Here is a 72,089-nt window from a genome sequence, read left to right as displayed (position 1 = left end):
GGTACTAAACGCAAAACAACCATGAGTGATAAATTAGAATCAGAAATGGAAACAATGAGTAAAGGCATTCAAGCATTGACTGACATGATGAAAGATGGGAATCATTTTTATGAGAGATCCATTAATATTGCTGAAAAGCAAGTGTTAACAGCTGAAGAACAAGTGCAGGTAGCTAAGGAGCAAGTTCAAATTGCTAAACAACAAGTGCGAATAGCTGAAAGGGGTCTTGTGATTCTTGAGCAAAGTAGGCCTCGCATTTACTCTGAAAATGACGTGTGGACTGAGTTAGAGAATTTAGGTGTGATGCCAGAGTTGCGCATGAGGTGTTACCGCTTTTTATGCAGAGAAGATAGAGCTAAGAGGGAATTTTTTGGTGTTCCAGCTGACGTACGTCTTGCCACATTATACAAATTGATGAGAGAAGCAGGTGCACTCTAGGAACAACAGTCCTAGTAATGTGGCTAATATTTTGAGACTGATACAAATATAACTTTTACATCAAGATAGGTACAAGTATCTTCATATTTTGTGGGTAACATATCTATGACTTAATTAAGGTTTATAACGATAATACCTCATGTCTTTGTATTTTATGACTTTCATAACTATAACTATTGTCAACTATGCTATTAGTAATGAGTTAGTAAAAAAAGTGTATGCTATTAGTAATGACTTGATCAAAGAGGTCTCTGTATTAAGTTTGTTAGTTTCATATGTAATGACTTGATCATGTAAGATTTTTTTTATGTGTATTTATAAATGTAATATAAAGCATTATATATTAATCAAATTATATAATGTGATTGGTTAGCCTGATTAAAATCATGTACAAATAATTATTGATTTAGATATTTTTTCTTCTTGAAATTATTTTCAATTTATGTATTAACATGAGTAATAAATAAAAATAAAATTTATATTTTATCTAATTAAATCACGCTAACTTTGTTATTATTATTATTATTATTATTATTATTATTATTATTATTATTATTATTATTATATCAAATTTGTATTCCTAACTTGTTATATTATAAATATAACTAAATTTTGTTGTTATTATTTAATCACATTTATGAATATTTACATAATTGTATACATAATAATATTACAATATAATATGAAGGGTAATATTGTCATTATATAATTTAATTCATTTTTCTCTCCATTTTCCTTTCCAAACAAACAACATAAATTATTTATCTTTCAATATCTTTCCATCTTATTTTTCTTCCATCCAAACACACCTATAGAAATTAAATTTCACTTCCATTTCTTTCCTTTCTAATTCTTTTCACTCAATTTCTCTCCTTCCTATTTCTTTCCACTCCCAAACAAAGTGTAAGTAACTGTCATCATCATCATCATAACTCCATTAAATGCGCACACGTCCTCCCTGTCCAATAAGTCTTTTAGCGCGCTCTCTAGGGATGGCAGTTTTTTCCAGCGAGGGCGGGTATCTGCGGGAATTTACCCGCTGGAGAATGGATTTGGGGGCCAATTTCTCCCCGCGGAGGCGAGAAACGGATATCCGTTTAGTAAACGGGGTAGGGGCGGCGAAGGTAGAGATACTCGCTCCGTGGATACCCGTTTAATACCCATCAATATCAATTTACCAAAATATCCCCAGTATATATATATATATATATATATATATATTTCACAAACCCTAATACCCTATTCTCAATTTCCCATTTCACTCACTCTCTCTGCCTGAGCCTCAGTCTCATATCCTCTCCTCACTACTGCCGCCACCTCCGTTGCTCACTTCCCAGACTCACCGCGAGCTTCTCCCCCTTCGGCGAGGTCGTCTCACCTTCCCCCTTCTTTTTCCCCCCTTTTCTCATCAAGTTCTGCCTTTCTTTTTTCCTTTTTCTCATCAGAGCTCCTCCTCGCGCGCCATCCTTCCTCCTCCTCGTCAGATATCATCAGCGCCATAGATCTGTCTGTCGCCGTCTTCTCCACATATTTGTGCGTCACCATCTGCACATCGCCATTTTGTCGCCATCTACTCTGTCTCTGGGTTTACTTCTCGCCGCTGCTGATTGCAATTGTCTCGTCATCTACAGATCTGTGTGTTTTAATTTTTTTTTAAATCTAATGTTAAATTTGCATTGTTATAAAATCTGCATTATATAGATCTGAAATTCTTTAAATTGTTTTGAAATCTGTATTGTTAATCTTCACTATTATAAAATCTGCATTGTACAGATTTGAGTTTTTTGAAATTATTCTGAAATCAAAATTGTTAGTCTCTATTGTTATGAATAATGTATTGTTAATGTGCATTGTTTCTAAAATCTGAGTTCTTTGAATTTTTCATTTTTTTAAGGAAGATCCGCGGGAATATTTGCGGGGAATGGATATCCGGCGGATATCGGATATTTGCCACCTATCACAGATACAGGGCGGGGACAGGGGGCTTTTTGGGGTCATGGGGCGGGGGATGGGGGGCATGTCCCCGCCCCCATGGGGACCCGTTGCCATCCCTAGCGCTTTCTCTTCTCTGCGTTTCGGCTTCCAAGACACGCTTATAAAAGCTTAAGCTTGATGCGTGAGCATCTTTCCTATCTTTTCCTAGTAAATTTGCATCTAATTTGTTGAGTTTAATAAAGAATTAATTATCTTTTAGCCAATATGGATGCTACTTTGAGTCTTTTGCAATTTTGTTTATTTTAGGTAACATTCGGCTTGATTTGGTGGAGTTTCTACAGCACAAGAATCAAAGGAAATGGCAGCGAGGAGCGACGTGTACGCGTGATTTGGAGCTTTCTACGGCTACGCGTGCGCGTGACTAACGCGTATGCGTGATTTGAAGAATTGCACAGCGACACGTGCGCGTGATCAACGCATCCGCGTGACTTGCAAAAAAGACCATCGACGCGTGCGCGTGACTGACGCGTACGCGTGATATGCGCCACGTGCAGAAAATGCAAAAAATGCTGGGGGTGATTTCTGGGCCCCATTTTAGCAACCAAGTTAGGCGCGGATCCAGTGAAGACAAGTGGTCCACACGTTACAAGACGCGGAGTAGTTAGTTAATTTTGATTTGAATTCAAATTTGATTTTAAAAAAAAGGAAAAGATACTATCTTAATTTTAGATATTAGATTTTAAATTAATTAGGATTAGTTATAAAAAGGGGAGACTTCTCTTCTATTGAGGAGGTTCCATTAGGGGATTCTATTAGGAAATTTTATACAAATTTACATTCCGCATTCCATGAACAACTAAACCTCCACTGTTAAGGTTAGGAGCTCTGTCTATTGTATGGATTGATACTATTATTTTTCTATTTTAATTCATGTTTTGATTTATATTTCAATAATTGTTTTCGTTCTTTATTTTATGAATTTGGGTGGAACGAAAGTATGACCCATGTTCTAATTGGGTTCTTGTAAAACTTGGAAAAGCTTTGTACTTGAACAACAGCTTGAAAACATATTATCCTGAATTTCTAATTGTTTGTATTTAACGAGATACGTGACATATAATCCCCTTATTTTTGGATAATTAGGATTCTTGTGGCATATAAACTGGAATTTGATCATCACCCTCTAATTGGAATTAATTGACCAAGGAATTGGCAGTTGATGAATTTTAGAGGAGACTAGGAAGGTCTAAGGAATTAGGGTCTAGTCACAAATAGTTTGCCATGAATTAAATCTTGCACGATTAAAATAGTTAATAAGAAAAGTCAATCAGGAAAATAGATAACTCTAAAGCCTTAACTGTTTTCTCCCATATTTTATTTTCAACTTATTTACTTGCGTGCCTGCCTTCTGATATTTTTGAATTTAAACCTTTTGAATATCTCAAAACCCTTTTCTGCTAGCCAATCATTGAACCATTGTTGCTTGATCCATCAATCCTCGTGGGATCGACCCTCACTCACCTGAGGTATTACTTGGTACGACCCGGTGCACTTGCCGGTTAGTTTGTGGATTATAAATTACCGCACCAAGTTTTTGGCGCCGTTGCCGGGGATTGACTGTGATTAACAACTATTAGTTGTTTGATTGCTTAGATTAGGCATTTTATTTTTAATTTTATTAAAATCTATTTAAAAAAAATCGAAAAAAATTGGTGTGTTCAAGGATTAAATTGAGCTACAAAAGATCAGAGAATTCATAATATTATCCAGATTCTAATTCTAAATGACAGTAACATTCTTCTGATTCAAAAGAGAGTGAGATGCCAAAACTATTCAGGATTGCAGTTGTAAACCCCACTATAAGAAGAGACATGGGCTTAATCAAACTCTCATACTCATGCAAATTCACATCCTAAGCTTATATTAGTTTTGGTTGCTTGAGGACAAGCAACAATTCAAGTTTGGTATTGTGATGCGTGAGCATCTTTCCTATCTTTTCCTAGTAAATTTGCATCAAATTTGTTGAGTTTAATAAAGAATTAATTATCTTCTAGCCAATATAGATGCTACTTTGAGTCTTTTGCAATTTTGTTTATTTTAGGTAACATTCGGCTGGATTTGGTGGAGTTTCTGCAGCACAAGAATCAAAGGAGATGGCAGCGAGGAGCGACGTGTACGCGTGACTGACGCGTACGCGTGATTTGGAGCTTTCCACGACGACGCGTACGCGTGACTGATGCGTACGTATGATTTGAAGAATTTGCACAGCGACGCGTGCACGTGACCGACACGTCCGCGTGACTTGCGAAAAGACCATCGACGCGTGTGCATGACTGACGCGTACGCGTGACATGCGCCATGTGCAGAAAATACAGAAAATGTTGGGGTGATTTCTGGGCCCCATTTTAGCACCCAAGTTAGGCGTGGATCCAGTGAAGCCAAGTGGTCCCCACGTTACAAGACGCGGAGTAGTTAGTTAATTCTGATTTAAATTCAAATTTGATTTTAAAAAAAGGAAAAGATATTATCTTAATTTTAGATATAAGATTTTAAATTAATTAAGATTAGTTATAAAAAGGGGAGACTTCTCTTCTATTGAGGAGGTTCCATTAGGGGGATTCCATTAGGGAATTCTATACAAATTTACATTCCGCATTCCATGAACAACTAAACATCCACTGTTAAGGTTAGGAGCTCTATCTATTGTATGGATTGATACTATTATTTTTCTATTATCCTTTAACAAGACCAGCCTAAAAATTCTATCGAGAGAGATGGACGTCATCATCGAAGACCCATTCAACACCATCAACAACGAGAAACTTTTATTCTCCTTTTCCATCAAAAACTAATTACACTTCTTTTCGAGCCTCCTAAATTCTCCAAAACAAGCTAAAAGTGTCTTTTACTACTTCCTTTACAATGAAGGATGAGACATTTTGATCAAGAATGACTTATATGTCGCTCCTTTTGTCGACCATGCTCGACCTTTTCGCAGTAATCTAAAAATTGCGTTAAAAAATGTTAGTTTTCTTACCTAGTTCAAAAGAATGGAGCTCCGCATGAAGGACCATGGCACTCTCGAGGATTCTACGACCTCATGAAACTTCTTCAATTTTACCTGTCAATCTACCATTGGATGATCGGGGCTATGCTATGCTTTTCAAGCAAAACTACCAACAATCTCCACTTGCCTTGTGACATAGTTGGGCCCACTCTTTTCGATGTGTCTACTATCACTGGATTTTTTTCACTGAAGACATAATTTAATTACTTCTGATATGCGTCCTAAAAAGGAATACTCTATAAATTGAAAAAAATTTCCTATGGAGAGAGTTTATCAGAAGCAATATAAGCAAAGATGGTACACCAATTAATGATGAAGAACATGTAGCTTTCCTCTGCTATTGGTTAAGCACCATAGGTTTTGCTCGAGGAGTGTTACCATGCAAAAATTATAAGGTGCATTCTGTGGTATCTATTATATTACTATGGCTATAGTGACTACAAGCAAATTGCCAATTAAATGTGAACATCTGGCTTTTCTAAAGTAACGTTAACTTTAAGTTACTGTGTTTAAAAAGGGTAAAGAGACTAATAATTAGAGTAAACAATTTGAACAGAAATTTGGGAAAAATTATTTTTCTATGCTAAAAAAATAAAGAGAAAATAGATGTTATCACATCATCCATGGATACTAAAGTATTACATGAGTTAGGGTTTCCTGGGTGTGGAAAAACTGATCATTATAGCAAGCATTGGCATACACATTGTCTACGATCTGCTACGAGAAGAGGAAAAGTGGGAATCCAATGGAAAACTGCCATTGAGATTGCTGGAAGATGTCAGAGAACTATTTGTCGTTGGTACTCGTGGTCGAAGAAGATAGATGTTGGAGGCAGGGTAGCAGCGACTGGTGAAGACAGAGCAACTTATGACCTGGTAAGAGGATTTTGTCGATTATGTGTGTTTTACTTACTTCTGTCTGATATAGTTTTCAATAGATACTGTTTTGAGGGAGAGATGTGTGCCTGAAAGCAATGTACAGAAGATGCCTTTTATCGTATCCCAAGACTTGACCCAATATTGTGTTTGATTTAGTTAATAACGGTAACTATATGCTTACTAATTCCTTGTAGTGCAAAATTGTGCAAAATTTGTTGTCGGAGTAAGTAGTGTACCAAAATGTGGTAATTTGGAACTAGGTTACTTGTATGAATTTGTTTCCATAGTAATTGAGCCTAACATCTTCAAGCGTGGCTACTATTTGGTTCTGTAATACCTACTTAATGCAATCACTTAGATTCTTGTGGACATTTTGTCATTGTGAAAGTTATGTAGGAGATATAGGAAATATTAAAGAACTGAAATAACGAAGAAGTCGTGTTGGCATAAATTAATAGTAGAGTACCAAATTTTATTGCGTAGTATGAGTACACTTTGGGCATCATGGAGTACACTTTAGGTACAATGGCATTCAGAAATTAAGCCTTTGCAGAATTTAAATTTTTATTTTTTGGTCATTTTAATTCAGAGTTGTGGCCTATGAATTGCGGGATTTTGTCTCTATTTCCACCCTAACATAATCATTTTGCATCATTCATTCTTTCCTTTGTACATGTATGATTCTTATTGAGTATGGACAGAAAGGATTAAATTGAGAAAAGAATTCTATTTTTGTTAAGAAGTGAATTCTAACTTTATTTCAAATATAAATTCATGATTTGAAACAATTAATTGCATGAATAAAATGATTTTTTTGGACTTTACTTTTTTTATCCTTGTGGTTATTTATTTGTCTTTTCTTTATTTATTCATTAAGAATAATTTTGACATTTCAATATTTAATAATAATGAACTTGCAATCAGACAAATTTTGGTCTAATTTAGTTTCAACATTAACGTAGAATTGAAATTCACTTGAGATTTGAAAATGATATTTTTATTGTACTCCAAACCAAATAAAAGAATTCTTTTCTTGATGGATAGCTATTCTGAAGGTGTTCCAAACACATTATAAGTTTATCCTTGGTTCTTTTGGATGCTGATTAACGATTTTCGGGTTGTATGTCTTATGCCCAGTTACCATGCTATTTTTGTCTGAGTTGCCAGCTGACAAATTCTTTGCCTGTTTAGGTATTTGGTGGAGTGAGATGGACAGCGATTCGAAAAATAGCTCAGAGTTCTTTGTGCAGTGGAGTGATGGATGGAGCACGGGATGTGAGACAGTAAGGCTTGAGTCGGGACAATCAGAAGAAGTGTACATGACATTGTTGGATATTAAGGAAAGTAGTAGGGTAGCAGATGATGTGAAAGATCAAGGATCTAGTCCGGCGACTGTGAGGCTAGTTGAAGAACTAAATAGTTCCAATCACTGTGAGGCATGGGCAACAACAGAAGATTTCGATTCGATTGAAGAGGCATATGCAAGGTATCTGGAATATGCACGTGTTACCAGGTTTGCGGTTCGAAAGGGAGATTCGGGAAGATATAATGAAGGTAATGTTGTGAGAAAATTTTTCTTCTGTAATATAGAAGGATTGCGCGATAAAAAACATTACGAGAGGATTGATAGACATCGGGCACACAAACCAATTACAAGAACCAATTGTAATGCTAGGTTTGTGGTTCATCTAGACAAGGGTTGTGGAAAGTGGAAGATAAAGTCTTTCGTTGCGGATCATAACTATGAACTAGCCCCAGCAGACCACACAAATGTAATGGCACCGCATCGACACATGTCGGAAGGAGACAAGGCCCATGTTTATAGCTTGCACGATGCAGGTTTTCAGACAACCCAAATCATGGGATTCTTAGCCTATCTCACAAGTGGTTATCGCAATTTGCATTTTATAAAGAGAAGAATCTATATAACTATATCGATGATGTTCAACGTTCCTACATAGTGGAAGGTGATGTTGTTGCGGCCATTAACTATCTTAAAGGGAAGACCGAACTTGATCCCCTAGTTGTGGTACAATACTCGTACTGTACTGAGAACCATTTGGGTAATCTGTTTTGGTGTGATGGTCAAATGCAGCATGACTATGATTGTTTTGGTGATGTCTTGGCCTTTGACTCAACCTATAGAAAGAATTTATACAATAGGCCTTTAGTGATTTTTTCAGGTACTAACCATCATAGACAGGCCATTATATTTGGGTTTGGGTTGCTTGAGAATGAGAAGATTCCTTCTTATAAATGGTTGCTAAGGAATTTTTTTAATGTAACGAGGCAAAAAGAGCCGATGGTTGTGGTTACCGATGGAGACGAATCCATGAAAGAGGCTATCCGGAGCGAGTTTCCTAATGAAACACACAAACTATGTAGTTGGCATCTTGCTCGAAATGTTTTTAACATTAAAGATGCTAATAATTTTGGCATCACTATTAACAAAATGCACATAATAGTTTTGGCTTTGGGTGATTCACATAATTTTGACATATCTTTAGTTTATTTCGATATTTTGCCTTGTATAAAAGTACCATATATAAAGATTCCTTATTTTAAATTAACATTTTTTTACTGTAATTTATGTTTGAGAATTAAATATCACAATAAATATCTTGTAACAATTTTTTTATTTATTAGTAAATATTAAAGTGAAGTAAATGAATTCATCCTTATAAACTTCAACGTGCTAGGTTAATTGATTAAGTAATGGCAACTAAATTTTTTTTATTCTTTATTACGTATATTAAAAAATTTTAGTGTTTAGGATTTCTAGATTATGATTTAGGGTTTATTCTTTAGGGTTTAAAATTTAATATTGTCATTTTAGGGTTTAAATGTTTAGAATTTTAAAGTTTAGAGTTTAAGTTTTATGGTATAGAATTTAGGATTTAAAATTTAAAATTTAATTTAAAATTTAGGGTTTAGAATTTATGATTAAGGTTTTAGGTTTAAGATTGATGGTTTAAGATTTAAGTTTTATGATTTACGATGCATCATTTATGGTTTGCATGTTAAAACTAAGATTTTTGATGTCCCACATTTATGCAAAAAACCTATAACACTAATATTAAAGAAGATCGTCATTTTCTTTTTCATATATAAAAAAGTTTCTATAAAATAACTTATATAAATAATTTTTTTCGGATTTTATAAGTTACTAAACTTTTAGTACTAGATTTTCATCCGTAGTAAAAAACATTTGATCTATTACCTACCAATTTATCACCCGCTCGATCCATTAACCTACAATTACCACAAGAAAGCAATATAAAAAATAGTTTGTTCTATTAATATCCATAAATAATAAATTATATTTAAACGATGCAATTTTAACGAAGATATTGTAACAGTAGTTTAGAATGAGGACAAATCAGCATTTTGCGTTGGTTTAATTTCAATATTACTTCTTAATTTTATTATAACTTTTAATTTAGAAATGTCTTTATCAAATCAATATGACTTAAAATAAATTAGTATAATTGTACAGTAAATTATTTTAAATAAAAAGGATTTACTAGAACTAGATATATGTGTATAATTTGATTTAATGTGACAATGCAGTCTTTTGGGTAAGTCAAACCAATTTAATTGGGTGATTCACCCCAAAATTATATTTAAAAATTAAAATAGATTTTTGTTGGTATTTATAAACACTAAAAATTCACAAATACTAGAATTTTAAACCCTTATAAGAATAAACAAATAAAAATATTAAATTCTTTTTAAAAAATATTGGTTTAAAAAAACAAATAAATTTAATTAACATGAATAATTAAACAAAAAATCTTTTACATAAATAAAAATATAAATTAATTACTTAAATCAATCATTGGAGTTTTTAAAGTTAAACTTTAGTTTTTTAAATTTTAAAATAGATAAAACAATATGTAACGTTTATTATTGTTTGATGATCCGGTCTCTTTTCAATTTGATAATATTTTAAAATAGATAAAACAATATCTAATGTTATTGGATAATATTTCAAAGTTGTATTACATAATTAAAATTTATAATTTTAGAAATTAGCATTTTCATATAATTTTAAATTAATGTTACAACATTTAAATTAAACGTCCTTAATTTGTAAGATATGATAGTATTCATGAATACTAATATAAATTAGAATTTTGTCAAAACAATAAAAAAAACATTCGACAACCATTAAAGAAAGGAAAGATTTTCAGACAGAGAAGAAGTGTCATGGGTGTTTTTCTTTCCTTTTTCTTTTTTATTTTTTCCCTCTTGCTTGTAAATTAGATTTTTTTTTTCCTTTGAAGTCATGTATTGTAAATTTGATTATTACTATCTTCATCTAAAAAAAAGGTAAAACAAACCGAGCCTTTTTTCTCTGGTTTTTACTAAATTTTGTCCGTAAGTCTGGTGTTTTCCATATTTTTGTTGGCCTGGTACACAACCCACAGTATAAAACTCAATTTTTGGTGCTCAATTTTTTATTTTACCCTCACGGTAACATTCTAAGAGTTACCCGTGCTTATCATTCTCACCACTAATTACCCTTCATAATCCTTCAGCCAAGTGTCACACATCTACTGGTGGGTCAACAGTTAACCACCAATAGGTACCATTAATTGTGTCATCAGAGAATTGGCCAAATTATAATACCTTTAGCCGCCCTTATCCATGAAAGCCACCGCAGAATTTGTTTGGCCAAACTTCTCATTGGGAGTTTGTATGATAAACTAGGCCAAATGGTCGACAGCCTTCGAAATAAATCACCGATCAATGTTGGGAGACCTCTTTGGCTAGCTCAACTTTGGGTAAATGTAGTATTTGAGAAGCACATAAATCATGAAGGAATTACCTTCAGATAGGCCAAATTATAATACCCTTAGCTGCCCTTATCCCTGAAACCACACTGCCAAATCCAATTCGACTAGTGAGCTTTTTTAGGAAGTTTTCTCGAAACTCCGTTCAGCCAAATACTTTTAAAATGAAGACTTCAAATTTGCCTCCTTTGTTGATCGAAAATGTGGGCCAACGTAGTTTTGACGATAAATAATTCAAAAATATGGTAATGAAAAAGCGCAATGCAAAATAGACGAACACTGATCGAACTTTGTTGCAATATAAGTACTGTCGACAGATATACCTCAATACAAGAAAGACCGGTATCGAATCTCTCTCCATGCACCACATTATGTAGCAAGGGAAATGGGATTTTCTCAAGCTCTCCCACCCCCATTTCCAAGCAAATCGCCTACCCTTTGCCAACTCAACTTCGACTAAAAAAAGAGATCTACAAATGTCTCAACCATGATGAAAGGTGTCAAAGTTACTATAACCTATTCTTTTCATTCATAGTAGCTACGTGACCAAATCCTTCTTTAATTGGTGGGTCACTTATTACTTCCGCTATGATCGAACCTTGGATCATATTTCCAAAAATTTGATTAAGTCTTTACCTGAATCATCTTAGCGATCATCATCAAAGGTGGCTGGTGCAGTATTTTACAACCCACAAACTAACTGGCAAGTGCACTGGGTCGTACCAAGTAATACCTTACGTGAGTAAGGGTCGATCTCACGAGAATTGATGGATCAAGCAACAATAGCGTTTGATAGGATTAGTTAGGCAAGCAGAAAATGGTTTTGAGATATTCAAAGAGCATTAAACAATACTTTAAAATTTTCATAAAGCAAGCAGCAATGAGTTGGGAATAAAATATTTGAGAAAGCAGTTAAGGTTTCAGAGTTATCTATTTTCCGGATTAACTTTTATTACTAATTAATTTAATCATGCAAGATTTAATTTCATGGCAAACTATATGTGACTAGATCCTAATTCCTTAGACCTTCCTAGTCTCCTCTAAAATTTATTAACTGCCAATTCCTTGGTCAATTAATTCCAATTAGAGGGTGATGATCAATTTCTAGTTTATATGCCAAAAGAATCCTAATTATCCAAAAATAAGGGGATTATATGTCACGTATCCTGTTAAATACAAACAATTAGAAATTCAGTATAATATGTTTTCCAGCTGTTGTTCAAGTAAAGAGCTTTTCCAAGTTTTACAAGAACTCAATTAGAACATGGGTCATACTTTCGTTCCACCCATATTCATAAAATAAAGAACGAAAACAATTATTGAAATATAAATCAAGACATTAATTAAATTAAAAAGATCAAAGGAATCAATCTATGAAAATAGACAGAGCTCCTAACCTTAACAATGGATGATTAGTTGCTCATGGTTCAGAGAAAAATAAGGGTTGTCAAAAATGTACCGTGTCTAAATATACAGAGTTCCTATTTATAACTAATCCTAAATAAATTTAAAATCTAATTATCTAAAAATAATATCTTTTCCTCAAAATCAGATTTGAATTTAAATTCAAATTAATTAACAAGTCTTCCGCTGATGGGTGGGGACCACTTGATTTGTCCATTCTGCAGCTTCTAATTTGTGTTTTCTGGGCTGAAAACTGGGTCAAAACACGGCTCAAAATTCACGCCAGCGATTTCTGTAAATTCTGCAGATCGCGCACGTCACGCGTACGCGTCGCTGGTCTTCTTCGCAAGTCACGCGGACGCGTTGGTCACGCGAATGCGTTGCTGAGCAAATCTTCAAATCACGCGTACGCGTCGCCATGGATACTTCCAGATCACGCGCACGCGTCAGGCACGCGTCGCGTCGCTCCTCGCAGCCATCTCCTTTGATTCTTGTACTGCAGAAACTCCATCAAATCTAGCCGAATGTTACCTAGAATAAATAGTATTGCACAAAACTCAAAATAGCATCCATAGTGGCTAAAATATAATTAATTCTTAATTAAACTCAGCAATTTAATTGCAATTTCAGTAGGAAAAGATAGACAATATGCTCACGCATCAGTGGCTAAAATAAAATTTGAACCATCAAAGCACACTAGACCACCTAAAGCATCGAAGATGTCATCCAACACTACTTGACCCACTAAGGTAACTTTTCCATAACAACTTTATGGCAGCTACTCACATGATGATTCATTTGATGTCCTCGTGTGAATATTTTGAGAAGCAGGCCAAAATCGGAGAAGCAGCAGCCCAAATGGAATGAAACAAAAACAAGATTGTTGATGGGTTCTCTAACTCTAAAAGCCCGAAGAAATAAAACAAAGAAAATAGCGGGGCTGAATGAAAATTATCCAACCCAAGTCTAAGAAGATTCCACAAAGCTGAAGACTTCCAAAGCTAATACTCACATGTTTGCTTCGGTCAGAATCAGAGAGAGAGAGAGAGAGAGAGAGAGAGAGAGAGAGAGAGAGAGAGAGAGAGAGAGAGAGAGAGAGAGAGAGAACTTCGTTCATCTTGCTCATTTCACCAGAAAAGAAAGAAAGAGAAAGGTAAAATTTAAAAACAAATGTCTAATCACCCTAATCAAAGCAATCTAAGTTAAGTCAGAGAATAAAGGTGATTTATTTCCATTTACGTGCAATTTAGTTTCTTTACTCCTTCTCCAATTTTCTGCAACTCCAATTTGGGATAAATGGATAAAGTGTTTTCTGATAATCATTGCTGTGAATCAAAGGCTAAAATTGTTTCTTGGGGACAAAGCACTATCTCAAGGGTTTAGATTTGGGTTTACCACTGAACATTTTTTTTTTTGCTAATCTGAGGTCTTCGGTCAAGCAAAAGAACCTATTTTGACATCCCTAATTTGGGGGTTAATTGAAAAAAGTGAGATGTCAAGCATCAGTGGCTCAAGGATCGACGAGTTGACTAAGGAGAAATCCAAACAGCAACTTGGCAAGAGGTACAAAAAGAAAATATTTTCATTTTTGGAAGACAAGGAGAGAGAACCAGAACTTGAGTTTATTTGAAGAGCTTTTCTGTGAAGAGTTCATCACTTTTGGACAGTGTTTTCTAAGTTAAAGAAGCATTCCACCAAGATGAAGAACTCAATCAAAGTCAGCTGAATCCGGTTCAACTTATAGCAGCAGAGGCTGTTATTGCATTAATCTCCTTCATGTTCTACAGTTTGCACTTTATTTTTAATGTATATCTTTCTGTAATTTCTTGAGAGATAAAAGGCTAAAAGAGAGAATTCAAGAAAAAGCCAATGAGTGACAAAAGGCTGAGTGAAACACTTGAGAAAAAAGTCTAGAGTAATTTCATATTTTTTTAGGTTGTTTCATATGTCTTGTGTCTTATACCTGTGAGGTGCCCATTTCTAAGTTGGGTTAGCACTTAGAGTGAAGAGTTAGGTATTAGCATAACCAAGTCAAGTTAGATAAGAACTTGAGAGAGAAAGGATTGAGGGAATCCGAAGAAATTGGTGTATGTAATACTTTAACTATAGTGAAAATTCTACCACTGTTGTGGTGGAGACTGAATGTTGGTTTCATTGCACAAAGCAATTGAATCAGGATACATGCCTATGTCATCTTTCTTCTCTTTCTCCAAGTCCTGTTTTCTTATATTTATGAGACAAAATGAAATTGTCTCATAAAATTTTCGCTGTAAAGTTCAAACAGATTTTAACTGTAACTTTGATATTAAAGTCATTAAAGCAAAAGAATGCTATAGATTCAACCTCTCTTTTCTAAGTCTTCTACAACCTTCAATGTTAAAATTAACAGAATATTTCTTCCAAAATACATGTAGAAAATCTAGTTAGGTTTTTAATTATGAATACCTTCAGATTGCGAAGAAATATTCAAATAATTCTGACATTTTTTACACTAAGAATGACCTAATTATAAAATTAAAAGTACTATAAGGACCCAATTGAAAAGAAAAAATTATAGAGACTTAATTAAAAATTTAATAAAATATAAGGATCAACAGAGTAATTAAATCTTAATTTTAATATCAATTTTAGATCTTAATAAACAAAATCCTCTTTACATAAAAGAGGTAAATATCAAATCGGTACCCAAAAGATTCTGACGCTGACAAAATGGTACCTGACTTTTGTTATTGACAAAATGGTCCCTAAAAGATTTTAAAATTTGACAAGCGTGTCTCTGAGCTCGCTGGAGCAAATCTCCGGCAAGCACAATGCTGACATAGCCACTATGTTTTGATGACATGGCAAAAACCCTCTCCAACCCTAATCCTTCCCCTCCAACGCACTTCCTCTTTCCCCTCCCAAACACACTCCCCCCTTCCCCTGCCTGAATGCACTCTCCCCCATCCCCAACCCTAATCCTTCCCCCTCCCCATCCCCCTCCCTAACCCTAATCCCCTCCCCAATCCAAAATCCCCCCTTTTGAACTCTAATCCCACTTCCTTGCCCATTTGAACCTTAATCCCCCTTTCCCAATGCACTGTGTCACACTCTGAACTCATTCTCCTTCAAAATAGAGCTCAACCTTCTCAGTCTTACAAAGCCAGTGTCACTAAAACTGCACGGTTGCCATCTCGTCGTCAGGTCTTCTGCGTCTGCCAATGTTGTCTGTCTCCTCCGACATGGAACAATCACCTTCAACCTTCACTATTGTGCTTCGTGGTGGCTCGCTTTCCTCCTTATGGTCGAACATAAAAACATACACACATAGCAGTAGCATCTCACTCATCGGCCTCTTTTTCATTACCTCTGCTTCTTATTTCTTGCTCCTGGCCTTGTCTAAATCTGCCTCCTCTGCTTTTTGAATTGTAAATTAATCTAAAAAATTGGGGTAATTCATGATTAAAAAACTGAGAGAATGTGATGGGGAAGAGAGATATTTTGCTGGATTAGGGTTCAGGAAGATGTCCAGATTGAGAGAGTGAGAGGGTGTGGTTCAGAGGGGGAAGACTGGGTAATTAAATAAAAATTCCACCTTCAATTTTTCGATGGCCACCTCAGCATCTTTCTCATTGGACCCGAAAGTGAGATGCTACTGCTGTAGAAGAGACTTCAAAGCTACTGAAGCCAAAGGTGGTGGATTTGATAGAAGAGAAAAAAAGAGAAAGTATGGGAAGAGTTTGGCTCAGAAGGAGAAAGGTAGAGTAGAGAAGTAAGAGACGAGAATCTCAAAAAAAATGAATTACAATTTTTAAAAAAATTGAAATGGGATGTTTCTAAAATTATAAAAATTAAAGTATGGATAATTTTTGTAACACTGATAATTGCTAACGGACACCTTAACATTTAACCTTAACTCTAAATAAGTTAATTGACAGCTGGTCATTTTTGTCAAAATTAATCCTCTTTTAGGGATCTTTTTGTTGATAATATCTTCCAGTTATCATTTTGTTAGCGTCTGAATCTTTTGGGTGCCCATTTGGTATTTTTCTCTAGAAAGAATGAACTTATTATGCCACATGACACAAAACGTGATTCATCATCATCTGAATAACGAAAGAATCAATTTGACCTATGTTTTATCTTTTAATGACTAGTATGACTAATTTAATCTTTTAGGAACTAATTTAAAGAATGAATAATCTTCTAGAAAAGTATATGTGTACCAAATTCTTTGTCCAACTCCTATTATTAATTTTTGTACGACTGAATGCTATGTATAGTGTAATAAAAAGCTAATGACATATGAGCATCTCGCAATTTTCTCATAAGAGCCAGTGCTACAACATACATTTATGGGCTTGCTGTGCATGCAAAGGGCTAGAGCTAAGCTATAATAATTAGACATCGATGGAGGAAAAATATTAGCACCTTCGAAGGTAAACAAAATCTTATTTTGGCGGGCTTTTCTAAGTTATTTTGAATTTTTCAGTTCGAGATGATGTGTTTTGACTTTTTTAGGTTAACAATTTAACATTAAAATAATTTATTATTAGAAATTTATTTAATTTCTTACCCGAACAAAAAATAATATGTGAAATAAAAATTTTACGACTTTACTACAATTACATTTAATTTTGTTAATTTATTTTCCATTTATCCAAAATAAATTAACTTAAAAGACTCCCAAAGAAAAAATGACTTGGGCCCATTTATCAAATTTTTTTAACTACTGAAACCCAAGAAAATAATTTTATGGAACTGAAGAATGTAAAAGGGATACAATGCTTAAAAATTGGTAATAACCTTGCTATTTTATACATAGTTGACGCCATTGCTGCTTCTCTTGCTGTACCTCAAGAAAAGGAAATCATTTGCGTTCTTGGTGCTCATTTCTATTATGGAGGTATGAATTTTTAAATATTATGAGAGGTTTTTTAACAGAAGCTTTTCATTCATTTTTATTTATTTGTTTGTTTATTTTGTAAAGGAAAAGGATGAGCAACAACTTGATGAAGGTCCAGCAAAGTCAGCAACTTCGCATGAGGAAGTTGCAATGTTGCATGACAATATATTTAGTCAAGAGGTTAGGGTCATTAAAATTTTCAATTAATGAAGGACCAATTTTAGTGATGATTTTCTATTTGTTACCATTCTTTGGAGTGAAAGCAATGATGTTTATAGTTGTTTCAGGCCGTTACAAGGCTCGTACAGTCAGTGGTTGTAGAGAACTTGCAAGGATTGTCTCCTATTCTCATTGGACTTGGACAAAAAGAACCTTTGCAACAGTCACTGTGTCCCACTCCAACCATTACAGTCGAAATAGCTCATGAAATGGACGCCACTCCTAGTAGTGGTTCCCTATCCACCAATCCAAGGAAGAGACCTACTCGGTGTTACTCGATAAAAAAATCCCTTATCGATATTAGTAATGGTTGTCCCTACTTTGGCGAAGACCTAGATTATAAATATATTGATTCACTGAAAGAGTGCAATGACAATTCTATTTTGCGGCTTTGTAAGAGGAAAAATTATTCATGGGTAAAGAAAGGTGTCAAAGCACAAAATAAACATATTAAGGTGTGGTGAACCAAAAAAGACCTTCTGTATTTTTACTCTTCTATCTTTTAATGCAAGTTGGTCCATGTTTCATTGTATTTTTTTTGTTGTTGTGAAATATAGCGTAAGTTATTCATTAGTGAAGATACGAAGCTTGATCAGAGTCGTCCTTGGCTATATCACTCTCACATATCTCCTTATATGGATGGAGAAGAGATGCCACAGGTATTATACTTGTTGAATGTTTATTTATTGAGTTAAACATGTATAGAATGATTAGTAATGATTGTAAGTAACATTTCAAGTTTGTATTTGCAGTGCTTGGACCTTAACTTCCGCCCAGCAAAAGGTATGATGTTCATTGGAGTATAATTGGCAATGGTAACATATAGGCAACGGACTTGACCCCAAGTAAGTTCTCTGACATTGTGTTTGTCACATAAAGTTCATGCTGTAGTAGCGAAAATCGATGCATCAATCTCGATTGTGAAAACTTAAGGTTGATGGTCATTTTGGTATTTGCAGCGAGATTCTTGTGCCGAATGACCATTGTGAAGGGACAAGAGAGGTCTTCTTAACTCTTGTACCAGGAAGTAAAGTCATTGAAGATGTATGGTAATCATAATTTATTTCTTTTTCATGCTTTTTGGTAAAGTCTTTGTTTACTCAAATGATGTTGGTTTAAAATTGTGTCTTTTTTTTCAAATGCTCACGTTTGTTGCATTAATGATGTCGAAAGGAACATATGGACCAGTTCCAGGAAAACTTGGAATTAAGTAGTGGCTACCTCCTACCTTTGCTGTAAATTTCAATGATACTAGCTACTTGTATAGTTGTTCAATCTTACAAACAGTTCATTAGCTTATACAATTTTCTTTATTAATGTAGCAAATTGCAATGCATCATACAAATATTTTCACTGGTACAATGGATTATATTAGAAGCACGTACACAGGCTTTGCCGACAACCTACTCATGGTAAAGTCTTCAAACGTTTTACACATAGGTAGTTTCCTAAATATTCCAATCTGCTAAACACTCCAATAAGTTTCAGATATATGTCCCCATACATATCGACGATCATTGGTTTCTGATGGTTGTTGATCGCTTTTATGAGAAAGTGTCTTACATGGATTCACTAAAGTGTGAAAATCTGTTGCCATCACGAATGGATGCTATGGAGGCAGTGGTAGGGCACTATATTATTTCTCATTGTATTTAAGGAATTAAAATTACTCTGGCATAAAATGTTTCTAAAGTTTTACAATTATTTATGACACTAGACAAAGTTACTAGACAATATAATATCCAAGGAGTCCTTGTACAAGTTGCCCAATGCTAAAACCAAGTCCATTACCTTGTATGATTTTGATGAACCCAAAGTTCTACAACAGAAAATGGATAGGTGTGTATAGGATTTTTTGTGGATTACTTTTGCATTTGATGATTACATATAAATAATATGAATTTGCTTTCAATAATGACCATTAAATTTGCTTTACTTGGTGCAGTAATGACTGCAGGATCTTTGTCGCACAATGGATGATACTGTCAAACCTATGGAAGCCATTGGGGAATCAGGTTGTGAATGATTACACCCGTATGCACATTGCTTCGGACTTGGTTATGCAAGGGTGCAAACCCATCGTGGAGGAGATGAAGAAGCTTGCAATCACAAATTGGGATTCAAAGATGACAAATGCAGTACTTCATTGTTGAGAAATTTGACATTAGCAAGATTAGGCAATTGTCCTAGTTGCATTTTAACATTTGAAGGAACGATATGAAATTGACTGTATTTTGAAAGTTTGAATGCGATTAAGTTCATCTTTTGTTAAAATGGGTGTTCACAAATAAGCTGCACTAAGCTTTAAAAAGACAATTTCATTAATTCATTGTCAACTTTTCCTCATTTAAGATAGCATATATTTTCTCACATAAATAATCTAATGACAAATTCATTCTAGGCTGCACCAAGTCTTATAATAAAACTCAAACATAGAAAAAACAAGCAAAATAAATTTGCAGCCGATGATCTCCCTGAGCATCCATGTTGACGGGTCCATTTATCACATGTTTGCCATATGATTTTGCATTACCTGTACACAAAAACACATCCAAAATTGGCATAAAGAAATTATTTAAATCATATCATAAGTGAATGATGAGCGGATATTTTATACGTTTTTTGGGGTAATTTCATGTAGATTTTAGTATGTTTTAGTTAGTTTTTAGTATATTTTTATTAGTTTTTAGGGAAAATTCATATTTCTGGAATTTACTATGAGTTTGTGTATTTTTCTATGATTTTAGGTATTTTCTGACTGAAATTAAGGAAGCTGAGCAAAAATCTGATTTAGGCTGAAAAAAGACTGCTGATGCTGTTGGATTCTGACCTCTCTGCACTCGAAATAGATTTTTTTGAGCTACAGAAGTCTAATTGGCGCTCTCTCAATTGGGTTGGAAATTAGACATCTAGGGCTTTCCAACAATATATAATAGTCCATACTTTGCACAAAGATAGATGATGTAAACTGGTGTTTAACGCCAGTTCCATGTTGGAGTCTGACGTTCAGTGCCAGAAACAAGTTGCAAGTTGAAGTTCAACGCCAGAAATAGGTTACAACCTGGAGTTCAACTCCAGAAACAACCCAGGCACGTGAGAAGCTTAATTCTCAGCCCCAGCACACACCAAGTGGGCCTCAGAAGTGGATTTCTGCACTATCCATCCTAGTTTACTCATTTTCTGTAAACCTAGGTTACTAGTTTAGTATTTAAACAACTTTTAGAGAATTATTTTGTATCTCATGACATTTTTAGATCTGAATTTTGTACCTTTTGACGGCATGAGTCTATAAACCCCATTGTTGGGGGGTGAGGAGCTCTGCAGCGTCTCGATGAATTAATCCAATTATTTCTATTTTCCATTCAAACACGCTTGTTTCTATCTAAGATGTTCATTCGCGCTTCACTATGAAGAAGGTGATGATCTGTGACACTCATCACCTTCCTCAATCCATGAACGTGTGCCTGACAACCACCTCCGTTCTACATCAAATTGAATGAGTATCTCTTAGATTTCTTAATCAGAATCTTTGTGGTATAAGCTAGAATTAATGGCGGCATTCATGAGAACCCGGAAAGTCTAAACCTTGTCTGTGGTATTCCGAGTAGGATTCAATGATTGAATGGCTGTGACGAGCTTCAAACTCGCAATTTTTAGGCGTAGTGACAGACGCAAAAGGATCAATGGATCCTATTCCGACATGATCGAGAACCAACAGATGATTAGCTGTGTTGTGATAGAGCATTTGGACCATTTTCACTGAGAGGATGGGAAGTAGCCATTGACAACGGTGACTCCCTACATATAGCTTGCCATGGAAGGAGCCTTGCGTGTGTGAAGAGGAGGACAAGGGAAAAGCTGAAATTCAGAGGACAAAGCATCTCGAAAACTCCAACATATTCTCCATTATTGAGTAACAATTACTTATTCCAAACACTTTCACTTTTTACAATTAAATTCAAAGAACCTTATTGGCATCCTGACTAAGATTAATAAGATAACCATAGCTTGCTTCATACCAACAATCTCCGTGGGATCGACCCTTACTCACGTAAGGTATTACTTGGATGACCCAGTGCACTTGCTGGTTAGTTGTGCGGATTGCAAAAGTGTGATTGCAATTTTGTGCACCAGTGAACATGATATGGATTTTGAATAATTCAATACCAGAGTTCTTTCTACTAGGACAATCAACCACAGAATAATTCCTAACTCCTAAGTCAAACATAAATAACATGCTTTCAAACTCCAATCTAGTGCATAACCTAATAAGCCATGTTTATGCCTTTGTAAGAATATTCATAAGAGTCCACTATCTTTATAACTAACCATACAATTCTCCTTAATACCTAAGTCAAACATAAATAATATTCTTTCAAGCCCCAATTTAGTGACATATTTCGTGAACCATTGCACAATTCATCAAAATCTAATTTTGTAGCTGTGATTACTTTAGGAATAAATCATACCTGTAGCATCCATCGATAAAACCCCTTGTGGTATTTTCATTTAAGTTGTTGGATATTAGGGGAATGCAATTAACAACACTAAACCTTGCATTTAACTCATTTGTATTTCCAGCAACATCTTCGTTGGGTGGTGTGTTGCCGATGACTGACTACATATGTGAAGCTACAATAGGATCTATCTGCTATTTGCAATTATCACGCCAGGTCACTACATAATTCATTGGAGCATGCATTTTTAATTTTCATCATGACAATTCAATTGCAAGTACGACAATGTAAAAGACCACAAAAAGACAAATTACTATTTGTGTGAGTGAGAAGTAAGGTGTGCTAGAAGCACTCATAACCTCATGAGTTTAGCTTCATCAATTGTGGTGTTCAATTCTTGATTCGTTGCCTGGGTTTATTCTTTTCCAATAATAGAACAAGTCCTCTTTGTGTGACCTTCTTTCCCATAATTTTTACACTTTCTCCTCCCTTTTTTCATCTTTCTTCAGTTTTGGTGCGCCTTTTGTCTTCACAGCGCTTGGGTCACCAATAATGCTCTGTGTAGGTGCCTCCTCTGTACATTGCTTCTTTGAGATCTTTGTTTCAATCTCTCTTGTCAATATGCACACTTCTTTCATTGTGTGATGGAAAAGAAGAAGCTCTTGTGCTCCAATGAAAGACATCCGAGTGGTGGCCACAGACAATGCTACATATCGCATTAAAAACCCTCTCTCTTTTTCGATCTCACTTTGCCTAACATTTGTCTCATTGAAAAATTGCTTTGCTCTCTTAGTCTATCTCTTTAAAATGAGCTTCTCTGGAATTTCTTTATAGCCTTCTTGTTTCATGACACAAAACATATGTCTACAAGGAATTTCCTCACTATTCCATCTTTTGCATTCACACTTTATATTCTTGTCATTGCGATCATACATAACAGTGTACAAGCGATCCCTATTCTCATTATGATACACCTTATAAATCAGTGTTGTGGATATACTTCGATCTTTTATTAACTCAAGTGCAACCACGACCTGAATCTCCTTTTTAACCAACCCGTATATTTCCTTCATGTATGCTTCTGCAGCACTATGTTCAAGATTGGTTAAACCGGTGGTTAACACAGCTTCACCATAGATAGTCTTGAATTGGGCAACCATTTCATTATTCCTGTAATCTCGAACAACACGTTCAAGATTAGTCACCAAGTTCAACAGACAATGACGAGAGTTAATGAAAATTTTCACATAATTGTTGATGCCCTCACATTGTGAGGTAGTCCTAAACCCAGCAAAAAATTTATCCATCAAGTAAGAGCTAGCCCAATTTTCCTTCCTAGCATATTGAATGTTAACCCAGCCATTATTTTGCAGACCAAAAGTATCCACCATCTTAGCCCAACGGAGCTTGAACTCATCGAGATGCCACTTACCATACATGCACTTTTTAAATTCTGCACAAAATGTTGGATCCTTGATGTTAGACATTACATTTTTTTAAAGGTGCCAACCACATAATCTATGGGTAGCATTAGGGAATACATTTGCAATACCCTCTTTCATGCCTTCATCTCCATCAGTTACCACAACAGTAGGAGATTTACCCAGCATAATATCCAAAAAGTTCTTCAACAACCATGTGTAAGTCGATCCTGATTCATCCTCTAATACAGCGAGGCCAAAATACAAGTTTGCCTATGGTGATTACTACCAGAAAATATCACCAGTGGCTTTTTATACTTGTTCTTTCAGTACGCGATATCAAATGCTAGGACATTGCGAAACAACTGGTAATCAGCCCTGGACAATCCATCTACCCAAAATAAGTTGCCCAATCTATCTTCAGGGGTATAACTATAGCGTGCCATCGCCATCGGGTCTAGATCATCCTTGCCACTAAAGTATCCTATGGTAGCATTTGAATCGCCACCAATAATCTTTGCTCGTCTACTTTTTTCTATTTAATTATCCAAATTTTTCTTTGAAAAGCCAACTCTATGATACCCACCTGCTTGTCCAGCTAGATATCCCATAATTTGAGAAGTAGGGAGTCCATGCATGATCATTGTGTCAATCTAAGCTTTGTTTGCATCGGTCAAATGACGATGATTTGGAATTAGGTGGATAAGGCATTGTGGTATTAACTCATGATTATGCTCCTCGAGTAGTTTTCTAACCCTCCAAACTGAAGAACTTTCATCAAGGTACATGGACAGCTTTGCCTCACAACCAGTTTGAGTCTCTGCCTTGTGCTCCCTCTTCTAATTCGGATTGTTATAGTATTTCTCCTCTCTGTGTCCTGCCTTATTGCAAAAGAACCGTCGCCTTCTATATTTCCCATGTTTGCCACAAACAGCATCTCCCTTACGGACTCTAAACCCAACACTTTTAGCGTAACTAACATAGCACTCATATACTGCATCAGATGTCATCCATGAGTGGTTCCTTATGTCCTCTGTTGTTAGAACACCACAATATCTACTGCTTCCACGACATGCACATGTGCAACTTACATTCTCCTGTGTCTCTTTCATGTTTTGGCCTCCCTCATCACTTTCAAAGTATGTTGCTTCTCCTTCGATATCCATCTCCCAATGCAAACCAAACTCCAGTTTGAATTTATATCGTTAATGTAAAATCAAATTATAACCAAAAACATAATCATAATCCTATTTTTAACATATATTGCTGTGATAAAATTAGCATTCAAAAATTATTGTTAAATTCTACACTACAATGACACACATAAGGATCCAATAAATATATTTTGATAGTAATTTAGTTTTTAAACATGAAAATAGAAATTCTTAAACAACCACATAGGAAGGGACTCTTAAAACTATATTAAAACTCTTGTTTTCTCTTGTATCATCAACATAAAATTTAAGTTTCATCTATTACTCATTAAGACAACTACCTCAAAAATTTCGTCATCTAAGAAATATTACTTTCACAAATAATTCTTTAAATATGATTATTTTGAATATATTTTTTTACAAAATTATTACTGATTATTTAAAGGACTAGCTTTTAGAAAATGATTAACAAAGGCACACACATAACCGGATATGGGTTAAATAATGAAATTTATTAAAAAATAGGCTACCAAAAATTTCAAAAATAATTATTTTGTTTAATGCATAAATAAAACAATGCATCTAGTATTTTCCACTATCAATGTATATCCCATATCTATTCTTACTTTGAGCTTGAAATAAATTACAGTTATGGGCAAAAACTTACCAGGAGCTGCTGAAACGATATCACTCTTCGATCTCCAGATACCTACAATTGCTCAAAACTCTTTAGGAAATTTGAACTTTTTTCACTATATCAACCTTGTACATAATAACCACAACGTACTTTGTCTTCGTCGTCTTTGGACAACTACTTCAAGCTGCCATACCAGCTACGTGATATGAAGGGTTCACTCCCCATGTAGATAAGGGCGGAGCTTAGTTGAGACAAGGGGGGACCATGGCCCCCCAAATTTTTTATAAAAAAATTAGTAGTACTTTTTCAAAAAATACTTTACTATGACTTAAAGTATCCAAGTTCAATAACGATTTGGACTGAACTGAGTGTATTCGCATTTCGCAGCTCTCTATTCAATAAGCAACACTCCCTCTACTTTTGAGTTTAAATATAAAAAATTAAGTATTTTTTATTTATTTAATTTAATATTATTTTATATTTTACTGTTTATTTAATTTAATTTAATTTTTTATATGATAAAAAATATTAGAATATTCAATAAGTATTGATATTATTGTATTTGTATAAATTGATAAAAGAAATTCAATAAATATTATAAATTTTAATATTTGTCCTTCTAACTTCTTTTTTACATATTTTACAGGATATATATTCAAATTTTTATATAAAATAATCATGAAAAATAAAAAATTGATGAATTTCTAAGAGGAAGGCTAATATTTAAGAAGGAGAACATATAACTTTTACAATATCAACACCTATAGATAATTTTTCTACTTTAATCAATCACAAAGAAAGTGAGATACAACCTTCAAAAGTTAAAAAAGTTGCATCTAATGATTTTGACCTTAATTCTTTGGAACGAGATCCTGGAAAACAGCTTCAAATTTGACTATCACCCAAATCAGAAAGATGAAGTTAGACGAGCTTATCTTAAATGAGGTCCATATAAAAAATATGTTGACAATTATTCTTTCTCTGACTCCCTCAAAATTTTGTTTCAAGCTCCGCCACTACATGTAGACATAAGAAGCTGTTTTCTCTAGTTTACATTGGAAGATTGAGTCTTATCAATGGTACATAATAAGGTTTTATTTTTTATTTTATTTTTATTTAAAATTTTAATTTAAATAAAAATATCAAAATACAAACTCGGTTTACTCAGTTCCGAATGAATCATTGGGTTCATCTAGTTGGTTTATTAGAACTATGTTAACTATCATGTTATTCTAAGTACATTCATTATTTTCAATGGGTTCCACAATATTAATGTCATCCTAACACACGGCAGTATTAGATAGATTTAAGGAAAAGTATGAGAAGCTAATATATGTAGCGTACAATATGTACAATAAGGGTTAAAATCAAATGACAGTTAAGTTAATTAATTTCAAAATTCAAATTAAAAAAAATAAAAAATCCCATCCTATAAAACAAATATGTTCTCTGATTAGTATTCAAGCTCTCTCCCTTAAACCCTAATCCCTCTCCCCCAAACCTCCAACGCCGTGTCGTCCTACGCTACTCCTAACAACCCGACGTGCCTTTTCTTCGCACCGTTACCACGCTGCGGCGGCACCAATCAGACTTTTGTCATCCCGTTCTCATTGTAGACCGCCACAGCCACCGCCATTGACGCAGGAGCCCGCGCGAAGGACAGCAACATGTCGTCACACCGTGGCGCCATCGTTCGGCGAGCACTCGTCCTTCCTCCTCGACGGAATCAACCATAGCCACTGCCGTTTACGAACGCTCGCGCCCACCCAGTTGCGATTCGAGGAGCTACCACCACTCCGTCCCCCTTTCACTCGCGATTCGTAGTTCATCGCCACAGTCCCCTCTCCTTGTAGTTCACAGATCGCTGCCGCAGCCCTCCTCCCCTCGCAATTGCATCATCATGGATCACTGCCGCATTCCAAAAGGTCGTCATTTCACCCTTTTTTTTAGAATTTTATGAAATTTTATGAAGCACTAAATTAGATATTCATTCTCTATTTTTTAAGCAGATTTCAAAAAGAAAAGGCCACTTAGCAACTAATAATGATTTGTTTCCTTAAAATCACTCTTGAAAAGGTAGTACAAATGCTTCTTTTCTAGTTTCCTCTATTTAGAATTCTATTTTATGATGGTTTCTTTGAGTTATAGTCTCTAAATAAGTCTTAACTCATAGATAAGATCTTATACTATGGTCTAACTAAATTGACATAAATAAAATGCAGAAATGTAAGTTATAGGCCGCAAAGAATTTATATTCTAGAGAGAATAGTGTTTTGTATATATCGATTTTCTGTTTTTTGTTTCTATTGCTTGGAGCTCCAATGGTTCTTTTTCTTGAAGAGAAGCATATATATATATATATATATATATATATATATATATATATATATATATATATATATATATATATATATATATATATAAGTTCTAGAATTTAATTTTGATGCACTCTCAGTGTAAAGTAGTTTTAACATATTAGGAATTAGTGTGGCCTAAGAAATACATCTAAGTTAATTGAAGTATTTAGTTCTTTGGTGAATGTGGTTTCAAGTGTGGCCTTGTATATGATTATTATGAGAGGTGAAATAGTTCTGATGCTACGCAATTTTTGTGTTTTAAATCTTCCTGCACGTGCATTTTCAGGGTAAAACTCTGGCTTTTGTGTTGCCCATACTAGAGTGTTTAATCAATGTCCTACCAAAATGTTTAGAAAGACCGGTTTTGGGAGGGCTCCAAGTGTCCTTGTTCTTTTACCCAATAGGGAATTGGCAAGTCAGGTATACTTAACTTACAATAGCTGACTGCGGAAGTTGTTTAAGTTCTTTTATTTGTAGTTATATTTATGTTTGTTTCTTCTGTTGTGGATTAGGTGTATGCTGATTTTGAAGTTTATGGTGGTGCAATGAGACTAAGTTCTTGCTGTTTATATATGGTGGGGCTCCATACCAAACTCAAGAGAATAAGCTTAGGAGAGGTGTTGATATTGTTGTTGGCACTCCAGGTCATGTGAAGGTATTGCCTTTATAATATTTGTTGGTTTCATATAATAGTTTTTTATTTTTGCAATATGATTCATACATATTGCCAATGTTGATAGTAGAATCTTCAGTTTATTTAATGGCTATTATTGATTTTATATAGGATCATATAGAGAGGAAAAATATTGACTTGAGCCAGCTAAAGTTTTGTGTCCTTGATGAGGCTAATGAGATGCTCAGAATGGATTTTGTTGAAGATGTGGAACTAATTCTGGATATTTGGTTTGATTTTTGCCTCTTTTGCAAGTTGTTTTGAAATTGATTTCCTTGTGTAATGACCGCCAACTGTTTTTTTCAAATAAAAATGCTTGGATTCTACTTTTTCTATTTTTCCTCTTCTCTTAACTCTCCACCGTTATTGGAGGTTACACTGTCTGGCTTTAGGCTGGATGTTCATTTTACTAGGTAGGTCGATAGTTATTTTCATTCTAATTTGGATGTTTATTTGAATTGGATTGAATTTAATATAATTTTGCCTGATTAGAAGAATTTGTTAAAAAATATTGCGAGCATGGTGCCTATTATAAACTGAAATTTTACTAACACGCTTAATCCTATTTAAGTTAGTCATTTTCTTGGTGGTTTATATTGCTGATATTTATGTCATAGTACCATATGTCACTTAATTCCTTTGGTTGGTTTTTTTGTTTGTGTTCGATTGCAGGTCGTGGAAGTGATATTTAATATTGATTATACAACCAGAGTCAAATTCGGACCAATTCAATTCATTGAAGCAGACCCTAAAATAGAAACCAAACATCCAGTAACATGCTAAAGTAACATCAATTGCAATCATCTACACTAACATATTATGCCACATGATCCAATACACTCAAATTGCAAGATCTGAAGTTTTCACTATGAACAATCAGGAATCTCAACAACATAATCTGTATATACAACTAGAAGCAACAACAACAGGGATCATGAAAGTCAGAATTAGCCAACTAACCATTGATTGTCGACGATAATCTGTGCTCACGGCTTCAACTAGAGGAACCTGGAAGCAAAACCCAGCCCGCAGGCTGACGCAGGGCATGCACACGATCCGTGTTACTGGTGCAGCGAAAGGCACTCAGTCCAGAGTTCCCTTGCCGAGCGAAGTAGCTATCACTAGGCACAGACAACGCGCGTGTAGGAAGGTTGAGCGATGCGCTTCGGGTCAGCGCTAATGGAGGCTCCAAGCCCTGCTTGGGAAGATTGGTGCGCGTGAAGGAGGCAACGCCGCTGTAGTTCTGTTCGCCGCCGGTGCAGGTTCAAGGTCGGGTGGAGGTGTGGGGATTGGATATTCAGCAGCAACTTTGGAGAGCTGTTGTGGATAGGGTTACCGTCAGTTGAAATTAGGGGAATGGATTAAAATTAGGATTAGGAATTATGTGATTTTTTTAACCATTGTTTTGTCGATTTTTTGCAAATCGACGGTGGTTCGATATCTAGTGGTCTGGGAGCGAAACTTACTCCTCTTTGCAGGTACCAGTTTTCTAAAGGTGCATCAAAGTATCTTCGATTAGATGAATTTTGGAATAAAAGACAAATTAAAATTTGTAAATCAATAAAAGAAACAAAAGAGTAGAGTTTTCGAATAGAAAATGTGCTGAAATCGAAAAAAGATTGCGTTAAAATTAAAAGAAAGCGGTAAAGTACCCTTGACTGAGTCAAAGGGGTTTGACATGAAAATTAAAAGTGCAGACATAAATCAAACATTGAAATTAAAGAACATTTGAAAGATAAACTTGCTTGAAAAATAAATTTTACAAGAAGATAAATTGAAGAAGTAAAAACGTGGAAGGAACCCTACAGAAAAGTAACTCGAACGCAGACTCTGAAATTCTCTGGGGATGTGAGTGTGTTTGAGTCTTTTCTGAGTTAAAGTTCCAACCCTTATTTCCTAAAAATTTCTACTATTTATAATCTACATTTGGTAATTGACAATTAACTACAATTAATTACAAAATCACAGCCTTGAATGCATATCCCTTGTTAACTGTTCCCGCCTCTTTGCCTATAAACGTTACCTATGATTTCCTCACGTGATAAAAGCCTTTAACTTCTCCACTACCATAACTGCTCGATCCACTAATTCGAATAAATTATTCGATTACCTTACTCGAGTACCTTGTTCGATTGGACTTGTTCGATTTAATAAGGGCCTTGAGATTGAATCCGTGTCGAGTACCTCCGTCTAATGCTTGCACGTGTATCTTTTCGAAAACTGCTTATGTCTTCGACCTCTTTACTACTTCGAACCATTTGCCTTCATCGAAAAATATTTTTCCGATCAACAACCATAAAAAATCAACATCCCTTGACTTTAGGATAAATGTGAATAATTTTCAGTTAGGAAAGTATAGAGAGCCTATAGAATATTTGTGCAATGCGTACAATGGAGGTTTAGGGAGTATTAGAGATATAACCATTAGTGTTACATTTTTCCATTAACGTAAGCTTTTAGGATGAGTGATATCATGACATGGTATCAGAGTTATAGATCCGAAAGGTCACATGAGATGTTTATTATCCCTATTACCCGGATGGTTATTCTGGATATTATGAGTAATGTTCATTTTGTAACTCATATGGCCCATTGTACACATTGTACAAATATTCCATTGGCTCCCTAGCAGGATTCTTTTCAATTTATCTTGTATTGAGCCATATAAACAACCCATTGTACACATTGTACAGATACCCTATTGGCTCCCTAGCAGGATTCTAGATTTAAAGTACTGTCTTTGCCCGAAGACAAAACACCCATCACTATGTGAGCAGCGGCCCAACTTTATTACCTTTATGTAATTTATTTCATTCTGTGCATGTTCGCACCACTTCTCCTTCAAAGAAAACTCTTGTTGATTCAAAATTGCTTCAAATATTTGCCATTCATTGATTTTATTTAACAACTTGTATCGACATGTTTAACTTTTTACCCATTTTCCGAATATAACTTGACAATTTGGTAAGGCCGTTCCAGTTTGGGGATCATTTGCCATAAGTTTTTTTATTTCTTTTCAAATGATAAAATAACTTTTAAGACTAATTCGCCAACTTGAAAAACTTTTTCCTTGGCAATTGCAAACAATCAAAATGATTTAAAAATGTAATATTTGGAAGCTGAAACCTATTCTTTTTGCTAGTATTAGTTTTATGTGCATCAAAATTTTTACTTTGTCAATGATGAAGAAGAAAGAAGAACTTTGCAAAATCAAAAGTAAACATGAAAAAGAAAAGTAAAAAACTATTGAATTTGATAAACTTGAAACAAACAACACTTGATAGAATTTTAAAGTGTTTGCAAAATAAATAAAACTCCATAGAAATTAGGAGCTCACATTACAAAGAAGAAGAAAAATCAACTTGCTAAAACGAAATTAAAAAAAAAACATAAACTTTGCAGGAGGAAACAAAGATTACAAAATCAAAAGAGATGTAAAAGGAAAACATAGAAGGAAACCTAGGATAAAATATAGTTTGTTTTTCTTTCTTTTATTTTTCTAATTTTTCTTTGATTAGACTAGTTCTGACATAATTGTTTCTGCTCATAAAATGGCACATTTGGCAAAATAATCCTTGCATCAATAAGAAGATTGGAATGCTATTATAACTGCAGCTGTTATGAATTGAGAGAAAAATGGTTTATCTCAGTGTCATTCTATATCATTTAGAACACTGATTGATTTTGTAGAACTTGTTTAGGATTCTAAGCATAAAAACATATATAGAACATCTATGATTTCGTGCAGTGATCATTTCTTTCGAATAGACTACATGGAATTTGTGCAGGTTGGTTTTAGATTTCAATGCAACTTTGCTTATTCATTTTCTTATGAACATTTCATATGACTAGTGATCTCTTACATGCATAAACATGTTAATTCGCATGCTGATATATTGATATCTTGTCTTTCGATAGATGGGAGGTATTCTAAGTCGTGTTTCTCCTAAGATCAATATTGTTCTATATTTTCATTTTGCACCTTGGTTTACTGAGATATTTGCATTTTTGTTCTTTATTTATCCGTAGTCGTGCCTCTGATTTTGAAGTAGTTAGAGTTGATGAAAGTGGCCGGATCGGATACGTCAGTTCCTGAAAAATCCAAAGGGGCCTTGTTAACATCTGTAGTTGTTATTTGTTACTCTTTCAAGTTCCAATGTCTTAAAAATATTGAGCAATCATATAACTATAAATATGGTTGATTCAATTTAAAGCCGCAATTCGCTGATTGAATTACTTGTTCTAATAAAATGTGGATACAAGTGTTCTTGACTTAATAGACTGAAAGTTTTATACATATGTCAATTATTAATATTATTATTTACTATCTAATTAAAGCTTACACTTATTTACTATTTTAAACTGTGATTACTAGCTATAGCTATTGATTATTAACATTTTCTAACTCACTAGCAATACTAGTCACTGGTCACTACTTGCACTAATTATATCTTAGTATAGTATTTTTTAAACAAAAGACAAGAATAAATAAGAAAGATATTCTATGTTGTTATACCTTGGAAATCAGTAAAGTACTACAACTCAGCTTTTTGTTTGATATAATTGTTTGAGATATATATAGCCACTAATATATGAGCATTGATTAGCTGCTTCTTGTAGGTAATGTTGGTTTGTTGCAGCACAAAATCACGATGTAAGAGACTTAGTAAAAATTGTTTTTCAGGTAAAACCTTAAACTTTTTGTATATTTACATATTGTAATTTTTTCATTATGTGAAACATTTTGTATTCTTATGTTTATCTGATTTTACTTACTTTTGATGAATTGCGTATGATTTTGATTTTACTTTGCTTACTCTAGTCTCCAAACTCTTGGTCTCATTAGTCATTCCATAAATTAATACCAAATTATCATGTGTGTTTGTGTTTTGAGCCTATAATTTGTACTTGGATTTTACACACTTTTTCTTCAATTGATTTATATTTCTGCTCCTTTTTTATTTTTGTTTCTGAATTAGATTGAGGAGTTATGTAACAGGAAAATATAAGATTGTTGATGATGCAGTCACAGTTGAAATTTACTAGTCCTATACATATTATTTTGATTTTAGCAATTTGCAATGCAGGGGACCCATATGTAGATATGACATATATAATAAAGATCTTTAATGGTCATGATTCTGGTTTACACCAACAAAATGCAATGCATGGTTTTGAATTTTTCTATTCTGATCAGAACTGAATAAACGGGTATATGTAGTATGCAGGATAAAGTAAAATGAATAGAGACATAAAAAGTACTAGTGTTTTTGGAACAACATTTATCTTTTATGTACTTTGTATTTTCTTCATATAAATTTGTATCTTCTCAATTTTTTTTAAAGGGAACTTTGTATTAATCAGCAAGGCCCAAAATATCTAAATGGACCAGATTATAAATTTCTCAGGGGATTTCTTTCAACCATATTAAATTTGGTATGGTAAATGCCAAATTAGCTAGAGAGTGTGTTATTAAATTACCTCTTTTTTTATATGTAAAGATTTATAAAGCCTAAACTTATTCAAAAGAGCTATTCAGTTTACTACGATGGTGTCAAAGGATCGAGTAAGGTTATGTGTTGAGATTAAAGCCTCTACAACTCCAATGTTATTTCCTTCTACTTTCAAATAAAAAAACACATCCTTGGGCTGCTATATTCAAGCCCATGAAAATTGCCATTGCCTTTGCTTTCATAACTGAAAGAAAGTGATGAGTCTCCAACTTGGTAGCAGCCATTACTACCCCCTCCTAATCTCTAATTACCACAGCTACTCCTCCATTCTTCCCATTAATCACAACTGCATCAACATTCATCTTGTACTATCAAGGGGAGGTGCGATCCAAGTACTAGGGATCAAACTCCTAGGAGGTGTCTTCTGCATCGCCGTCGTAGAGGGCACGGGTTAGATTGCGTCAATGAGCGCTTTCTGTGCTTTTTGAAGAAGATCTTCAAAAAGGCCATCTAAACATCCTCGAAGACAAATTTGTTCCTCCCTTGCCAAATATTATGAAGCACACACACAAAAATCACTCATTTCCTCCCCAATTTTGACCAACATGGAACGAACCCAATCTTGGAGAAGAACTTCAGTCGCCGCTTCTGTCCTTAGCATTAGGGGCGAGATAAACCAGAACCTTTGTACCCACTTACAGTCTCTAAAAAGATGAGTATCTGATTCCTCCTTTTCTCAACACCTAGGACAAATTTCTGAGCATCTAATTCCTCTCCTCTGCAAATTATTTTTGGTAGGTAGAAATTTGTTCATCAACCTCTATATAAAGTTTTGGGTTCTTAAGGAAATTTTCATCTTCCAAAGCTTTTTCCAGAATTGTTGCTCTATTTGGATTGGTGCACTGTTGCTCTCTAGTCCCTTTTTGTGGCTTCTAATAAGATGGTAAGCTCCTTTTACCTTATACTCTCCTCTTTTGTTGAATTTCCAAAAGTAGTTATCATGTTGTGTGTGATTATTTATGGGGATAGTTAGAATTTGTTCAGCTTCAAAAGGTAGAAAGGTAATTCCTGATTATGTCTTGGTTCCAGCTTTTGTCTCCTATGTTGAATAGGTTGTCCACTGTAGCTTCTTTGTCAAAACCTGTTCTAGTACTCCAGACCTTAAAACCATTTTGGTTAGGAAGCCACGGATCACCCCAAACTCTCACATCTTTTCTTGAACCGATCTGCCAAAGTCCACCCAGATCCAAAACCCATTTTATCCCCCCCCCCCAAATACTCCTCCAAGTGTAACGAGGGTTGAAACTTATGTCTGCGCATGTGAACTTCTTTCTTACAAAATACTTTGCCTTCAACATTCTAGCCGTGAGGGATTCTGGATTTTTAATTAGGTGCCATCCCTGTTTGGCCAAAAGAGCTTGGCTAAAAGCTTCAAAATTTTGGAACCCCAGTTTGCCTTCATTCTTTGCTTCACACATCTTGTCCCACGCCACCCAGTGAATCTTCCTCTCCCCCTCTTTACTTCTCTAGTAGAAATTGCTAATGATTCTTTCTAGATGGATGCATAGGCTCTTTGGCAACTGAAAACAACTCATTATGTAGGAAGGAATTGGTTGTGCCACTAACTTAATTAAGACTTCTTTTTCCACCTTCGATAGCAATTTCTCCTTCCAACCTTTTAGCTTCTTCCAGGTCCTCCCTTGGACGAACTCAAAAATCTTCATTTTGGACCTCCCAACAACTATTGGGATTTCTAAGTATTTTGAGTGATTTTTCACTGCCTTAATATTCAACCAAATTTGGATAAAAATTTGTCTGGTAGGAGGCACATTTCGACTAAAGAAAATCTCCGACTTGTCTAGGATAATTCTCTATCCTGAAGCTAGTTGGTAGGGTTTAAGAATCTCCATCATTGTCAAGATACTTTGATATGATGTTCTGAGAAAGACTATGCTGTCGTCGACAAAAAACAAATGAGAAATTTTCGAGGATGATCTGGCTATCTTGATGCCTTGTACGGCGTTTCTTTCTTGTGCTCTCCTCAAAAGACCGGAGAAACACTTTTGCACACAAAATGAATAGATAAGGGGATAATGGATTCCCTTGTATAATTCATCTTCTGGGTTTAAACTCTTTTGTTGAGCTCCCATTGAGTAGAATAGAGAAAGTTATTGAGCTTATACACCTCCATATGAGATCTAATCATCGTTGCAAAAAGCCCATAGCTCTTATAACTTCAATTAAAAGGTCTACTCCACCCTATCATATGCTTTCTCCATATCTAATTTCAGCCCCCTTTGCTTCCATCATTTTTTTCTTCATAAAATGGAATATCTTAAAAGCTGCTAACCCATTATCAGTTATAAGTCTTCTGGGGACAAAGGCACTTTGAAATTCTCCCACAATTTCAGGTAAAATAATCTTCAATCTATTCACAATCGTCTTAGTAACAATCTTGAATAGCACATTGCAATGTGAGATTGGTCTGAAATTTTTTGTGTGAGTTGGGTTTCTAGTCTTTAGGATTAAACATATACGCATTTTATTTACCTTTACGGGATTTGATCCATTATTCAACACATCAAAAGCCCAGTTTGTCACATCTTCCCCAACTATGCTCCACATTCTCTGATAAAACAGTGTCGGCATTCCATCCATGCCTGGCACCTTGGTTGGATGCATTTGGCTGAGAGTCTTTTTTACTTCTTCTTTTGAGAAGTCCTCTTGGATGATGCTTAGCCTTTCATTTGAAATTCTGCCCCTAACTACTTCAGTAACCTCCTCCATATTTTCAGTACCTTCCCCTGCAAAAAGAGACTCAAAAAATTCTGTTATTACCACTTTTATTTTCCCTTCCTCCTCGTGAACAATTCCAGCTACATCTGTAATTTTTTGGATCCAATTTCTTCTCATCCTTTGCGTGGCTTTTTGGTGAAAGAATTTCATATTGCGATCACCGGCTTTCAACCATGAGGCTCTCGACCTTTGCGCCCACCAAATATCTTCTTGTTTTAGCAACTCATCTAGTTCTCCTTGCAGTATCTTTGCTTTTGCCACTGCTTGTTCTGTTTGAGGACTTTATTGCACATTATCTAGTTTCTTCTGTTTTTCTACTATCGCCTTTGAAATCTGCCCAAACTGATTCTTCCTCCATTCTTCCAATGATTTTCTACAAATTTCCAGCTTCCTCTTCACTCCGCTGTTGTCCAGGATCCCAGTTCTTTTGACAATTTTTTCACACTCTTTCTTTTCCAGCCACACCTCTTCAAATCTGAAATCCTTTACTCTCTTTTTCTTGAATATCGAATCTCCCACCATATCGATGAGGATTGGACAATGATCGGACCTATATCTTTGTAAATGTTGTACCACCACTCTAGGAAAAGCCTCCTTCCAATTGATATTTGCAGTGACTCTATCCAACCTTTCTTGTACATTTTGACTCCCTCCTTGATTCTTTGTCCAGGTAAATGCATGGCCAACAAACCCAAGGTCTAGTAGTTCATTTGTTTAAAGAGCCTCCTTGAAGCCTCTTGTTTATGAAAATGTCACCGGCAATCCTCCTTGCTTCTCTTTTTGTTCGAGTACTTGGTTAAAATACCCAAATACCATGCTTGGCATATTGTTTGCTTGTCCTAGGGTTCTTAGGAGTTCCCATGATTTGTGCTTGTTAGTTGTTTCTGGGCATCCGTAGAATCATGTGGCTCTCTATGGCCTGTTGTCCCCATCTTCTTTAACTACCATATCAATGTGGTTTAGCGACATTGATTTTATCTCAACTGTTAGCTCCTTCTCCCCATATGACTGCTAGCTAGTTCTCCCGATTTATTCCTCCCTTCCCCTCTACAATCCACTCCTATAACATTCTCCAAACCTCCTCTTCTCCTCAGAGTATTGATTTGATTAGCTTTCTTTCTTGTTTCCATTAAGAAAACAAGATTGTGATCTTTTTGTTTCAAGAGCTTATTAAGAGCTCTAACTGCCCATGGGTTCTCAAGCCCACGACAGTTCCAACTAACAAGCTTCATTGGTCTCGACAGGGTTGCTTAGCAACCATTGCTGTTGGTGGGTTTGATTGGTGCTTCTTTGTTTTCTTCTCTTCCTCTTCAGTCTCCATAGGTACTTCTTCTGCCAGCTTCCTCTTCGCATTTGTACTCATCTTTTCTTATTTGTTTGAGTTCTTATTTTCTGATTCTTCGGATCTTCTTTTTCATTTTTTCCTCTCCTCTTTTCCCTGTATCTCTGTTGTGTTTTCCTCTTCAATTATCATCTCTTCATTTCTGACTTCTTCCTTGGGCTTCTCTCCTTCTTTTGTTTCTTCTTTGTTTTTTTGTCTTGGTGTTTGCCTTGTTTGTGTGTCTTTGTCTTTCTCCAATCCTTTCTCTTTCTTTTCATTCTCTTTTCCATCATCTTTCTTGGTTGTTTGCACTTGAGTAAGGCTTGGTTGTTGCTTGTGTTTTGCTTGGATTGTCTGTTGTCTGTTACTGTTAGATTAGCCAGTTTATTTAGCAGCCTTTGTTGACTCTCTTTTAGTGAATTCCTCTCATTTTCTTCAGATTTTGTTCCTTCCCCAGCTTTCCTTTTGTTTTCCCGACTGTCACTAACCTTTATCCCCATGGTATTAGCTCTTATCCAAGTTCCAAGACCATTGGATTTTTGTTTGCTCCCATATTCTTTTTCTTCTGCCTCTTTACATGTTCCTTCATGTTCCAATCTACCATAGAAATAACATAGGATGGGAAATTTTTCATACTTGAAGTCCACCCAAGCTATCCCATCTTCCTTGCTTCTTATGTTTGTTCCTCTCTTGATTGGTTGGTTTACATATATCCTCACTTTGGCTTTGATAAATAGCCCCTGTCCATTACCTCCATCATATAGGTTGCACTCTAGGACTTCCCCTACTACTGCTGCTAGCTTCCAACCCAGTTTTATTATTTTACAGTGTTCCTGTATATTTCAGATCTGGACATTTACCTTTGGTTTAGTGAACTTCATTTCCTCTAGGTTTATGTTCCTCTCCCATTTCTCCATTATCAGCCACAAGTTCCTAAATATCCATGGACTTCCTTTTAGGACTCTCTTCGTGTCTCCTTATTTCTTGAAAAAAACTGGTAGATTTTACTTTAGATTTCTTTCATCTAAAAACCCTCGGATTTCTTCCATATGTTGTACATTACATTTTGAACTCAGCTAGGGTTGATAGTCTTCTCAGTCAATAGCTTTCCCACAATACTATATTTACATCTTTGGACTCCTTCAGTGATGTCATCTTCATCGTATAATACAAATGATTCTTCCTCTTCTTCATATGTATCTTTTGGCTTTGAATCTCCTGTTTTATTTACTGATGTAGATTCTTCCATTGCAGGCTTTGATCAGCAGTTGGCACAAAAACACGATTAGGTACAATCGGATCTAGTTCACGACAGTATATACGGACTTCCTATTACTACCCTCCACGTTTCTGTTAGGTGTTATGCCCTAGCAAAATAATAGAGAGGAAAACTTTATTCTTCTCAATATTAACAGGTCTATATCCAATATGTGCTTCTTTTATCTCCCCATGTAAATATATTGCCTTTTTAGTTTTGTAGGAGCTTCAATCATATCATTATAATGAAAAAGATTATGAAGGTCTACCATTTGACTTTCATGGATATGTTGTTTACATTGAGTAGGTGGTAAACTCAAAGCTATTGTATGTCTACACTCAGTAACCTAAATGCTTAGTTCAAGCAATTACATTCTTTTCTTTCCATTCATGTGATCACTTTTTCTTTCTCACCTATATCAATTTCTTCTTATGCAAATATAACCTCAAAGTGAATGTGGTGTTGCATCTAATCGTCACAAATCCAAAACTCCATATGCATATTTTTTCTTTGCCAATAACCTTGTCGTTGTTGACCACAAAAGTGACCATGTTTATATATTGGCTATACATGAAGAAAGTTCAAGCATGACATAATGGTTGGATATGCTGGGAGAAACTTCTAAACTTAAATAGCTCCGAGACACTAGGGTCATTAAAGCAGTATTTTTATTTGAATGGTATTGCAGCTACTTTAATGAGGATGTTCAAGATCTAATCATGATGATGTATTCTGATATTTATGTTGTAATAGTTTTATTTGGATTTTTTTAACATTAAATCTATTTAGTCTTAAAATATTTGCTTTTCAACACTACGAATTAGTTAATTTCATACTTTTATTACGATGGATACTCCTTATAGGAATGTGGCAAATTTTTTCAAGTCTTCTATATGCGATGTAATTTTGTGCTAAAAAGCATTTTTTATTATATTTTATTTTATTTTATTTTAAATTGACTTTTATGATTAGCCACGGTTTTTAGTGTGATCATTTTTAGTTAGTCACAAAAAAATGTGATAAAATAGTTTGAGTTAGTTATAACTAAATAACACACTAATATTAGCCACAGATAAAAACATAATAAAAAAATCCAACCTGTCTATATTAGCCAAGGATAAAGTGTCACAAAAGCAAAATTTATATTATGCATGATTTTATTTTGCCATAGAAAAAAAAAAACGTGTATTAAAAAAATTGTGACCACTTAAAAATGTGTTGCCTTCTTTAGCCACAGATACTCATTCGTGGCAGAAGTCTTTTTGCAGTTGCTAAACCCCGTGTTCTAGTGCTATATATGCATGCCACTTAGTTGTTGGCTAATGGCTATTTATGTTTGCATTTTAAAACACGTGGATTTGATTCCATGAACGTAACCATGGTCCATGGCCAAACCATAAATATTATTGAATCAAGTCCGATCCTACTGCATTAATATCAGTGGAAGCAGACAGAATTAATCATACCCTACATTAATTAATATAGAAAGTCTTGTGATTCATATACACACAACAAAATTCTCACAGTTAACCGGCATTGAGAAGGTAGAACTCTGAATTTAGTTTATCAGGCTAATCATCATTCTTTTGAACAACTCTTATGCTAATGTTTAATTTAGTCATGCACATTATTTTGTAAATATAAGTGAGACAGACAAGGATCAATTTAATTTGTATATGTAACTAACGTGGACATTTTGTTTTGTTTTCCGAATTGCTCATCAGATGATCATCAGTTTTAGTTTTACTCTTCATCCATTCATAACCTTTTTTTTTTACCTCCCTTTCCTACTCATGACAACGATGTGGTCTTTCTTTTACATGGAACATCAACAAATTAAGATTTTCAATGATCGAGAAGCACATAAACCATCTTGTTTAGCTGTCAACACAATCGACAATTCTGTATGACACACACAGAGACAGAGGGCCCATCTTTCTTTGACAGTGTTTCTTGTTGATGAGATCATAGAATAGGAAAGAACATATATATATGGACCTCTAGTAATAATAGTAATACATAGAATATAAGGAATGAGCTCAACCACAAGCATTGTTTGAAATTGAAGTAAGACATTATTTGTAATTGTAATAATGGAGTAGGATCAAGTGTCAGGGCTTGTCATTGTGAATGGGTGGTTTGCGATGGGGTTGGGCGTAATCCATCTCAACAATGGCTTCTTCCTCCTCTGTCTCCTGAGAATGGTGGCTTGCAGGTCCCAGCATTGAGCGTGTCTGTTCATGCCTCCTCTCCTCCTACACAAAACACAACCATATATCTCATCACTTTCTTTCACTTCTCTTCTCTCCTGCATATATAAACATGTATCATCCTACCATATACACCATTTCATTTAATCTAATTTCCCCATATGCGTCTATGGCCAAGTACTCATCTGATGCATGCATACTCCTCTTTTACATTTTATATTTATATTTCATATAAGAGAAATTCTTGAGTACCAACGAGTTTTAATATTTTTGGCAAATATTGGACTAGCACAAATACAAATTTATCTTTAACAAATAAATTTTATTAATTTATGTGTATAAACTATAAAAAATATATATGCAAAAGGTATTGATTTATACGTACAAATTCTAATAAATATAGATGCAAATTATATATTTTTTGTGTGCAAAATTTTTGTAAATATAACTAATCAAATACCGATAAAAATAATAATATTTATTGGTCATATAAATATAATAATTTTTTAATATATTTTATTAAATTATTTAACATGATACTTGTTCATATCTTAATTATCGTCTTTATATAAAGACATCTTCATATAAATAATCACTAGAAAACAAATAATTAGACGATCACCAAAATATTTGACTTGTTTATCTTTATTTTAAAGATGTTCAAACTCTAGCTAGCTAGTGAAGCTGACCTCCGAAAATGTAAAGGGGCAAATAACTCTATCAAAATAGAAATTATCTGAAGAGAATTTTTTGTGCAATATTCATACCTTTATTGCAAGAGAGGATGGTGAGTCCTTTTGAAAAGATTCCCCTGCATACCAACCACCATCACTGTTATTATTATCATCTCAAGAAAGAAAGTTATTGTTTAGAGAACAAAGTTATATATTGGAGTAGTGCACTATTCTCAAGAACTTAATGAACCGGGGTAGTCTCATTTTAATATATTTCTTCAGTAATATATTGGAGTAGTGCACTATTTCTTAATGAACTCTACTCAACGAGTGTTCTTATTAGGTACATAATCAAGTGATATATTTAAACAATAATAATTGATGATAAAAGAAAATATGTGTATGGTATTCATGTATGTGCAAGTTTGGAGGGGAGGGATTATTGTAGGAAAAAAGCATCAGCACCTGATGGACCATCAACGACGACCATTTGTTTCCAAGTTGATGATGTACTGCTACAACTATCATAAACAACTTGTTTTCCCTTTAAATTTGATGAAGTAGTAGTTATCGTCTCCAACAACTTTACCTTGTCTTTGTCTTTCTCTACTTCCTGCACTTATAACCAAATGTAGTCACTATCAACAATTTCAAAAGGTGATGAACAAATTACAAATGTATATTATTGTGTTTACTATTAAATTTCAGCGAGGTCCTACAATTAACACACAAACTTTTATTATTGGAGACGAACCTGATGAAAGTGGCAGTTTGCAGAGGGTTTTATAGTAAGAGGACGGGCGGTGCATGCATGGGAAGAAACTGTGAACAAGAGAAGCACAAGAAGAGAAAGAGAAGACATACTAGTATGCCTCGGATCCAACAATTGGGGGGTTTGTATGAAACTTTAGAGGGTAAGGTTTTAACGTATATGTAACGGTAGAATTATGAGCAAGCGCATTGAATGCATGTTTTGTATGAGAACGTGCATGTGTTTGCCTGATCAACCTTCAAAACCAAATTCAACATATCAAGGGTCCACATTTGTCCCCCAACCTTCTCTTCCCTCCTCACTTTTAATCCCTCGTAATAATAAATGCTATTTATACACCAAAATCAGCCACCATAAATATATGCGTAGTTTAATTTATTTTCAATGTATATTTGAATTCCAACATGTATTTTATATTTATACTGGTGACTGACTTTAGTAACTGATTTTAGTGTACACGTAGCATAATGCAATCACTTGCACAAAGAGAAATGTTTAATACTTTCATAATTGCCTAGTTTTTTGTGGTTACATCGTATTTTTTAACATATTTTTAATAAAATACTAGCAATGGAATTGAGAGTTTAGGCAATTAATCCATTTATCGATAATAAGTATCTCTCCACTCTTCACCATATTAAGATGAAATAGACCAACATTGGGTATACGTTTATATATGGTCCCAGCTCTGTCATAAGAGAGAACTAATTAGTTTACTACGAGTTTCAATCAGAATTATTTGCAATGGAAGATCAGAGAAACTTTGAAAGATTTGAGCACAAATTGCGTAATTGGCAACACAAGGGGCCTACAAAAGGGTGGGGGATAGAGACGAAGGAGAGCCTATAAGGGACAAGGGAGCATGGCTAAACCACCAAGTGACTAGGTCGCTGAGGCATGCTATCCCATGTGCCCATTGGTTCCCAAATTTGCATAGAATCTAACTCTTCTAGGTTGTATTGTATTAGCTCCAAGCAAGAACGCTGATGCATGATTTGGTATGGGTTTAATGTCATGCTTTTACCATACTAAAATTAAAATGCTCTCTTTACATTGCATATAAGATTTGTTCACATCAGCTAATGTCTGATGGTGTACATGTTTGATGCCTCTGCTTGTATGCAAACATCACAAATCATGTAACAAACAATGAAATTACTATTTACCCTCATTAAAAAGATATAATCCCATACAATATCCAAAGATAATCATGGAGAACAATCAAGAGAAGGTCGAAAGACTGAATGAGAGGATTTTGAAGCTTAATTAGGTTCTCAGAATTTAAATATATCATTTTTATATATAAAAACTGTACATATATATCATTGATATAAATCAAGGTTCCTGATATGAGAATTGTAACGAAGTCATCATACAAATCATTAATCATAGTCATCGATATAAGGAACTGGCTAATGAATGTGGGAAGTGAGATCCCCAAATGTGTTCTCGCCACTGTATGTTACATAAAGAAAGCCATCTTCATCCTTCTTCTCTTCATATACAGCAGACATAATTGCTCCTGTAGGAGGAAGTACATTGTCCACAAAAATGAAGATGGCCTTTTCAGCACTTAATTTAATCCTTTTGCGGATAACATACACAAACTGTCCCACTGTCAGGTCAGCAGGGACCAGGTACCTGCACGTATTCATTTATTCATTAAGTTAATAACTATTGATATTACTACCAAAAGAGTATAATAACTATATACTCCAACTTAAATTTGTCATATTAACAGTTAAATAAAACAAATCAATGACCATGATCACGGCTAAGAAGTAAGATGTAAATACACAATTCAAATGCAGTTCAGCGAAGAATTAATTCAGGTCCTGTCACAAAATAAAGAAGCGTATTTGCAATATAAGCATTAATTATAGCTTTAATTCCCACCAGATTATGAACTGAGTCTTTAAGATAACTCAAAATTACTTACCGATAGCAATTATCTTTTCTTTGGTTTTCCACAGTATCCCTCACCCCAACAGGCCAATGACTAATCCGCCACAGTACTGAGCTTCATTTAAGGGTTTGTCACTAGCTAATGGGTTGTTGCATGCACAAGGTGGGAGTCGAACCCCCGACACTTGCTTAAGCGTACTAGTGAGCTAACCACTAGACCAACCCAACTTGGTTAAAATTATCGGAATTGTGTGGCATCGAAGCAATTATCTTAACAACAGTTAATAGTCTATCATGCCAAATCAATACGTTATTTTGAGCAATTTGGTGCATAACATAACAAAACATTACAACATGGTTTTGATCAATTCAAGCCATTGAGTAACAAGTATAGAATAAATTTGAAATTACATACCCAATTTAGAATAGTTGAACAAGACAAAGAATATGCCCAAATCCTTATATTATCTTTTATTTTAAACACATATTGCACATTATTCTAACACGGCCAAACAGAGAATTGACAGATATAAACTTCATTCAAAATTTTATATGGATGGCATACAGGATACAAACAATCAAGTGAACAGCAATAAAAATTTATTAATGATATAAGCTTTCCTTTGAATTTCACACAACTGAAACAGAAATTATTTAACTGATGATTCCCAACTAGAAGGAAAATTATAAACAACATCTTACTTCTTCTTGTCAATGCTTGGGATGTCACTTCTTTCGGCCTTTTCAACAATCACCTTCAGACGCATCCAGATATAATTAGCACAAAGGATGTATTCAGTTACATACATGTAAATGAAGGAGCTAAAACGTCGCACACCTGACAGATATAGTATTACATGTGTATCTACCTTAATTGTTAAAATCAACCTATCTCTAACATCTACATACGAGAGTAAAACAAGATAAAATAAGAAAATGCAGAAATCATTGGCAGTATATATTCATATCCATAACTTAGACTGATAGAAGTACTAGTACAAAGCAATAAGCATGACAGTTTTAGGACAAAGAAACATCCGTTACTGGGTCCAACCTTCAAGAAAGTCAACAAATTTATAGGTCCATGAAGAACATTACTAATTAACTCTTGTTTAAATAATCATAATAGATGGCATCAGCAGCTATAAAGGAAAGATAAATCAAGTGCTGGTTCTCACCGGGATCCTGTCTGGGTATTTCTCCCTAATCCTTGCGGCCTCTGCTCTTCTCTTCTCTGCAAATAAAAATGGATCATTCATTTGTATATTACTACCAACAACTAAGCTTTACACAGAAGATAAAAAAGAAATTATATACATAATAAGAGTATATACCAAGATCGTGCTCTTGTTTGAAGTAGCTCTTTGCCATTCCTCCTGAAATTAACATTAGCTAAATTCAAATAGAAGACTAAGATTGCCCAAAAGGAACAGAGCAAATAATTACAGATAAGAATAAGACGACTCCCCCAGTTTCAACAAAAAGAAGCGGTGTTTTCGTTTGAAAAGGATGATACCGTACCGTGATTTTGGATAAAATTCCCAAATTAAGTGAAACTTAGAATGGATGGAAACAAGAAACTGACAGAAATTCGCAGAGTATGATTATTGGTTATCGGACTAGAGAAATTATAATTATTGGTTTTGAGAGAGTTAAGAATTTAGTGTACGGATGTAAACCTGGACGGTGGAGACGATAGAAATTAGGAGAAGAAGAAGAAGAGATAGAATAAGCCCGTTGAGTGTTGATCACAACTACAAGTAGTCGCAGATAGCGTGATGAGGATTATTTATTTATGGCCCCTTTCCTTGCTTTATGTTATACATTTTGCAAGCTGCAACGATAAGCTCGCAGTATAGTTTCTTGTAAATACAGATTAGTACTATCTCCATTTTTATATTGAGAGTAAACATTAATCTCCAGATCATACACTTTATTTACTAACAAATTTTTAATGTTCAGCAAGTTTTTAAAAATTATTTTAGAGAGATTAATTCCTCCATCATTTAAGAAAGTATTCACTTATAATATTTTTTAAAACTAATTATCTTCTAATAGTATTTATTAAGAATTTATTTGTCCAATATATGTTAAAATTTAGTTAAAAACAATAAAGAGACTAGTCCTTTTTATTAGTAATTCTCGAGATTCAGAATAATAAAATTTATTAAAAATAAAAATATCAAATTTAAAATTTGTTAGAAGCTAAATTTAAATATTTACGCTTTACATAAAACAAGTATATCACATTATATTTAAAACACCAGCAACAAAAATAAGAATTTAATTTTAATATATTGTTAGCGTAAAATAATTTTATACGTATATTTAATTACATAACACCATATCAGTAAAAATAATTATCTTTCATGTTAATAGTGTTAATACTCATCTAAAAAAACAGACGTAATAACACTTTATAAAATACTTTACACACTGCAGCAAAATTAAACTCTAAAAAATGTAGATAGCTTTGTTCAATAATAGTTACACTTATTCATTCATAGAACCCCACATTTTAATATTTTATGTATCTTTTCGGGAGCAAGAGTAGTGCCCATGGAAATTTCATTTTGGAGCATTATCGGCATCATGAAAGCGAAAGGAACTTAACGAGTATATTCGGTTGGAAATTGGATCCTCCTTAACCTTAAACAGTGAGGTCGGGCGGTGGGGTTGCTCTTCTCTGTCGTATCGCATGAGTCTTGAAAGTTGAGACTCCAGTATTATCCTTTTAAGTTTGCCATTTGGCAGAGACCGAATACGTTATGCACTGAATCTAAAATTATAGACCTCTCATCTCTCACTTATCCACTTTATCCATTCCTGGATTTATAAGACATCCAAGTAAACACCAACTTTCAGTGTAAAAAATATTTTTGTTCATTATTAATTAATTAAAGGTGGTGATTTAATCCAACATTGAAAGAAAAACTTCTGGCCTCTATCCTAACCAAGCATTTTGCAGATCTCGTGGTGGAACCAATAACTCAAACCAGAGTTAAAATAAATGGCTAATTTGAGAACTAAAGATAATTATCTCCATATGAACTTTTTTTTTCTTTTTTGAGAGAGAGAGAGAGAGAGAGAGAGATGTGCTCCTGGTGATCACTGCTTAAGTTGACAGGTGTTCACTAGGCATTCGACACAAGAGAAACGAATTCAACTTAACTTACAAAAAGAATGCATGTTACCGCAAAGCATGAGCCAGTTTATAGCAATATGCTTCACAAGCAACCACAGACACACTTACAACTGATGATTCCTACGTCCAAAATGTTATCGGCTCAAAGGAAATAGGAGAAAAAGAAAAGGAAAAAAAAAAAAAGAAACACCACCTGCAGAGTCGATCTACTTCTCATTTAGTCATCACTTCTTGAATAGTCAGGAAATGCAAGGAAACTATAATTTTGGGGGGGAAAATTGCATGGTGAACGATGAATCTCGAAAACCCTTAGGCCTTTTTCATGAGATACCCCATTATTATGCCAAGCAAACCAATTAATATGACAATGACCATCGAAACGCCCCCACGACTTTTGCTGCTTTCACGTTTCAGCAGCTCCTGAAAGTAAAAAGGTAATTGAATTAAGTATTTCCTTCCGTTCAAAAAGGACACTGAAACAACACTTTCAAAGTTGATTCAATACAAATAGATAAAGACCGTTTATTTTTGTCATCATTTTGTATAAAATGGTCTTTGTCCACATATTCACCTCTAAGAAATCCCCAAAGATGTAAAGATGGAATTAGTTTGAAACCCAATGAAATATACCAACATGTTCTGAACCAACGTTCCTTCAACTAAAGCACAAATGTGTAGATGCTGAAAATCTAAGCCAGTCATTACTCAACAACAGCAAAAATTGTGCTAGTGCTGAAAAATCTAAGCCAGTCATTTGATACTTTCATGATTGTGGACCTTAATAAGTGGCTGAGTTGCCTAGAAATCAAAAGGGTGAAACTTTTTGGACTTTTATGATGATAGCGAGGGTTAATGAAATATGAATGGCATCCCATCTTTTCTATTTTTTTTTCTTTTTGTTAGCCCACTGTTTTGCTGCTAAAAAAATGAATACTGCTAATTTTGCTCAGTTTTATAACTAAAAAATGTGAGTCATGGAATTGTTTCAGTTGTGGTATAACACCTCTGGAGAATTATGTTTAAGAGTTACTGGTAGTATGGAGTTAATGTTAGCTACTTAATTGTGTATATTGCAATGCACTATTGGAAGTTTAGAACCCTGCTATGAGAAATAATGCACCCAGCCTAACCCAGCACACTGCTACAGGGAGAGCATGTAATTCCTTCTTAGTAAAAAAAAAAAGTATCACCAGGAAGTCGTGAAACTAATCCTTCAAGACATTTATCTTTTTTTTCCCTATTATTTCTCGTACTTTTCTTCAGTTTTAGGGCTATACTATCCACTTAGGACGGGATACTCGTGGCAAGGGAACTCATATTCCAAACTTAACTACCTTTTCAGTCAGGAAAGCAAAGAAGAAATATAGAGCAGTCAGCTGGACCCACATATTTTGTAAATACTCACCAGTTCCTGATTAAGCTTGCTATTTTGTCGCAATGCATTATTCTTTTCTTCAGTAAGCCTTGCAATAAGAGCTTTTGCCTACATCAGTCAGAGCATCTCTTATCATTTATCAAATAAAGTAGCCACAGAAAAAAAAAGTGAAAAAAGAAAAAAAACAAAGATATTGTTTTCTTATAATATTCCAAGATCATTGGTCATACAACATGGTATCTTGGTACTTAAAACATAATTTACCCATATATTTGACAAACACAAAATTATTAGACAATTAAGAGAAAAGTATTCTTTTCTTTCTTTAGAATCTGGAGCTAAAAATTTAACCTCCAAAAGTTGCATATTTCCTGAAGCTATGTAAAATCACTTGCTAAAAATGCAAATATATTACTTAAACTCCAAGAAAGTTATCCCCTAAAACCATCACTTTATACAAATAATCTGCACTACATAACCATCTTGCTACATTTGGTGACACTAATTACAATTTAACCATTAAGTTCCACAATCTACAAAAGTTGAGAGAGAGCACAAAAAAGTCATTTAATAACAATGGTAGAGTAAGATGGCTCAAAGCTTTAAACACATCAATAATAACTGCTGGCAACTCTTGTTAAAACCACCAATTCTCAAATCCTGGAATCCCAAACAGTTGAACACAGAAAAATCTCAAATATTAAGTATTCTTCCAATGAAAGAGCATCAACATATAAGTGTTTCAATTAAAGGGTGTATTTCTACATCAACTTTGCACAAATTATGACAGAGCCCAGAACCCCAACTTTATATCCAAGCCACCTAGCAGCTAATGTCATTGTCAGCTTACTACACTCAGGTATCCACAGCAATAACCAAAATGAATATTGACAAACAACAAAATATACTTCAGAAGAAAAACAAGGGGAGAAAAACCAGTTAGGAAATTTGGTTTACCTCTGCAGATTTTTCTGGAACATCTGATCGTTCAGCAAAAGCCCTTGTTACCTGAAATACCAAAAATGAGAAAGTAAGCAAGTTGATCAGGCTGGACATTTTATCAAAAGAACGAGAAGGAAAAGAATTTAACTAAACCAATAGCTAGTTAAGACTCACTGGTGTGGAGTCAGGACCAGTGAAATTTCCATTCTCAGAGATAGAGCCTCTAGGTGATGACCCTTCCTCAGAACCTTCTGCGACTGGAGACGGTGGTTGAGTTGGGGCCAGATACACCACTCTCAATTTGCACTCCTCAACCAAATGCCCTGCTTCCTTGTTGAACTAGAAAATCCCAACAGCGCAAGTCTTGTCATTTCACCAAATGAGGAAAGCGAATCATAGGAATTCGTAACGGAAATGAGCATGATGAATTATACCATTTCAGCAGTGATATCCTTTGGAGTTGTTCCATCAGGTGCTTTTACGCTTTGAAGAAGAAACTTATCCTTGCATTGCATATCAGGTGGAGCTTCCTTTTGCGCTTGCATGGTAACTTTAAAAGTCCAATGTCACAACGTCATTGATAACCATTCAAATAATAATAAAACTCCGCCAAGAAACGAAAGAAAAAACAGAAGATAACATTCTGCACTGGGCCTATTATATTCATATTTGTACCTGTAACATCACACGTAGATCGCGGCATGACAATTCCAGTGTTTGGACGAACACAATATTTCTTAGGATTGGTTGTTTTCACCTGAAAAATACGAATATACAGATTAAAATATGTAAATCTCGCACGATGCACTTGAGAATAGGTTCAATTGTGATCAGATCTAATAGGTTTTGCAAAATCAAAATCAAAATCAAAATTATAATTACAATCAATACTTCAAAACCAAATAAATTTCGGTTAAAAAAAATGTGTTAAGGATCAGTAATTGGAAGGAGGAGTTAAAAGCAGATGGTGAAATGAAGCGGTACCTTGAAAGCAACATAGCTATCGGTCTTATTTGACAATTGAAGAGAGCATGAGATCTGCTTCTTCAGCTCAACTGAAAAATGGAACAATAACCCAAAAGGCAAATCAAACCCTAGCAGAAATGCAAAGCGATCGACGGCAAAAGAAAAAAGAAAATGAAAAGAGAAAAGATTGAAAACTGACAGAAGAACTTGAGCTCGAGAGGCTCGATGCTAAGAAGCTCGCCGGTGCTCATGACAGATCAATGGTTTAGGGCGGTGATCTGCGTTCCGAATGAAGAGAAGAGAAGAAATGGACGGAGAGAACGAGAACAAGAATGTGGATGAAGAATAATTAATAATGAAAGGGAAATTTTGACACACAACAGGGAGGGGACGATCTAGTAGTATTCTCATTCAAATCTCCTTTTTCTTTTCTATTTTCTCTGTGGTTGAGAGTGTCGCCATTTCAACATGCCTTCAAACTCTATAATTAATTACTAAATAAAAAATTAACACGAGGATTCCTAATAAAATTACTAACTAAAATATTTATAAAAAAATTTAAATTTTTAATATATTTATTATACATTTATTAAATTAAACTACTCTAATTTGAATTCAAATTCGAATTTTTTTTTTTTAAAAAGTCAAAAAACAAAGACGCTACGAAATTAAATCAAACTAATTTTAATTTTAGTTTTTTTTTTTTATTTTATATGAGAATCTCTAACATGACAAATTAAAAATTAATTCGATACAAATTTAAATTTTATTTTAAATTTTTTTTTAAATTAAAAGTAAAACTTGAACTTACAATTTTTAAATAAATATAAAAAAATTATGTCATAAACTATTGGTAATCAATAAATTATTATATATATAAAATAAAATTTAAGTCCTATATATATGTCTGTTACAACTTACAAATTGACATCTTATATTTAAAATATTTTTTTCTAACTACTACATCTTATAGTTACGAACGAAGCTGGCAAAGTCTTAGCCGAAGGCCCATACACTCATGTTTGGGGGCTCATACAATACTTCATTATTGTTTGGAGTTTTAAAATTTTATAAAAATTTATTAAAAAAATTTAATATAATATCCCATTCACCTCTTGATAATGAATAATGTTAGGGGCCAGTAATTTTTGTGATTGTTAGCCATCAAATAGCCATTAATGATGATTTGATGGTATGAGATTGGTGTGAGATTGGTGTGAGATTTTATCCAGTGGCTCACATTTCTCTGCTGGTTACATGCTGGCCAAAATTCACTAAAATTGCTAGCCCCTAGACTTTTCACTTGATAATTATCTCGAAAGGACAACGAGATTCTCAAAAAAAACACCAAATTCGACTCCTGATATTTTTTTTGGATTGATTAGCTCATGTGCCAAAAAAAATAACCTGAATTTTTTTGGCACAAGAGTCTCGTTGTCCTTTCGAAGTAATTTTCAAAAATCGAGTTGGGTTTTTTTTTGTTAAGGGCCTCGTTGTTTTTTGAAATAATTATCAGGAGCTATTTTAGATTTTATTCTAGAAATTTAATATCAAAATCTTTTCACTTCCAGCGTTTCTCTCTTTTTCTATTACCAAAATCTGTCTCTTCACTTTCATTTTTTCTCTCTCATCTTAACCTGCCTCTTCATTTTCTCTCTTTCTCTCTCATTTTTTATATTTATTAAGCAACGTTTTTCTTTAAATTTTACTGTTTTATTAGTGTTAATTTTTTATGAAATAAAATAAAAAATTATTATTTTTCATAACAATATTCTATTTTTTTAAAAAATTATTTTTTTTTAGAATTTCATAAATTTATTACAATACAATTGATATATTTTTATTTTTAATTAATATAATTTTATTTACATAATTTAAAATTTAAATGATATAATTAATTTAATTTGATAAAAATAAACCTAATCATATTAATATTATTATTATACTTATATGATTAATTATGTTCATTTAATTTTTAAAAAATTAACTATTTAAAACCGTTAATTTTAAATTAAAAAATTAATATATTGGTATTATTTTTAATAAATATTTTTGTATTATTTTTTTAAATGGAACTTCAGTCACTATAGTATTTTAAATATCTCAACGAAAGAAATAGATAAATACAATCTTTTAAACTAATAACATTAAAATGTATATATATAGGTACAAAATATCAGAAAAAAAAACTAATAAATCTTACCTAAAAAATATAGTTAGAAATATTTTTTGCGTAAGATAATAAAAACAAAAAAAATATATATTTTACTTATCATATTTATTTAAAAATAATAAAAGTACATTTATTTTTTAAAGTTTAATTATTTCATTGGTGTTTATAATTTTATCGAATTTTTAATTAGGTTTGTATATTTTTTTTAATTGAGTTTCTATACCATATCAAAATTTGCAACTAATTTCCTGCCATCACAAAAACATTAGAATCAACTGAATATTTTGTTAAATAAAATAGAATATTTATTTAAATAGTAGGCATATTTGTTTTGTTTAACATAATATTAATTTTAGTAGATAGGTGTTTGACAATATTTTTCAAAAGAAAAAAATGAAAAATTATTATTCTATGTTCTAAAATATAATTTATTTTTATTTTAAAATTTTAATACGTTAATAACTTAATATATCTAAATCTATAAGTCTTATATTTCTCACAAATTTTTTCAGAAATAATATTAATAGAATATTTATATATATAAATATCTAAAAAATATTTGATACATAAAAAAAATATTGTTTAAATTTAAACAATAGTTTAAATTTTTTTTCTATCAAATTTGTACCATATTACAATAAATTATGTTTATATTACAATAAACTATGTTTTTTATTATTGTAACAGTCCAACATTTGATTCCAAACCTAAAAAACAAACAAATTAAACAATACAAGTTTGGCTCAAATAAATTTAAAATATAAAAAATAATAATAAATTTTTCTTAAACTTTTTATTTGGAGTTTCAGTACTCCAAAACATATTAAGAGCATTGAATCAGGCGCCCTTATGTTCTACCATGCATCGTTTCATTATTCATCATCATCTGACTTATCTACTTCTAATCAATGTTCCATTATTGCTATAAGCATATTTCCCATGCGTGATGTTAATCGGAGATGGTGCTAACTACTAACTAAGAAGTTGTGCATGATGAATGGGTTTAGGGGTTAATTAATATGATATGATGAAAAGTGGGAAAAGAAAAGCAACGATACGAGTATAAATGGATACATATGATGGTTGACGGATTTTTTTTTTAAATAAAATCAATAAAATAAATATTTTTTTTAAATAAGATATTTTAATTTTATTTTTTGAAATACGATTTTTTTTTAATAAGGGCAAATTCGTCATAATTTCGAACTTTATAATTTATATAAAGTTCGCGTATCCCTCAAACTATATGATAGGTTTTCAAGATAAAAGCATGTCTGCTGGAGAGTAGATTAGAAAAGCACAATATTCTTGTTTATTTTCTTTCTCTTACTATTGACATTTTCTCTATGATGTCAAGAAATCTATTGTTATTCATTCATTACGATGATGAAATAGTATATAACGAAGAAGGTTCTATCGTTTTTAGATCGGGGCAACCGATAATTACCTATATGACACCGGAAGTCGATAGTTTAATAGCTTTGAAGAATTTGATATTGTACTCCATCGGACAGCAAGAGGCAAAAATAGTGAAGAAAATTTACTACAGATATCCGACCGAAGTAGATGGCAGTTTATTTTATAAAAGGTATATTACAACTGTATTGTCTATATTATTATTATATTTATCAGACCACGGTTGCGAGAAATATTTTTATTGTCTTGAATTAGGTACTGTTTGCGCGACGACGAGAACGTACAGCTTATAAAGTCGTGGCACAACCGATGGATAAATGTTCATCTGTTGGAATTATTCGTGTATCTCGTTGAGGTGGGTGGCCAAGGATCATCTGCTGATACTATCGATGATAGTCCGTTGAGTGGAGCTGTTAGACAAACTATTAGAAAGACTATAGCGGATCTAAATATGCTACCTGAGGGTAGTCAATGAGGTCTAATGTTGAAGTTCGTAATGTTGACTTAATGGACGACGGTGTTGAAAGTCATGATGATTCTGCTATTAGAGATCCGATGATGGAGACGATGCTAATGAAGAATCACCTGAAAATTCCTGATGATGGTGACGAAGAAGAAGAGATGAACTACTACGGTGACACACATATCACTCTGACACAGCCTGCCATTTCTCGACCATATGACCGGCCGGATCATTTCACGAGGTTGAATCTCGATGCAATGACTTCGGATTGGTTGTTTACCCAGGGAGGCCCTGAAGAGGATCCAAGCAACGAGTTTGAGGTTGCACAACAATTTAAGAACAAGGAAGAAGTCATATTGGCTGTCAAGCAGTACAGCATCAGGAGGGTTACAGATTACAAAATAGTAGAGAGTGACCAACTGAGGTACAATGCACAATGTATCCAGTTCAGACCCGGTTGTAATTGGAGCATACTCATATCATATCGCCGAAAGTAAGAAAAGTGGGAGATTAGGAGATACATTGGGCCTCATGCTTTCATGCAAACTTCGATAGGATAAGACCATGGTAGGTTGGATTCGAAGGTGATTATGCAACACATTTTCTCAATGGTCAAAGCCGATCCAACAATTAGCATCAGGGTTTTTCAAGGAGGTGTGGAGAATCACTTTGGTTACAAGGCATTGTATAGAAAGGTTTGGCTTGCAAAACAGAGAGTCATTCCTAGAATATATGGCGATTGGGAGGAGTCATACAACGAGCTTCCTCGTTGGTTATTCGCTATGCAGATATACTTGCTTGGTAAGATTTATTTCAAGTTCGGTGAATCACTATTATAAAAATTTCAGAGTGTACAATAAGCCAACTAAATATGTCTCTTTAGGTACTTGGATGCATCTTAAACTAATTATTCTCACTAAACTAACTAACAATTTACTTTGTTATGCTAATTAACATGTTATAGACAATAAATAACTATACTTATAAAAAAATTAACAAACATAAAAACAATTAACAGTAAAACTAACTAACATGTAAACAGTAAATCTGTAACTCTAACTAACATGCAACCTATAACTAATTAATTTATCTAACATGTAAACAGTACCTCTAACTAAAATAAAAAAATTAACTCTAACTAACCTATTATTTACTGACCTGGAACTGAGAATGTCATCCGCAATGAACTTCACCGGCGTCGAATTGACAGAAAAAAAGACTACCAGAGTAAATTTGTAAGAGAGATTGGAAAAGAAGAGGACAAAGGTAAATGGTCCCACTGGTTTTATATACTGTGCCAAACTTATTATAGAGTTCGGGAGTGCGGCAAACTTTATAATTTATATAGAGTTCGCTGGAGTACGACAAACTTGTTCTTACTACAAAAAAAAATCGTATTTCAAAAAATAAAATTAAAATATCTTGTTTAAAAAAATATTTATTTTTTTATTTTATCTAAGAAAAAAATCCGATGGTTGACTGGTTATTAGCTTTTTCGCACTTGTATGTTAAAATGTACGAAAAATATGTGACATGTTATACCAAATAAACTATGTTTTACTTTCAATTTGGTTCGCAAGTGGTTAAGCCAGCTTTTATATAAAACAATTATGTTTCCCTCTTGCCTACTCAACTATGTTTTACAATTTTACTTCATCAATTAAAATTCGAAAATGCTAATTATACTATAAAATATAAAAAGTAATAATGACAAACAACTACACTTTTTTTTAAATATAATACCTATAATTTATTGGTCCCAAAATTATTTACTCACATAGATGATATTATTATATTTTTTATTTCTCTAACTCACTAACACTCATAAAATAAAAAAATGAAAAAATAATTCTCAATTTTTATTTCATAGAACACAAAATATATAAAATATATGTACCTTTATATAGACAATTCTTAATACTAAACTAATAATTTTTAACAACTAGTTGTATATATTAGCCATGATTGATGAAGCTTGTAGAGCTTATTTTGACTTTTCAAAGTGTTAGTCCATTCTACTAACTTTGAGATATAACTTATATTAGAAAGCAATGTGTCACAATCCAAAATGAGTCATGACCGCGCTCAGAGAAATAATCTCCTACCAAGCCTAATAGATTCGAATACAAGATAAATAAGAAGATTACAAATATTTTGAATAAATATACCATTTCTAGAATGAATAGTTACATATTTTTAACAAAAGATAAAACAAATAAATATGGATGGATCCTGTTTGTGATATATGGAGCATATAACGTCTAAGAACACAACAAGGAATAAGTATCCGTTGTAATCATTACTCTTGAATAGAAAGACTCACATATTTGTTCCTAAAAAATATTTAAAAAAAACAGAATGAATTTTGCAACCAAGTGACTAAACAATACATCTATAATCCACATGAGACCATATAAACATTATCAAAAAATGATTTTATTTAGAAAATAATAATTTATATGAGTAAGTGAATCAATAAGAGAGTTCTCATACAAAAATCAAATCAAAAGTCCACACTTGGGCGGCTCCACCTCTATGGGTAGCCCTTTCCTCCTGTGCATCCTAACAAAATAACAGATCTAATGTGTGGCCAACACGTTAGGCTAGCAACACCCTTGCTAGTTGGGGTCTGAGTTAGATGCATCTAAGTTAACGTCATAATCGCCGTTAACTACGATTTTCTAGTACGAGCCTCCCAAACTAATTCAAAACATATAATTTCAAATACAACAAATCTTTTATCTTTCATATATATAAGTTATCAAATCAAAACAAATTAGATAGTACTTTCTCAACAGAAATCTCTTACAATCATACTTTTCAATCATAAGAAATATTAAACACATTTCACAATTCCAAAGTAAGTGAGTACTAACATATACTTCAATGCTTCAAAAGTATATCTTCGAGTAAAATCAAATATTCTAAAATAGTATAAAGCTTCATCAAACGTATATATACTCTCATATAAAATTTTTAAGGTATGAACTTCATAAAAATAATTATTCAACTATAATAAATCAATTATTCTAATCAAATCAAAGTTCTTCAACAATAGTTTTATAAATATAATTAAAAACTCAGAATAGCATAAATAAAAAAGTTAACGATTATAAATGTAAAGCCTACTCACAACTTGGTCCTGAAGGATCGGAAAGACCAAACTCAGAGTGCCAAATTAAAGGGTGAGGATGGTTGGAATAGAATGGATCAAAAGAATGTAGAATTTAGATCGAAGTAGTGGCAACAACTCCGACTAATCCCACAGCAACAACATTGTAATAATCACATCTATGGCGGCTGAAACAGAAGGAAACAAGGTAGCATAAATAGAATAGTAGCAGAGTAAAAGTGGAAACGAGGCAAGTTAAAGGAAATAACCTAGAAAAGAACAGAGGCACAATTTGGCGGCGTTTTTCTAGAAACCGCAATCGTGATGGCGACAAAGGCTTTGGTAGGATGCTTAAACCGAAAGCAGAGGCAACTACCAGCAAGGAACGATGACACGTAGCTCGAGGGTGACCTCCTTCCCCATCAACGGCAACAGCGGCGACAGCACACACTACTGTTACTGTCTTCCTGGCGACAAGCTCTGTTGTGTTCCCCTCCCTCTCTCTCTCTCTCTCTCTCTCTCTCTCTCTCTCTCTCTCTCTCTCTCTCTCTCTCTCTCTCTCTCTCTCTCTCTCTCTCTCTCTCTCTCTCTCTCTCTCTCTCTCTCTCTCTCTCTCTGTCTCTCTGGCCTCCTCGGTGGCATAGTTGTTTGACGACGGCAAGGCTAGCTTCAACGGCGGCGGCTAAGACTCTGGTGGTGACGGTGATGGAACCTCCCTTCTCTGTTCATCGCGCCTCTCTCGATCTTCTGTGCGTTCTCTTCTCTCTCCTCGGGATCCCCTCAGTGACGGCGATGGTCCTCCACACGCAGCTACCACGATGACAGTGACGGCAGCGTAGCTCTAACCGGCGTCGTCTCTTCCCCCCTTTTTCCTTTCTTCTCCCTCTCTGTTTCCCCTCTCTCTTTTTCCTTCTTTCATTCTCAACCGTGTGTGTGAGTGTGTTAGAAGAGGGATAGTATGGATAAAATTACGGTTAGGGTTGGGAAAAGGAAATAAGGGTAATGTAGAAATCTTGATAAAATTGGAGGATTGGGTAGTAATAAAAGAAATCAAATATAAAATGTTTCAAAAAATTTAGGACGTTACATTCTACCCTTTACAAAAATTTTTGACCCTCAAAAATTGATACAGTATGCAAAATGTTACATGGTTTTAGCATTTTACCAAACATGTGAAAGAAGTACAATCGGGTGCAAAAGTTACAAGATAGGTTGGTGTTAAAACAATACGGTTGACATTCACCTACTCTCGTTCCCTTAACAACTCAGATATATATAGCACTCCTCACTTCGTTTGTCAATCTCCCCAAAATACAATCTTACTTCATAATCTCTTTGGCTCTGTTATACATATCCATGGCAACCAGTCTTATGTCAAGCTTTAGAATTACAACTTTTCGAACTTCAGCATCGATAAGTTTTGTCCTAAAAAACTAATGTATCGCTTGCTATATCTAGAAATCGCACGTGACATCGAAACAAGCTCGAGTTTACCCAAAAGGATACAAAACTTAGGAAGAGAAGAGCAACAACACAAATGAGGTTCGTAAGAATTTAGAAGGATGCATAGGATCATAATTAAGCAATGATGTACAAAAACAATGAAGTATGCCGGTAAGATAGTCAATCACATCCTAATAGGGAAATCTGAATCAAGGAACTTTAATAGAAACAATAAAAGAAAATATGAAGTATTGGATCGAAACAAGTTCAAGTCGAATCAAATAAGTGCAAAGTTCACAAGAGATGACCAATATAGTCCATGACAATCTTCACAAAGATTTAAGAAAATGACTAGGAACACAATCAAACAAGACATAATCTTTCAGAATTAAAGAAGAAGAAGAACATACAAGATCTAAAGTTTATAATATTTATAGACCAAAATAAAAACCCTAGGATAAATGAAGTTAAAGAAAACAATAGGAAGTAGCAGCACTATAAGCAAGGAAAAACTAAACAGGAACAAACATACAACGTAAATAAAATATCCACAACAATTATAAATCAAAATCTCAAGTAACAAGATAGAGACAATAACAGATGAACAAAGTAAAACAACAAATTGAAGATTTGACCGCATCTTTTAGAAAAGACAATTGAACAATTATAAAAATTTAAAACAGTAATTGTCACAAAAATTAACATGCTCATTTTCTCTTTATTTATAGAATTTCTTGACAAAGTCCATTTGAAATAATTATTCTCGTAACCTTAAATATTAAGTATAATAGAATAAAACTCAATAGCTTTTGACTATAAATAATAGATAAATAATGTAAAATATGACGAGAAAATGTAAGCAATCATCTCATTATCTTCAAGGTCAAAATTCACCTGTACATTTAATTTATTATTATTGTAAAATACATTCAAATATTTTCATATGATCATACAATTATAACTTAATTTACAAATAATGCACATGCAATATAATGAAAATAAAACTAAACTTTGACGTAATTACAATTAACACAAACTAACATTAATTATAATAAATTAACGGCTACTTTTTATTTTGCCTAAATCATCAAACATAATTTAACTTTCAACATAATCGAAGCACGTAACAAAAGAATTTTATGAAATTAGTATGAGATCATATTTTTTGTAAAGATAAAATACTAAAAAAGAAAACTCATTTTCCTGAATAGTTAACTGATCTTAAAACTCATAAAACTAAAGACAAACTCAAATATATGTGTGTGTGGCTCTTGGTAGCAAAGACTAATACATGTAAAAATTAATAAATTTGAACGTCAAACTCGTCATGAATCTTCATTTTCATTTTAATGTGTATCTCTAATCACACATAATTGATATTTTCAATTATATCCATAATGCTATCATCTTTGTGTGTGCCTTTTTTTTTTTGTAAAAAGATCTACCAACAGAATTAAGTACTAAGAAAAATCTTAGTAATTTAAAAGCTATATTTTTTAGAAAATATCTTTTATTAATATGAAATAATAATTATAATAGTCATAATTTTAAGTTTGCTTCTTATTTATTTATTTTTTTAATCATATATCTCCTAAATCCTTGTTCTAATTTGAAAAATATAATATCATGAGAATTTTTTTTTACCGTCTTTTTCTCATTTCTAATTCAAAAGTGAGGCTAGTAAACACAAAATAACAGTTGTATATAAATAAAAAAATCCAAACATTCAATCATAAAACAGCACCACTATTCACTACTAACTACTACCAATAACAAAACTAAATCAATCAAACAAATTTAGAACATCACCAACAAAGTCATCATATAATAATAATAATAATAATAATAATAATAATAATAATAATAATAATAATAATAATAATAATAATAATAATGAGGTAATTGTTTTTTTAATATTAAAGGCACTTAAAATATCATGCATGATGCACTGAATTGAAAAGGCATGTTAGGTAAGAGAGAAATGATAATAACAATGAGACAAAAAGAGAAGGATATTAAAAAAGCTGATAAAACATTACCAACTCACTACTATTGAATAGAAAATGGAATTCTAAATTTCTAACTATATCAATATACAAGAATTCACTATTTATGAATAATAACAATATCGATTAACAAGTAATGATGACTTGAAAAGCAACAACGACCAAAACAATTCATGGTCAACAACTTATTCTAATGACTAGAGATAAAATATTCAGCAATAATATCATGTATCATAATAAAAAATAGAAAATTGTATTTATGAAAAAACCGTAACATCTAAATACTCAATAATATTAATAATAAAAATAAAAACGACTTTGTTATAAGAACACAAACATTTCAAACTATCAATCTTTTAATAATGAAGTCCTAATTTGCTCAAAAATTCACTGCAATAGTCTTTATATGTTTGTGATTATTCTAATATAATCTCAAGCTGTTTTAATATTGATTCCCGCTTACAATTTAGAAGCAATAAAACTCACAAAAATTCTATATTATTACATCAAAATAGATAATATCTTTCTAGTATCTAAGTTCTACAATCCAATCTCGCAAAGGCACTATATCGCAAGAAAACCAATCTCCTTAAATCTCTGAGAATAAAATCAATAGTTAAGAATAGGAGAATTTTCAAAAAAAAAAATCTAGGGTCGAAGAAAATCTCATGTTTCAAATCTTAGCCAAAAATAAAATTTATCATCTAATCACCAACAAAAAGCAAGCGTTCACAATTTAGATATTACCTGAAGACAGTGACGAATCCAAAAATCTTATAAAAAGGGGGCCGGAAATAAAAAAAATTAAAAATGTCAAATTAAAACTGAAAATTTTAATAAAAAAATTAATTATATATTTGAGTAAACACCCAATTCAATCCTTATCCATTTTTACGAAGGATAAAGTGATTCCTGTCCAAAAAAAAGGGACACTTCAACCCTCAACCTTTTTATTTTGGGACAATACGATCCATCTGTTAAAAAATTATTTAAATAATAATAAAAATTAGTTTTGTGGGAGACTTTATTTATATTTTGTGGAGGGTTTTAAACATTCACAAAATTATTTTCAATAATATAGCTAATTACTACCACTACTACCACTACCTTCTTCATCCTTATTATTATGACTCCTACTTCTATTATTTTTATTGATTTATCATCATCATTATCTTCTCTACCGTCATCATCATTAATACCAATATTATCGATATTAAAGTTCTCTTTTTTTATTTCTTATTCGATGTTATTTTTTTCTTTTAAAAAGTATTTGTACTACAATTACTATTTTTTTATGGCATCATTTTTATTGATAGTTTTTCTGCACTTAACCACCATTGGCGAAGGAATTTTCCAAAAACAAACTTATTAATAGTTTGTGGAGGTTTAAAACCCCCACAAAATACAAATAAAACTTCCACAAAACCAATTTTTATTATTATTTAAATAATTTTTTTAACAAAGGGATTGTATTGTCCCAAAATAAAAAGGTTGAGAGTCGAAGTGTCCCTTCTTTTTGGACAGGGATCGCTTTGTCCTTCGTGAAAATGGACAAGGACCGAATTGGGTGTTTACTCTATATATTTTAATATTATTTTAAACTAAAATTAATTTTAAAAAATTCATTTATATCAAAGTTTTTTTTATAAAATTTTAATTTTTATCTTTATTATAAAAGATATAACATAAATAATATAAATTTGTTTCTCTAATACTTTTAATATATGTATTTAAAATAAATTAATAAATATAATATATAAGATATATTCATATTAATAAATAATTTACTTAATATATTTTGATTTTAATATTAAAAAAAATAAAATTTAATCTAATTTATTTTTAGGTATATACTTTTTTATTACATTCAATTAAAAATTATTATAAAAATTAAAGTATTTTTATATAATAATAGATAAAAGAACTAAAAAAAATTAAAATTTTATCTTTATTATAAAAGATATAACATAAATAATATAAATTTATTTTTTCTAATACTTTTAATATATGTATTTAAAATAAATTAATGAATAATATATAAGATATATTCATATTGATGAATAATTCACTTAATATATTTTGATTTTAATATTATAAAAAATAAAATTTAATCTAATTTATTTTTATTTATATATTTTTTTATTATATTCAATTAGAAATTATTATAAAAACCAAAGTATTTTTATATAATAATAGATAGAAGAATTACAAAAAAAAATGAAAGAACAAAAGAAAATAAATTTAAACTAAAGTATTTTTATATAATAATAAATAGAAGAATTGCAAAAAAAAAAAGAAAAAAATAAATTTAAAATGCATAACATGGGATTTGAAACCATGCTTTGAAGTATTAAGTACCTTCCTGTAACCATTGAACTAGAAAGTATGTTGTTAAAACCTTTTAACATTATATAAAATATATGGTAAGTTTTGAAAATTTAAGGGGACCATGGCCCATATTGGTCCCCTAAATCCGCCTCTACCTGAACAATCAAGAAAATAGTTTTGTGATAGAAAAGTCATATCTGACAACATAGTACCATAATAGAATCATATCAGCAAATTAGAAAAGCTTAACCAAACTTCTAGATCGAAAAATATTTTTAATCCAGCCAACTAATCACCCAAATAATTCACTACACTTAAGCAGAGAAAATCACCAATCCAACAAACAACAATAATACTCTATTCATATATTTCACCACATAGTCCTTCTTCCTGAGCCGAACGAGTCTTTTGAGGTGTACTGTGATGCCTCATTGAAGGGTCTAGGGTGCGTGCTGATGCAACATCATAATGTGGTGGCATATGCCTCACGGCAGTTGAGACCGCATGAAGTTAATTACCCTACGCAGGATTTGGAGCTTGCTGCGGTCGTGTTTGCGCTAAAGGTGTGGAGGCATTACCTCTATGGGGTTAAGTTCCAAGTTTTCTCTGATCATAAGAGCTTGAAGTACCTCTTTGATCAGAAAGAGCTTAATATGAGGCAGAGAAGGTGGATGAAATTGTTGAAGGACTACGACTTTGAGTTGCATTACCATCCGGAAAAAGGCGAATGTAGTGGCGGATGCGTTAAGTCGGAAGTCATTATATGCGGGTTGGATGATGCTTCAAGAGGAGAAGTTACTCAAGGGATTCGAGAGTCTAAAAATTGGTGCACGAGAAGTATCCGGAACCTTGTGTTTGAGCCAATTAGAAATCTCAAGTGACTTTAAGTCCGAACTTCTGAAGGCTCATCAAAATGACGAAGCGTTATGGAAGGTGTTACCGGCCATTGAGCAAGGGAAACAGTGGAGAGTGTCGAAAGAAAAGATAGGTTATGGAGGTTCAAGGGTAGGATCATTGTGCCGGATGTTGGCACTTTGAGGCAGGATAAAAGCGGATTTTCCATTCACCCGGGAAGTCTAAGATGTACCATGATTTAAATGCGATGTTTTGGTGGCCGGGTATGAAGAATGATGTGGCGAAATATGTTTCAAAGTGCTTAACTTGTCAAAAGGTAAAGATTGAACATCAAAGACCTTCCGGGATGTTGCAACCTTTAGAGATTCCACAATGGAAGTGGAAAAGTATTGCAATGGACTTTTTGTCGGGATTGCCAAGGACTAGGGCTGATTTTGATGCTATCTGGGTGATTGTGGACTGACTAACGAAGTCAGCTCACTTTTTACCCATTCGTATGACTTACACCCTTGAAGAGCTAGCACGGTTATACATAAAGGAGATTGTGAGACTTCATGGTGTACCTGCTACTATAATCTCTGATAGAGATCCTCGTTTCACTTCAAGGTTTTGGGGTGCATTTCAGAAAGCTTTTGGAACCCGATTAAGCTTGAGCACGGCTTACCATCCTCAAACAGATGGTCAATCCGAGAGGACGATCCAAACACTAGAGGACATGTTGAGAGCTTGTGTTTTGGACTAACCGGCGAGTTGGGATCGGTATATGCCATTAGAGGAGTTTGCATACAATAATAGTTATCATGTGAGCATCGGAATGGCTCCATATGAGGCCTTGTATGGGAGAAAATGTCAATCTCCGCTATGTTGGTGTGAAGCTGGAGAGAAAGGCTTGTTGGGGCCGGAAATGATAACTGAGACTACTGAACAAGTCAAGAAAATCCGAGATAAGATGCTTACGGCGTAGAGTCGTCAAAAGAGTTACGCCGATCAGAGGCGAAAGCCCTTAGAATTTGAGGAAGGAGACCATGTCTTCCTTAAGGTTACTCCGACCACGGGAGTAGGTAGGGCGATTAAAGCAAAGAAGTTGAATCCTCGATACATTGGTCCATTTCAAATCCTGGAGAGGATTGGACCGGTGGCATATCGGATAGCTCTACCACCTCATCTTTTGAACCTGCACGACGTGTTTCACGTGTCGCAGCTTGGAAGTACACTCCTGATGCTAGCCATGTGTTAGAACCTGAGTCAGTTCAGTTAAGGGAAGATTTGACGCTTTCAGTGGCTCCAGTTAGAATTGATGATACTAGTATCAAACGGTTGCGTGGAAAAGAGGTTTCATTAGTCAAAGTGGCATGGAGTCGAGGCGGTGTTGAGGAACACACTTGGGAACTTGAGTCGGAGATGCGAACGGATTATCCGCATTTATTCTCAGGTAATTGCATTTGAATTTTGTGGGCAAAATTTCCAATTAGGTGGGTAGAATGTAAGACCCGGTTAATTAACGGCTAATTAACTCATAAATGAGAATTTATTCTAGAAAGCCCAAAATGTGATTTTCATGGCTAAATGTGATAGAGGGGATTGAGACGAGAATTTCGGTACCAATTTTATAGAATTCGGACCAAGATTGGACCAAACGGGCCAAACCAGGCCAACCGAACCCAAAGTGGGCCCTTGGCCCAACATAACTAAACCAAAACCCTAGTTTTCAGCACTCTCTCTCCTCACAACACTCAAACTCACGCTGAAAATTGAAGAGAGGGGAGGAAGAACACTCTCTCAAGTTCTTTCTCTCACTTGATCTTCAAACCACCATAACTTTTGATCTAAAGCTCCGATTGCCGCACCGTTTGCTGCCACGCATTCACCGCGGAGAGCTCTACAAAACCCATACAATCAATCTTGAGGTAAGCCACGTTTTTCTCTTCAAAATTACAGCCTTGTTTTCGAGTTTTATGAGCAAAAATGTTGAGATTTTGGGCTCTTTGATGTTATAGGACCCAACTCTCTTGAAGGAGAAGGTTAATATTGTCTCCTTGGACCTTGGGTGTGGTAAGATTCTCAACCCTAGTGTAATTTGTGGTTCTATGATGTTTGGGTTTTGAGATGTTGTGTATGGGTGTGATGATTGTGGCTTAGGTTGTGTATATGTGAATTTTGGAGCTTGATTGGTGATTTTGGAAAAGCTTACAAAGGGTTTGGTGGTGAAAAATCTGTTCTTGGAGGTGTTGAGGCCTTGAGAGCTTGTGGATAGGTGATTTGGAAGTGCTCCGGTTGAGCTTGGGAAATCGGCTAAGGTATGGTCTCGGTTTCTCGTATCTAATATGTAATGTGGTAGGAAATACTTAGGCTAGAGGCCCTAAGATAGGCATTGAATTGTTGATGTTGTTGGATGGTTGAAATATATGATGTGGTCATATATGTAATGATGATTATTGATGCCTTGATGGTATGATGTATGAGAAATATGCATGTTGTGATATATGATTGATGATTGGTTATGGTTGAATTGTGGATTGAACCATGTTGATGGTGAGTATGATATTGATTGTGTACAATGATGATTTATTGGAATTGGTGTTGTTGAAAATTGGCATGAGGAAGAGTATGTGATATGTCAATGTATTTGGGTTTGAGCCACTTGGGTGAAGTGGGTTAAAATGATGGGATAGTGATTTTGTAAATTGTGGTAACGTGTCAATGTGTGAGTTGAGGAGACTTGATGTTGAATTTGATATATTTTGATTGATTTCAAAGAAAAGGGATGAAATTGGCATGTTTTGATTGATTTTGAAAAGAGTTGAAAATGGCTTGTTTTGAAAATGGCACTTTGTGGTTTTGTATGAAAAACATGGTTTTTGGGCATAATTTGATGGGACATAACTTGGACTACGGATCTCTGTTTTGTGCCAAATCTGTTTAGAAATGAAATTGGATCTGGGATGTCCATGCCGTTCAAAGAACGGGTGAAAAACGATTTAAAATGAGAAAGTTATGTCCGTCGGAAGATTGGGGGTTGAATCTGTGAATTCTGCAGTTTTTAACTTAGAAAATTTTTAGCAGAATGACCCCCTGCGCGTAGGCGCACTTGGCGCGTACGCGCCATTCTTCTAGAAAGCGCCATCCACGCGTGCGCGTGATGTGCGCGGGCGCGCCGATGTGCTGCACCCAATGCCCAGCCATTTTCCAGAGGGTTGTGCCTGAACTGTGCCAGTTTTGTGCCTGGGGCACGAGAGTACCCACGCGTACGCGTGGTTGACGCGTGCGCGTCGATTGGCTAATTTTCAATCCACGCGTTAGCGTGCATGATGCATACGCGTCGATGGGTTTTGTGGCCATCCACGCGTGCGCGTGGAGTGCGCGTACGCATGGCCCTGTTTTCATCCCAAAGTTGATTTTTGAGTTTTAAAAGCCAAATCTCATACTTCTAAGCCTCCGATCTCACCACTTATGTCTTAAATCATTATGACATGTCTAGCTATGAGAAAAAGGGCTATTGAATGTGATAACTTGCGAGTGAAACAAGGAAAAAATGAATGATCAATGTGGATCAAAGATGTTCATGTGAGAGGCGGAGGATGGTGGTGGAAGTGCTTGTTATGCCATGGGCCAAAGGGCCGTAATTGTTAATGAAATGGCTGGTTATGGATTTAACTGTGAGCTGAATGGCTGATTATGGATTTAACCGTGAGCCGGATGGCTAGATTATTGCCGTGTTACGGCGGAGCCATGATTATGGCTAGTATAAATGCATATATGCTGTTGAATGAATTGTGAATGTTGCACTTCCATTATCAGAGATGAGAGTTTCCCTGGGAGAAAGCAGTGGCTAGCCACCACGTGCTCCAGGTTGAGACTTGAAGCTCTTTTGACCCTATGTCGTCAGGGTGGCCGGGCACTGTGAAAGCCCCAGATGAGCTCACCCCCATAAATATTCACCATTGAGGGTGATGGATATGGATCATGATTATGATCAAGTTTATATTGAGTATAACTCGAGTTGGGGAGACACGACAGAGGGACAATCCAATGGTTAGCTGCCAGGACTTGTCGGGTTGGCTCTATAACCGACAGATGATATCATCAGCCACTAGGGACAGGCATTCATCATATGCATACTATATGAATTGTTTGAGATTGCCTATTTGTCTGCATTTTACTTGCTAATTGTCTAAATGCCTTAATTGTTCCTATTTGTATATTTCTTGTTTGATATAATTGTGTTTGCTACATTATACTCCTGCTGGTGGTTGGGAGGTCTGAAGGGATTGGAAAGGAAAGTATTAGTTAGACTGAAGGATCTTTAGTTGTATGCCCTTTTATGGTTTAGCTTGTTTATAAGCTTTGAATTATCTGGAGGAAGTTCTAGGATTGCCTTTGGCTTTCCTCTATTATTATGTATTATATATGTGGAAGCTGTTACCATGTTGGGGACCTCTGGTTCTCACCCATGCGGATTTTGTGGTTTTCAGATGCAGGACGTGAGGTTTCTCGCTGAGGCCTGCTGGAGACTTCTGAATTAGCGAAGATCCTTTGTTCTTGGGGACTCTGTTTTAGTTTATATGTTTTGCTTAGATACTTTTACTTCCATTAAGTAATACAAACTGTGATGACTCCTCTTATGGGAGATTTTGGAGAATAGGTTTCTGTATTTGTGTCCCTTTGGGGTTTTCCTTATTTTATCATATGTATATATTGCTATGCTCGGACCGGTTATCTTCGCAGCCGGATTTTGAGTCTTGATATTCCTGTTTTTGACACTCCTTTGTATATATATAATCTCGCGTTGGTTATCCTTGTTTGTTACGTTATCGATCGGAGTGTTGCGCGTTCGAGTTGCGATTTTTGTTTACCCATTTTTCTACAAAAGCTCCTAGTTATAATCAATCATTCATACTACTATACTTACTAAATTTTTATTTTAGAGGTCGTAATACCTTGCCATCTCTGAATTATGACTTAAGCATAAGACTCTGTATGGTAGGGTGTTACACAAATATAGTTCTATAAGGAATTAAATAATAATTCACGGCAAACACCGATCGAATCTTCTAAGTAATGTATGAGATATTGACATCAAGAATCATAGAAAACAACACGAAGATGAAGAAGATTAAAGCATACATTCACAAAAGTGAGGAAGATTAGAACTAGCTACAATGCAGAAATCGTAAATTGGAACCGAAACTGAAGTCATTGCAAAAGCAAGTTCAAGAAAATCTACCAAATGATAACTCAATGTTAGCTAGAAAGAAGAAAAAAGACGTGGCAAGAAGCAATGAAGAACGCATGATAACAAGAACCAAAAGACAAGAATGACAAAAAGACAAGGATGACATTCCTATAGGCCTCTGATAGTGCTACAATTCATACAAATAGGCGCGCTTCTATTTATACAGTTGTGATCTTACCATATGACACTTGCTCCATATTGCACAGGTTAACCTAAACTCTGATACCACTCTGTCACAGACTCACGGCCTAAAATGAGCCATGACTAGCGCTCAGAAAAATAGTTTCCTAACAAGCCTAACAGATTTGAATATAAGATAAATAAAAATGTTACAAATATTTTGAATAAATATACAGTTTCTAGAATGAATAATTACATATTTTTAATAAAAGATAAAATAAATAAATATGGATGGATCATACCTCTGACATATAGAGCATATAACGTCTAGGAACACAACAAGGAATAAGTATCCGTTGTAGATCATTATTCTTGAATATAAAGACTCACATATTTGTTCCTGAAAAATATTTTTAGAAAAACAGAATAAGTGTTACAATCCAGTGACTAGACAATACATCTATAATCCATATGAGATCATATAAATAAATCATAAAAATAATTTTATTTAGAAAATAATAATTTATATGAATAAGTGAATCAATAAGGGAGTTCTCATACAGGAATTAAATCAAAAGTCCACACTTGGGCGGCTCCACCTCGATAGGTAGCCCTTTCCTCTTGTGCATCCTAATAGAATAACAGATCCAACGTGTGGCCTATACGTTAGACTAGCAACACCCTTACTAGCTGGAGTCTGAGTTAGAGGCATCTAAGTTAACATCATAACCGCCGTTAACTACTCCCAAACCAATTCAAAACATATAGTTTCAAATATAACAAATCTTTGATCTTTCAAATATATATAAGATATCGAATCAAACCAAATCAGATAGTACTTTCTCAACAAAAATCTCTTGCAATCATACTTTTTTAATCATAAGAAATGTTAAACACATTTCACAATTTCAAAGTAAGTGAGTACCAACAAATACTTCAATGCTTCAAAAGTATATCTTCGAGTAAAATCAAATATTCTAAAATAATATAAAGCTTCATCAAACGTATATTTAGTCTCATATAAAATTTCTAAGGTATGAATTTCATAAAAATAATTATTCAACTATAATAAATCAATTATTCTAATCAAATCAAAGTTTTTCAACAATAGTTTTATAAATATAATTAAAAACTCAGAATAGCATAAATCAAAAGGATAACGATTATAAATATAAAGCTTACTCACAACTTGGTCCTGAAGGATCGAAAAGATCAAATCCGGAGTGCCAAATTAAAGGGTGAGGATGGTTGGAATAGAATTGATCAAAAGAACGTAGAATTTAGATCGAGATAGTGGCAACAACTCCGACTAATCCCGCAGCAACAACATTGTAATAATTACAGCTATGGCAGCTGAAACAAAATGGAAACAATGTAGCATAAATGGAATAGTAGCAGAGCAAAAGTGAAAATAAGACAAGTTAAAGGAAATGACCTAGACTAGAATAGAGGCACTATTTGGCGGCATTTTTCCAGAAACCGCAACGGTGATGGCGATAGAAGCTTCAATAGGATACTTAAACCGGAAGTAGAGGCAACAACCAGCATTGGCGCCAGCAAGGAACGACTCTGACGGCGGCGCGCAGCTCGACGCTGACCTCCTTTCCCAGTAGCGGCAGCACGCACCACCGTTACCCGTCTTTCCGGCGACAGGCTCTGTCGCGTTCTCTTTTCCCTTTCGTTAACTCTCTCTCTCTCTCTCTCTCTCTCTCTCTCTCTCTCTCTCTCTCTCTCTCTCTCTCTCTCTCTCTCTTCGGCCTCCTCTACAACACAGTAGTTTGACGACGGCGAGGTTGGCTTCA

The 72,089-nt window shown here is 34.0% G+C and overlaps 4 protein-coding genes and 2 long non-coding RNA genes across 10 annotated transcripts; 2 read left to right on the top strand and 4 right to left on the bottom strand.

Moving 5' to 3' along the window:
• Positions 1-22,873: 22,873 nt before the first annotated feature.
• LOC112803517 (protein FAR-RED IMPAIRED RESPONSE 1-like) lies at positions 22,874-23,952 on the bottom strand. Its single transcript, XM_025847005.1, has 3 exons — positions 23,854-23,952; positions 23,632-23,773; positions 22,874-23,532 (listed from the first exon to the last, which is right to left on the bottom strand). Exons 1-3 carry the CDS (start codon positions 23,950-23,952, stop codon positions 22,874-22,876), a joined length of 900 nt encoding a protein of 299 aa, XP_025702790.1.
• A 2,794-nt stretch (positions 23,953-26,746) lies between these two features.
• Positions 26,747-29,919, top strand: LOC112801524 (uncharacterized). Of its 3 annotated transcripts, none has more exons than XR_011882106.1 (5): positions 26,747-27,216; positions 27,935-28,068; positions 28,161-28,303; positions 28,433-28,551; positions 28,994-29,919. It is a non-coding gene; the product is annotated as an uncharacterized lncRNA (long non-coding RNA). The 3 variants fall into 3 exon arrangements; XR_011882107.1 differs by adding an exon at positions 27,301-27,367 and having other exon boundaries at positions 28,433-29,919; XR_003818856.2 differs by having other exon boundaries at positions 26,748-27,216; positions 28,433-29,919.
• A 3,879-nt stretch (positions 29,920-33,798) lies between these two features.
• LOC114927693 (uncharacterized) lies at positions 33,799-39,535 on the top strand. Of its 2 annotated transcripts, XR_003818624.2 has the most exons (3): positions 33,864-34,568; positions 34,650-34,717; positions 39,146-39,535. It is a non-coding gene; the product is annotated as an uncharacterized lncRNA (long non-coding RNA). The 2 variants fall into 2 exon arrangements; XR_011882105.1 differs by having other exon boundaries at positions 33,799-34,717.
• Positions 39,536-41,122: 1,587 nt separating this feature from the next.
• Positions 41,123-43,034, bottom strand: LOC112799684 (uncharacterized). Its single transcript, XM_025841741.3, has 4 exons — positions 42,788-43,034; positions 42,499-42,646; positions 42,127-42,170; positions 41,123-41,404 (listed from the first exon to the last, which is right to left on the bottom strand). The coding sequence occupies exons 1-4, from the start codon at positions 42,893-42,895 to the stop codon at positions 41,261-41,263; spliced, it is 444 nt and encodes a 147-aa protein (XP_025697526.1). The 5' UTR covers positions 42,896-43,034; the 3' UTR covers positions 41,123-41,260.
• A 1,037-nt stretch (positions 43,035-44,071) lies between these two features.
• On the bottom strand, positions 44,072-46,631 carry LOC112801523 (autophagy-related protein 8f). Of its 2 annotated transcripts, none has more exons than XM_025844313.3 (5): positions 46,390-46,631; positions 46,045-46,086; positions 45,889-45,944; positions 45,413-45,465; positions 44,072-44,446 (listed from the first exon to the last, which is right to left on the bottom strand). In XM_025844313.3, exons 2-5 carry the CDS (start codon positions 46,079-46,081, stop codon positions 44,218-44,220), a joined length of 375 nt encoding a protein of 124 aa, XP_025700098.1. In that variant the 5' UTR covers positions 46,082-46,086; positions 46,390-46,631; the 3' UTR covers positions 44,072-44,217. The 2 variants fall into 2 exon arrangements, with proteins under 2 accessions (XP_025700098.1, XP_025700099.1); XM_025844314.3 differs by having other exon boundaries at positions 46,232-46,496.
• Positions 46,632-47,728: 1,097 nt separating this feature from the next.
• LOC112801522 (vesicle-associated protein 1-2) lies at positions 47,729-51,659 on the bottom strand. The gene is made up of 8 exons (XM_025844312.2): positions 51,338-51,659; positions 51,157-51,227; positions 50,848-50,929; positions 50,607-50,722; positions 50,347-50,511; positions 50,188-50,238; positions 49,261-49,338; positions 47,729-48,275 (listed from the first exon to the last, which is right to left on the bottom strand). Exons 1-8 carry the CDS (start codon positions 51,387-51,389, stop codon positions 48,165-48,167), a joined length of 726 nt encoding a protein of 241 aa, XP_025700097.1. The 5' UTR covers positions 51,390-51,659; the 3' UTR covers positions 47,729-48,164.
• Positions 51,660-72,089: the final 20,430 nt, after the last annotated feature.

This window comes from Arachis hypogaea, chromosome 5 (assembly GCF_003086295.3).
Source record: "Arachis hypogaea cultivar Tifrunner chromosome 5, arahy.Tifrunner.gnm2.J5K5, whole genome shotgun sequence".
Lineage (NCBI taxonomy): Eukaryota > Viridiplantae > Streptophyta > Magnoliopsida > Fabales > Fabaceae > Arachis > Arachis hypogaea.
The sequence above is the reverse complement of the archived record's forward strand: the minus strand, read 5'-3'. Positions and strand labels throughout refer to the sequence as shown.

Coding starts and splice junctions, on each gene's coding strand:
- LOC112803517 (XM_025847005.1), bottom strand. CDS start 23,952: ATGGCGATGGCACGCTATAGTTATACCCCTGAAGATAGATTGGGCAAC. Junction 23,774..23,853: donor ATTACCAGTTGTTTCGCAAT/GTCCTAGCATTT, acceptor TAATCACCATAG/GCAAACTTGTATTTTGGCCT. Junction 23,533..23,631: donor AGATGAAGGCATGAAAGAGG/GTATTGCAAATG, acceptor CATTTTGTGCAG/AATTTAAAAAGTGCATGTAT.
- LOC112799684 (XM_025841741.3), bottom strand. CDS start 42,895: ATGTCTTCTCTTTCTCTTCTTGTGCTTCTCTTGTTCACAGTTTCTTCC. Junction 42,647..42,787: donor CAAACTGCCACTTTCATCAG/GTTCGTCTCCAA, acceptor TTATAAGTGCAG/GAAGTAGAGAAAGACAAAGA. Junction 42,171..42,498: donor CGTCGTTGATGGTCCATCAG/GTGCTGATGCTT, acceptor GTTGGTATGCAG/GGGAATCTTTTCAAAAGGAC.
- LOC112801523 (XM_025844313.3), bottom strand. CDS start 46,081: ATGGCAAAGAGCTACTTCAAACAAGAGCACGATCTTG. Junction 45,945..46,044: donor CAAACAAGAGCACGATCTTG/GTATATACTCTT, acceptor TTTTATTTGCAG/AGAAGAGAAGAGCAGAGGCC. Junction 45,466..45,888: donor AATACCCAGACAGGATCCCG/GTGAGAACCAGC, acceptor ATGCGTCTGAAG/GTGATTGTTGAAAAGGCCGA.
- LOC112801522 (XM_025844312.2), bottom strand. CDS start 51,389: ATGAGCACCGGCGAGCTTCTTAGCATCGAGCCTCTCGAGCTCAAGTTC. Junction 51,228..51,337: donor TCTCGAGCTCAAGTTCTTCT/GTCAGTTTTCAA, acceptor TCCATTTTTCAG/TTGAGCTGAAGAAGCAGATC. Junction 50,930..51,156: donor ATAGCTATGTTGCTTTCAAG/GTACCGCTTCAT, acceptor CGTATTTTTCAG/GTGAAAACAACCAATCCTAA.